Source organism: Rhinoderma darwinii, chromosome 5 (genome assembly GCF_050947455.1).
Source record: "Rhinoderma darwinii isolate aRhiDar2 chromosome 5, aRhiDar2.hap1, whole genome shotgun sequence".
In the NCBI taxonomy this organism is placed as follows: domain Eukaryota; kingdom Metazoa; phylum Chordata; class Amphibia; order Anura; family Rhinodermatidae; genus Rhinoderma; species Rhinoderma darwinii.
The window spans coordinates 45,167,340-45,239,428 of record NC_134691.1 but is presented as its reverse complement, the minus strand read 5'-3'; the positions used below and the strand labels follow the sequence as shown (position 1 = coordinate 45,239,428).

Below are 72,089 nucleotides of genomic sequence, written 5' to 3'. Positions count from 1 at the left end.
GGCTGCACTGGTGACGCGCTGCCGATGGCACGTGACCGCTGCTGCCAATAACTCCTCATTGGTGTGCTGCTGAGGACAGTAGTTCCACAGCAAATCGCTGTTGAGGGCATTGATTGGCTGCAGCGGTCATGTGCCATCGACCGCGCGTCACCACAGCAGCTTTGTAAACACAGAAAGGGATAGGGGCTGCGGAGGGGGAACGGAGGCGCCGGAGGAGGTGAGTATAGGTTTTTCATTTTCTTTGCCCACATTTAGGGACTTAGTTTAGATAAGAATTTAACCCGGAAAAAAATGTGTTACTTGTGTTCTAAACTGGTAATAAAATGTACAATATAAATCTTCCTTCATAATTTTTATTAGTAAGGTTTATTTTTATATGCATATATATGTTTAGGTAACTTTGTCGGTATTGGGGGGGGGGGCGGGGGGGCCCTGGCACATTATCTGCACAGGGGCCTTTTGCAGTCTGTGTCCGCCACTGGACATTGCGTCTCCAGCGCTGGACCCAGGATAGGTAAGAATAATAATTTTCCTTCTTTATGTGTTACTGATTATTTTTTTGTGTTTGTGTTTTTTTACAGGTTCGGTTGTTGGACTACGTCGGATTCGAGGACTTCAATGACGGCGTTTTTTTTTATTCTCAATAAAATGGTTAATGAGGGTTGTGTTTTTTTATTTCAATAAAATATTTTTTCTATGTGCTTGTATCTTTTTAAACTTTATTATAACCGCCTTAGTAATGGCCGCTGGCTGATTGACAACCCCCATTACTAAGGCTGGGCTTAATGTTGGCAGGTGCAGAGGCCAACACTAACCCCCATTATTACCCCGGTAACCACCGCCACCAGGAGTACTGGGAAGAGTACTGGGAAGAGTACTGGATCGTACCCGGCTCTTCCCAGCACCCCTGGTTGCGGTGGGTACCGGGGTAATAAAGGGGGTTAGTGTTAGCCGCTGCACCGGCTAACACTAAGCCCCGCCTTAGCAATGTACGAACCAGTACCCGACCATCTGTAGTGACGGGCAGGCACCAGGGTGGCCGCAGGCTGGTAGCATTAGGCTGGGGAAGGCCAAAAACAGTGGCCCTTCCCACCCTTGTAATGCTGCCTGCTGCTGCTGTGTTGTATCTGGCTGGTTATGAAAATCAGGGGGGACCCCACATCGTTCTTTCCAATTTTTTTTTAATTTTTTTTTAAATGACGTGGGGTCCCCCCCATTTTTCATAACCAGCCAGATACAATAAAGCAGCAGCCTATCATCACCAGGGTAGGAAGGGCCACTGTTTTTGGCCTTTCCCCTCCTGATAATACCAGCCTGCGGCCACCCCAGTGGCCGACCATCACTACAGATGGTCAGGTACTGGATCGTACCCGGCTCTTCCCAGCACCCCTGGTTGCGGTGGGTACCGGGGTAATAAAGGGGGTTAGTGTTAGCCGCTGCACCGGCTAACACTAAGCCCCGCCTTAGCAATGGACGTCGTCAATCAGCCGGCGGCCATTACTAAGGCGGTAGTAATATAGTTTAAAAAAAAACACAAAGACATAGAAAAAATATTTTATTGAAATAAAAAAAAACCCACACAGCCCTCACTAAGCATTTTATTGATAATAAAAAAAAAAGCCGTCATCGAAGTAATCCTGGAATCCGACGTAGTCCAACGACCAAACCTGTAAGAAAACACACAAAAAATTATTAGTAACACGTGTTAGGCTTAGATACAGGGCCCACCAGACAGGATCACACATGGGCCATGTATCTAAGCCTACCATGTGATTGGCTTAGATACAGGGCCCAGCAGACAGGATCACACATGAGCCATGTATCTAAGCCTACCATGTGATTGGCAAAGATACAGGGCCCAGCAGACAGGATCACACAATCTGTGATCCTGTCTCATGGGCCCTCTAAGCCTGCTACATCGTAGGCTTAGGGGTTGTACAGTCCCTAAACATTAATGGCCTATCCACAGGATAGGCCATCAATAGCTGATGTGTCGCCCGGGACCCGCAAATCAGCTGTTTTGAAGGGGCCGCAGCACTCGTACGAGAGCTGCTTCCCCTTCATTTCACTACTCGCTCACACTGTGAATCGCCGACACGGATTCACAGTGTGACCGGAATGAAGTGACAGGAATGAAGGGGAGCAGCTCTCGTACGAGTGCTGCGGCCCCTTCAAAACAGCTGATTGGCGGGTCCCGGGAGTCGGTCCCCGCCAGTCAGGGCTAACCTTACCTTCCTCTTCGGCAGCGGCGGGAGTTCTGTCGTCTCGATGCTGTGCGCGGCGCATAGCGCTGTGACGTCATGCGCTGCGCACAGCGCCTGACGTCAGGACCTCCGCTGCCATCCGGAGCCAGGAAGGTAAGTAAAGTATGTTACTATAGTAACAGGGGCCCGCGGCCCGAGTTACTATAGTAACTTTTTATTGATGTGGTGCGGGGGGCCGTGGGCCCCCCTGGCTTCGGGGCCCGGTCGCAATTGCGACCGCTGCGACCCCTATAGCTACGCCAGTGCGTTTAACCCTTCAGATGCGGTGCTCAATAGCGAGCACCGCATCTGAGTGGTTTTGGAGGGAGGGAGCTCCCTCTCTCTCCCACCGACACCCGGCGATAAGATCGCCGACTGTCTGTGTCTCCAATGGCAGCCGGGGGCCTAATAAAAGCCCCTAGGTCTGCCTGTACCGAACGCCTACTAGATCATGCCGGAGGCATTACCTAGCAGATGCCTGTCCGTGTTAAATGGACAGGCAGTAATACACTGCAATACAAAAGTATTGCAGTGTATTACAATAGCGATCGGAGAATCGCACATTAAAGTCCCCTAGTGGGACTATTAAAAAAGTGAAAAAAAAAAGTTTAATAAAGTTAATAAAAAAAATGTTTAAAAAATAAATATGAAAAACCCACTTTTTCCCCTTACAAACTGCTTTAGTATTAGAAAACGTAAAGTAAAAAAGTTACACAAATTTGGTGTCGCCGCGTCTGTAACGTCTGTAACGACCCTGACTATAAGCTATTATATTACTTAACCCACACGGTGAACGCCGTAAAATTTTTTAATAAAAAACGACGGAAAAATTGCTGTTTTCTGTGAATCCTGACTTTAAAAAAATATGATTAAAAAGTGATAAAAAGTCGCATATACTCCAAAATGGTACCAATAAAAACTACAAGTCTTCCCGCAAAACAAAACCCCTCATACAAAATAAAAACGTTACGGCTCTTCAAATATGGAGACACAAAAACAAATAATTTTGAAAAAAAAGCGTTTTTACTGTGTAAAAGTAGTAAAACATACAAAATCTATACAAATTTGGTATCGTTGCAATCGTAACAACCCGCTGAATAATGTTATTGTGTTATTTAGGGGTCTTCACTATGTGATCATCTGATTGCTTTTATAATGCACTGCAATACTTCTGTATTACGCCTGTCAGTGTAAAACTGACATTAACTAGAGGCAGACCTGGGGGCCATTGTTAGACCCGCGGCTGCCATAGAAACCATTGGCACCCTGCGGTCACACCCTCCGGTAGCTGAGAGCAGGGAGATTTAACTGCTCCCCCCGCTAAAATGTATTGTGATGCAGCGCTGTAAATAGTCAACTGCATCAGAATAAAGCCTCTTAGTGGCTTCCATAAAAACACCTATGGTCAGTCACTAACGAGCACCAGTGTCATAATATCTATAAAGGGTTACAATTGTGGGTGCTAGGACTACCCCTTTTAGAGAGCACAGGAAGATCATTTGTGGGGATATATATATATATATATATATATATATATATATATATATATATATATATATATATGTTTGTGCCTCGCATCTCACTGAAAAGGACATTGGGAGGAGCATTGTATCCACACAGAAAATCTGAAGGTTAGTCCTATTGAATGACATGTGGCTAATCCTCATGAAGATCTGCTGCACACCTATGGCACATCCACAACAGAAATGACTCGGATTTAGGACATTTCAGTACCATACTAGTGTATGCCTCCCCAAAATGGTACGTGTAGAAACTACAACTTGTCCTCCAAAAAAAACAAAACCCCTGACTGAAGGGATTGTAGACTACTCAACCTTCCGCTAACCATTAAATCCCCCCCGCTTACAATTATTTAGGATTTTCTATATCCTTGGATAAACCCTTATCACCCCTTTCGAATACAACGATATAAATACAACTACTTTTGGTTTTCAAAGGCCACAGCAGCCAATTTTATTATCCATCAACATTTAAAACTTTTAAATACAACTAAATAAATAAATAAATAAATAAGAACCTGTTCACATGAGCGCTGCCCTTACGTTGAAGGTTTCCGTGGGTTTAACCCCCCAACGGAAAGGCAAATGTAAACCTTAGGTTTCGTTTGCATCACCATTGATCTCAATAGTGAAGGAAACTTTGCTAATGGTTTCCGTTTGTCACCGTTGTGAACGGGTTCCGTTTTTTTGATGGAATCAATAGCGCAGTCGACTGCGCTATTGATTCTGTCAAAACAACGTAAAAATCGACGTAAAATTATATTGAAAAATATAATCTTACTGATCGAGCGTCATTCTTTAATCTGCAGCTGACCCACGCACTTAAGGTGGTTTTACACGGCCCATCCTGGGTCGTGTAAACGAGCGCCGATCAACGAGAAAGGATTGATAGCAAAATGTTATAAAAAATGACTTAGTCAGAAATTGATAAAGTTCCCCCATTTAATAAAAAAAAAAAAAGGTAGGCAGGAGTAGTAGGAGAATTGGAAGATAGAAGCTGACAAGAGATTATATCAGGGATTAAACATATGGCTTTAAATTCAGCACAAAGACTCTCTCCATTCTATACCATACATAGGTTTTATTATTCCCCTGGAAAATTGACCTAAATGTGCCCAACAAGGCAGCGGTCCCCAACCTTTGTTGCACCAAGGACCACTTTCATGCAAGACAATTTTTCCACGGATCGGCGCACGCGCGGGGGGGGGGGGGTGTTGGTTGGATCACACGCATCACAAAACACCCTGCAGACTGCAATTAGATGGAAATAAAGTAAAGTGGGAAACGTTTTTAGGATGAGATCACACGTCGCGTAATTACTGCGGATTTTCCGCAGCGTCATTTGTTTTGCGAAATATCAGAAGCATAATACAGTAGCAGCAAAGTGGATGAGATGGAACAAATCTCATCCACATGCTGCGTAAATACTGAGCTGACAAATGCTCAGAAATTGTCATGCGGTGCAGTTTTATTCCGCAGCAAGTCAATTCTATTTACTGCTTATTTGTTGCGGGTTCAATGGGGAATTCAACGGGGAGGTGAAACCCACAACAAATAGCAGTTGTTGCGTTCATTAGGGCGAAATCGCATCGATTCCACCACAAAAAAACACAACTCAGAAAAAAACAATCTTATACTTACCCAGAAGTCTGTGTTTCTTCCTCCAGGCGGGCATGCTGGGAAGACGTTTCATCCCATGTGACCGCTGCAGCCAATCACAGGCTGTAGCAGTGGTCACATGGGATGAAATGTTATCCCAGGAGGCCGGCCTGGATGACGTCAGACGCCAATCACAGGCTGCAGCTGTCTCCTGGAATGAAATGTCATCCCAGGGGGCTGGCCAGCTAGCAGGCCGGCTAAATGCTGCAGTTTTCCGCAATGGACATTCCAGGCGAAAAACTGCACCACAGTTTGGTGCGGCTTTTCACCCGGTATTCCCTGCAGCCACCGTGGCGGATACCGCGGACCGGTATCAAATTATCCACGACCTGGTATTGGTCCGCGGCCCGGTGGTTGGGGACCACTGCACTAAGGGACTCAGGGTGCCTGAGATGTGGGGAGGAGGAATCGGACAATTTACATATATTATAGAAAAAGGCCCCTTATTGCAGTATAAACAATTTCTACCTATTTTTATAGGTTCTACCTATAGGACTAATTGGAAGACGGATTAAAAACAGAGTGGTGACTTTTAGCTCATTCAGAAGAGTGTGATCCTCGTCCGTGTGCTGTCCGTTTAAATAATTGACCGCACACGAACAAATGCATTTCAATGGAGCTATTCAGACATGCGTGAATTTTCACGCAGCGGCTGTCCGTTGCGTGAAACTCAGTGCATATCCTTTATTGGTCCGTTTCTGCAGACGTTGTCAAATATTGAGGTCTATTGGTGCGTTAACAACACGGACAGCACACGGATGATATCCGTGTGCTGTGCGTGTTTCATGCATCAGTTGCTAAGAAATGCAGAGAAATAAAAAAAAATAGAAAAGGGAGTGCTTGTAGAGGATAATCACGGAGGTGAAAACGGATGGCACACGCAAAGCACATTGAGGGCACACGAACATGAAATGCAGGAAATACGGTCTGATTTTTGTGCACAGAAATCAGACATGCTCGTGTGAATGTCCCTAATTCTATGCTAGGAAGTGAATTGTGAAAAACTGAATAAGGAAAGAGGCTCCGGTAATTGAGATGAGGGTCAGATATTCCGATTTCTCCATCCTCAGAGAGAGGTTGTAAAAGATGTTGGGATAGATGGGCATCTCGGGATATGCCCCAGGAGGAGTATAATATAGTGACTGGGGGTGCAGGACGGTAGGGTAGTGGAGATTTTTATACATGATTTTTTTTGGTCTTTTTATGTGAAAGTATGGAGGGGTGTAGTTGTAGGGGGTGGGGGGTAATAAGTTGGGCAGTGTAATACACAACTATATAATGGGATTCCTCACGGTCTAGATGACAGATGGACTCCATATTTATTAGGTTTCTGTGATTGTGACACATAGCTGGTCATAGTTTTCTGACGTTGTATTAGAAGTATTCACTTATAGGGGGTTTTGTTAAATCAATAATAATATCAGAGGTAAGAACAAGGTGACCTGAATTAGACGTCTGACAGAGGTCTGTGCAATGCAGTTACCCCCAGCACTATCAGGATATGCTATAACTGGTATTATCCTCCTGCTAGAAGTTACCAATATGAATTTTGCTACTAATTATAATCTATCGTCTGAAACAAGTTGTGCAAAAGTTGTGTATTTATGTAATTGTATAGTACTGTATTCGGAGTAACCTTATTCAATGTCTGATATATTATGTATTCTATACTTATATTATATGTGTTTGTTTTTTTTACGGAAAATAATAAAGATTTAAAAAAAAAAGAAAAAAAAAGAAAGGGTTAAAATAACTGTTACAGGAAATGTGGAAGACTTGTCCATAGCAACCAATCAGGTTGCTGCTTGCATTTTGAATCCTGCAGTCAGTTAGAAACCGTTGGTACCTGCCATATTTGGCTGATGGTGAATGCTGAAGAAGCAGTGGTTGTTTTCTTCCTACATTTATACAATAACTATTATTGATAATGTTCATGACAATTATCATCGGGAGCATTATTGTAACAATTGCTCTGGGCCAGGCGATAAAAGAAAGTCCAATAAGGGTCCTATGCTCAGACCCCTCAGACAGGGTCTACACACGGAAGGACAACGAGACACAGGTCAGTTGCATTTGGAAATCAGAGACTGAATTTACATTTGACCCAACTTCTACAGTGGATGTGAATGGCCCCCCACCAAATTGTGCCTGGCACAGAAATAGAGAAAAACTATTTGATACATTGGCCTGGTCTGGCACCATAAAAGTCTCCACCACTGTTGATGATACAGTCACTGTACATTGCATCACTCCCACCTGCTCTTTACCTACTTGTATTCACAAGAAAACCACCATTACGTTGTACAAACAAGATGTCAAGTTCTTCTTCAGTCCCCCATCCCCCATTCAGCAGTATGAACTTGTATATTTTGGTTGGTGTGCCAAGATGAAGAGCAGTGCCTGGAAATATGAATTTTCCAGCAGGCAAGGTGAGGCAGCGACTGTTATACCAAGCAATTACCACACAGAGATTGAAGACTCGGCTTACCCGGCAGGTCTACGTGACTACTGTTCTACCTACTACAACTACAAGGTCCATGTTAGATATAGCAAAGTGGGAAAATATGTGGCTTCTCTTACTCTCCAAAATAACATGATGCCCGAGCTGGTGGTGTCTATAGAAGTCGAACGGGCTCTGCTGTATGTACTGAGGGCCACCTCTCCCCTACTTCCCCCTAACACTGAGGTAAAACTTTCTTGGATGTTTGAGCAATTGACAAATAAAGTGTCTGCCTTTCAGCTCACAGATGAAAATAGAATAGGGAATTGGGATGTGGCCTTCACCAAATATGCAATTAACACCGTGTTTTGTTCATCACCTTTCAGTACTAGTGGACATGGATTTGCAGTTGCACATTTCTTAACCAATGGGAGCAAAATAGGAAAAGTCAATGGGGATTTTTTGTACACCAAAGGTGCTGTTGCCTTGACCGTCAACCTTAAATCTTCATTCTCTGTAAAACTAAACCCTAGTATTAAAAAAAGCAACACCTACTACTTTAGTCAAACAAGTGGCCTGCACTTCTCATCTGAGAATAAAGAGGACATGAATGGCAGCGACCACTTTATATTCCTTCAACAGGAAAGTTTTGTATATTTGTTCCAGCTTAAGTTTGTAGATACAGAAAAATTCTCTCTCACAGTAGCCGTGTATTTAAACAGAAAAAGCCTTTTGTATAAGTCTTTAAATGATACGGGTCTGGAGGTTCACCTGTTCAGTAGTGGATCTTCATTACTGTATACATCCATATACATAGTTTGGTTTATACCATTTCAACATCCATCTTTACAGTGTGAATGGACCTTTATACTAGAACTATATGGGTCTAAAAAAAACTACCTGTTCAGAAATACAACATACACCTATACAGATAAGGTTTCCAATGCAGCATCATTCATACCAGGCATTGTCCTACCATTCAACCCCAGGTATTATGCAGGCTTTGTAGCCAAGGTGAACTTTACTAGAAGTGGAGTGAAGCCTGTCGTCCTAAAAGCTGTGTATGGCAGACATGACAGGAAAGTATTAGAGACCTCGGTATACTGCTACAAAGTCTTCTGTCAGATAGATGAATTCCACATAGAAAGACCTGCACATCCAGCAATTATAGTGTCAACAAGAGGAGCACGTCTTTCCATTTTTGTAGCCATACAAGTAAATTGCTCTGCCATGCACGGGGTAAATATCTTGTGGAGAATCTATAGCGTTTCCTCAGAATCTGACACACCAGTCTGGGATAACTATTTACAATTGCCACAAGTATTAGCAGTAAATCAAAACAATATTGAAATTCCAGAGTTTTCTTTAAATTATGGGTTTTATGTTTTTAACGTCTCCATTGACATTGCTACTGCTGATGATGATGAAGAGTCCTCACGTGCCAATACAGATTCTGTTGTTGTGGAGGTAAGGGAGAGTGACTTGATAGCTGTCATTTCAGGGGGCTCTTATAGGACTGTTGGTTTCAGTGAAAAGTGGACTCTTGACGGGCATTCTTCATATGACCCAGATTCACTAGATCCATTTGAAGGGCTGACATTTTCATGGTATTGCTCAAAAACTGCATCTGATTACCAGACTATGACTCTAAGTACAGGAGAAAGCTGTCAGTCAGAACAAATAAGCTTATTATGGGTGAACCCGAGTGCTGTCAGCCAGTCTGTGGAGCCTGAAACCTTACAAGGCAACAGACATTACCATTTTAGACTGTCTGTTAGTAAAGCAAACAGGACAGCCTATATTGATCAGACCGTTTTCATTGCTCCCGGGTCTCCACCTGCTGTCAGTGTTAAATGTATAGAGAATTGTCGGAGAATTTTAGTTCCAACTGAACGATTTTCTTTGTCAGGAAAATGCACTGATTGTAGTAAAACAAGCCGGCCCCAGTATGAATGGTCTATACGTCAGAGTTCAACAGAATTGAGCTTTGACTGGAAGGCAAAGACCACTACTGGAAGGTCTATTGCCTACATGTCCTTCATGGCTTCAGCATTTATAGATATTGCAGATATGTGGTATAGTCTTGATCTAACAGTTACGACTTGGACTGGTGCACCATCGGCTTATAAATACACATTTTATGTTAATTCCCCTCCAAAAGCTGGCAGCTGTAATATTGAGCCGTCTATTGGCATCGCTTTGCAGACTAAATTCATTGTTAGTTGTAAAGGATTCTCGGACAAAAATTTACCGTTACGTTATAAAGTTCTAACAGCTTTAGATAAAGTAAGTTACATAAGTTCATTGCAGCAAAACTCATTAGGTGTAATTATTTATGATGGCTATAACAGTTCCACGTCACCATTGTTGCTGCCAATCGGAGCCCCTGATAATTCCTATATTTTGACCGTATATGTTCAAGTGTCCGATGCTCTTTCTTCATACACACAAATAGCCCTAAGTGTAACTGTGGTCAATTCATATGAGGATCAGCCAGAAGAATCATACATTGAAGAGCTTATTTCCCATGCCCATGACCCCACAATGAGATTTTTTCTTGACACTGGAGACTTTTTAAAAACAGGGCATTTTATATACATGATAGCCTCTGTTTTAAACAGTTTTAAGACCGACACCTTTGTACAAGCTTTCATGGACAAGAGAAGTGAATTGAGAGAAAGTCTTCTGAACATGTCATCTAGTATAATGATCACAAATATCATGGCTGTCAACCAAATAATCACAAGTATCAGCCAACTTACAGAAGAGGCCAAAGAAGTGAATACAAAATCTCAACACATTGCATTGACAAAGTTAAGAGAAGTTAGTGTCGCCTTAACCAAATATAGGAAAGGAATCATTGGTTCCGTAGAGAGTGAGAAGTTAAGCTCTGGTATACTAGAATCCCTGTCCAATGTTCTGAATGCCTCATTAATAAAGATGGACAGATTTGCAGCTGAAATACCTCTTCCATCTGTGGACGTGCTTAAGAACACTTTATCTGTACTGGAGACTGTGACAGATGCTGTATCATTTGGGAAAGTTCCTGGAGAATCGGAAACGTCCATGGTAACCAATAATTTTAGGATCACATTAAAAAGAGAAGAAAAATGGGATCTTTCTGGCTCACATAGAAAAACAGAGAATACGTTCCCATCTTTTTTCCTAAAATTACATGATAATGAATCGACTGTACCTGTTGATGCTATTGTAACATATGCGTTTTATGAATTCCTGGAGGATCCTCTGCCGTGGTTAAAAAATGGAAGAGATATTGATACGGTGATAACTGGGTTTTATATGGTAGCTCCAGATGATACAGGAAGGTTAATGAATTTACATCCTACTCAAGTTGATGTTATTATGAAAAGAAAGAATATACCTCCCGTTTTTGATATTTGGGTTTCACCAGATGTTCATAAAACAACAAGTGGAATATTTTGTTTTGAAGTTGACCAAACATCGGAGGCAGAGTGGTTTGTGCAGTTTTTTTATGCAGAAAGCATCATCTTTGATATTTCACTTCACATTGGGGATAATATCACAAATAACCCTGTTGCATTTTTCCGTATTCCTAATTCAGAAGAGCAAGCAAAAACAAGCGAAGACGAAAACATAAAGACTTGGAATTCCAAAATGATTCGCATTCCATTGGAATCTTTCCCTGAGATCTCGCTCATACACAATATTACAATTGAACTGACCACTACATTTGTTGTTTGGCGCAAAACAAAATTATTGCGCGCATCTATCTTTAATATTGCTTGCTTAGACTTTGAAGACATGGAAAATAATTGGAATGAAGGGAACTGTAAAGTAGGTCATTTTTCAAACAATACAGTGATACATTGCATTTGTGGGGGTTTGACAAAAGCACAAAGACGAAATGTGCCCTTTCTGAAAAAAAGACACACATTTCTATCAGCCAGAGTATTCGTTCTGCCTAATCCAATAGATTTAACGAAAGTTACTGTCCGATCTTTACAGTCAAACTTAGTGACATTGCTTTCTGTTCTTGTCATTTGCGTTACTTATCTGGGATTGTCTATGTGGGCGAGAAATAAAGATATAAGTGACCAGACAAACCGAGATGCAATAAGGTTACCAGCCAATAGCCCAGGCCATGAACATCGTTATAGTGTTACTATTTATACTGGCAGTGGCTTTGGATCTGGTACCACAGCAAAAGTGTATTTGGAAATTATGGGCACAGAGAGAAACCACCGTGTATTGTGTTTAACATTCCCTGGCCGTCAGTTATTCAGACGAGGAGGGATAGATACATTTATGTTTACTACTAGCTACCCCTTAGGAGACATATCTAAAATCCGAATATGGCATGATAATACTGGGAATTCTCCTGGCTGGTTCCTAAGCAGAGTTAAAATTGAAAAAATGTTTAGTGACCAAGAATGGTTTTTTGTGTGTCAGACCTGGCTTGACGCTGAAAGACATTATGGATTAATACATAGATCATTCTCTCCTATGAATACTCAACAGCCGCTAGAAAAATCAGAATATTTCTATATTATATTATCTTGCCGGCTCAGAGAAGAACATTTGTGTTTTTCCGTTTTCCTCACTAATTTGCCATTAGCTTTGACCAGATTTCAGAGACTTTCGTGTAGTTTTGTGATTCTCATGTGCAGTCTGCTCATCAACATCATTTTTTTCAACGCAGAAAAAAGTGAAATCGATGAACCCGAAATCCAGGTTATTCGATCTTTTATGGTTGGACTTCAAAGCTCCACAGTTATGTTTTTTATAGAGTGGCTAGTAGATAAATTAATACCATTTTCTGCACTGACAAAAACATCTTTAGTAAGTGACACAGCAAACCAGGATTCTTCTGGAGATGGAACAACGGAAAATAGTTCAGAAAACATAGGAATGGAATCTCGTGTCACCCCCATGGAATGTTTACCCACCAGGCAACGCATGTCACATAACAACTGTGTGCTCCCGGAAGACATAGCGAATCAAATAGATGTATTAGAGGATAGTGATACATGTACTGAAGAACACCCTGAGACACAGCAAGAAAATGTCATGCTAAAAACATGTTATAATGTGTGTAACCATCTGAAAGGAGCTTCATGTTTTCTTGTGGCTTGGGGGTCTAAGTATGTTGTGTGGGGATTACTTTTTAGCATGACCATTATATCAGCAGTACTCATTATATTGTATGGCTTGTCATATGGGTTTAATTTGTCAATGATGTGGCTGACTGCGTCTGTAACATGTTTTTTCCAAAACGGTTTTCTCCAAATTGCCAAAACTGTATTCTTCAGTTTAATTTCCTGCATTAGGCCAAAATATTGCAAAGACATCCCTTGGCCATGTAGACATATGTCAAAGAATAGTGTACTAGAAATTCAGAGGTGTTACAGTTAAGAAAAATGTTGCATTTCACATGTTTAGCACTTTGAAACATTTATCAAATAAAAAAACAAAACGCTAATAATTCTGAAAAATGCTCTAAATAAAAAAAGTTAGTTTATCACAGTCTGTGAATGGATTATTTTTACGTTTAATCGGCTGGAAACAAAATGTATTTCTGCCCAAGTATAAAAACATTGGCATGGGGTGGGTGTAGCCTGTATAACACCAGATTAGTTATCTCAGTGCTTTGGAACATGTGCTTTAATTCCAGAAGGTTTCGGCTAAAGCTGACTTTACACCTTAAATGGATATTCCCAGAATCTTCAATTATCACCGATCCACAGCATTGGGGATAATTGTCTGATCGCTGAGCGCCCCAGCCCTGGGACAACCAGCGATCTTAAGAACGGGAGTTCCGAACCCCCAGATCTTCCTCAATGCTCGACTGTAGGCATTGAATGGAACGGCTGTCCAGCGTGCGCTCTGTGGCTCTATTCAAAGTCCATGGGAATGACGGAAACAGCCGAGTAAAGCCCTTGGCTGTTTCCATCAGTCTCATAGACAGTGAATGGAGCGGTGAATGTACGCAGCACGACACAGTGATCTTTGGATGTTCGACCTGTATCGTGTGTAGCCCCAGCCCAATTGACAAAACTGACAGTATATAATGATTAAATGATGGGCATAAGGCCTCATTTACACGAGCGTAATATACGCGCGTGCGACGCGCGTGCTTTTCACGCATGTCGTACGCACCTATATTAGTCTATGGGGCAGTGTAGACGATGCGTGAATTTTGCACAGCGCGAGTGCGTTGCGTAAACCTCACGACATGTTCTATAATCGTGCGTTTTTCGCGCATCACGCACCCATTGAAGTCAATGGGTGCGTGAAAACCACGCATGCCGCACGGAAGCACTTCCGTGCGAACTGCGTGATTCGCGCAAGAGCTGTCAAAAGGATGAATGTAAACAGAAAAGCACCACGTGCTTTTCTGTTTACAAACATCCAAACGGAGTGTCAAATTAGAGATGAGCGCACCGAACTTCACCGGGTTCGGCCGAACTCGTTTTGACCGAACCCGGCAAAAAATGTTCGGGTACGCGACGGCAGGAGACAGTCACTGTCCACGGTGCTGAAAGAGTTAAACTGGTTCAGCACCATGGACAGTGACTTCCGATCACAATATACATGAACGTGTAAAAGAAAAGTTCTGACTTACCGATAAACCTCCCGGCTTCTTCCTCCAGTCCGACCTCCCGGGATGACAATTCAGTCCAAGTGACAGCTGCAGCCAATCACAGGCCAAGCACAGCCTGCAGCCAATCACAGGCTGCAGCGGTCTCATGGACTGCCGCGTCATCCTGTGAGGTGGGGCCGGATGACAAGAGAGGGACGCGTCACCAAGGCAACGGCCGGGAGACCGGACTGGAGGAAGCAGGAAGTTCATGGTAAGTATGAACGTCTTTTTTTGATTCACAGGTTGGTGTATATTGTGATCGGAACTCACTGTCGAGGGTGCTGAAAGAGTTACTGCCGATCAGTTAGCTCTTTCAGCACCTTGGACAGTGACGGGCGTCGACTAGCCTCATCTCTATGATGGCGGCTGCGCGAAAATCACGCAGCCGCACATCATACACGGATGACACACGGAGCTGTCAAATGCCTTTTGTGCGCGCAAAACGCAGTGTTTTTTGCGCGCGCAAAACGCACACGCTCGTGTAAATCAGGCCTAAAAGACTGCTCATGGAGATACAAGCTTTAGGCTGCGTTCACACGTAGCATCCACAGCGCAGCTGATTGGCGGATGGCGAGCTTTTCGACTGCCATTAACAGTCATTAAAAAAAAGTGCCATTTTTGTGGTTTAATCGCATGTGGGCGCAATTTATTGGTCACATCACCGTGCTGTGGCCGCTATGTGTGAACTCAGCCTAAGGAGCTTATCTGAGTGAAATAACTTTACCCATTTAACCATTGAGTGAATACTGAATTACACATACAAAATCCTAAAGCGAAAAAAACCTTGCTGAAAAACATGCTGGCCTGCCCCACTTTTTCAATGGAAGTGATTGTTTGTTTTTATTGATAGCATTTTTCAATATAAACCCCTTCCCAACATTTGTCGTATGGATACGTCATGGAAAGCCAGTGCTTCCTGTATTTTACCGTATTCATACGACAAATGGATGGCACCGGCTCAGAAGCCGAGTCGGTGCCATCATCGCCGAATGTCAGCTGTGTATTACAGCTGACATCCGGCTGTAATGGCGGGGACCGAAATTAGCTTAGATCCCCGGCATTAAACCCTTGAGGGTATGTTCACACGGCTTATTTTTGGAAGCAGAACGCCTCCAAACATCTGCCCATTGATTTCAATGGAAAAAACAGCGTTCTGTTACAATGGGCCGTTTTTTTATGCGGCCGTTTTGAAAAAAACGGCCGCGTAAAATAACAGCTGCGGAAAAGAAGTGTATGTCCCTTTTTGGGACGTTTTTGAAGCCGTTTTTCATATACTCTATTGAAAACAGCTCCAAAAACGGCCGTAAAAAACGCAGTGAAAAACGCAGCGAAAATCAAGTGTGGCTTAAAAAACGTCTGAAAATCAGGAGCTGTTTTCCCTTGAAAACAGCTCCATATTTTCAGACGTTTTTGAGTTTGCGTGTGAACATACCCTAAAGGGACAGTGTCATGATTTTTTTATTATTATTAATTTATGTGTTTTTATTTAATAAAATATTATATTGACATTATTTATTTTTTCACATAAAATTTTTTTTTATTAACACATACACAGATGGAATACGGCAGCTAGAGTGTATACGGCTCTCGTTCATTGTATCCTCTGCTTCTGCTATGTCACTCTGTACTGCGCAGGCACAGTTCAGAGCGACCCAGCATAGAAGCTGGTTTGTAGTTGGAAAGCCGGCGCCATTAGGAAGACCGGCAGCACTGCAGGTAAGGTGTTTGTCCATGTCTGTCTCTAGCGGACCCCCTGCCACACCCCCCCCCCCTCGTGGCCACCCCCGCACACCTGCTGTAACTGTGTGTGTGTGTGTGTGTGTGTGTGTGTATAGCAGAGCTGTATGTGTGTGTGTGTACAAGAGCTGTGTGCTGTGTGTGTGTGTAGCAGAACTGTGTGTGTAGCAAAGGCTGTGTGTGTGTATGAGAGCTGTGTGTGTAGCAGAGCTGTGTGTGTAGCAGAACTGTGTGTGTGTAGCAGAGATATGTGTGTGTGTGTGTGTGTGTGTGTGTGTGTGTGTAGCAGAGCTGTGTGTATAGCAGAGCTGTGTGTGTGCGTAGTGTGCGCAGAAGAACTGTGTCCTATTTTTGTGCAACGGAGTATGCAAGGGCACCGCTGATCCTTCATAGCCGCTTATCAGGTGCTTTGAAGAATCAGCGACAAGCACCCCCCACCACACTCACACACACAAATCCCGCCAAACATGCAGCTGTGCCACACACAACCCCCCCACACTGATCTTTTTTATGCAAAATTATATTTTAAAACGCTTGCATAAAGAAGTAACGGCTCGTTTTCCCATTGATGTAAATGGGAAGCTTAATCAAGCATTTGCCACCTTGTTTGCGTGTTTTTTGACGCATTTTGTGTGTGCATTTTGGCGAATAATTAGGACTCCCATTGACTATGGGAACATTTGGCGTGTTTTACGTGCATAGTAATTGACTCGACACTTCTATATTTACACAGCGCGTTTTTTAAAAACACGTGTCTAAAAAAGCGGGTTGTATATACTAACAGCGCACTTTACCAATTATGTAAATGATAAGTGCAATCAAGCGTTTTTTGATGCAGTCTTTGGTACGTAAAATGCACCAAAAAATCACTCCAAATACACGCCATGTGAACCTGTCAATTGAAAAGTCATTCACTTCACTTTCATCATTTTTAGGGTATGTGCACGCGTAGTGTTTTCAGACACTTTTCGGGCAGTAAACGTCTCAAAAAACGGCTGAAAAATCAGAAGCTGAACGCCCACAAACATCTGCCCATTGATTTCAATGGGAAATATGGCGTTGTGTTCCAACGGGGCATTTTTTTACGCCTTATTTTCAAAAAACGGCACGTAAAAAGACGCTCCACGAAAAAGAGGTGCATGTCACTTCTTGAGCTGTTTTTGAAGCAGTTCTTCATTGACTCTATACAAAAACAGCTCCAAAAACGGCCGTAAAAAAACGCAGCGAAAAAAGCAAGTTTGATTAATAAACACCTGAAAATCAAGAGCTTTTTTCCCTTGAAAACAGCTCCGTATTTTTAGACGTTTTTTATTAAGCGTGTGAACATACCCTTAGCCTTTTGGTGTGTCCTATAGCGTCTACCAGCTGCATTGTACAATCACTCCCAAAATGGGAGCCGGACAATGCTTAGCAATTTGAAGACACCTTTTCCTGGCTTGTAGACAAAAATATGGAGGGGGGTGAGATTCCCTTACACATTTACAGCAGCTGTGAGTCAGCTTGCTTTACCTTATTCACCTTGCTGTAATTCTGGGAAGTACTCCCTCTGGTGGCCAGACATCCACCTGTAATGGCAGGAACCGGAGCAAGCTCCGATCCCTGCCATTAACCCCTTAGATGCAGCGATCGCTGCATCCTTGTGGTTGGCGGCAGATCGGCAGCCCTGCCCTGCAATCGCAGGGCCGCCGACTGCTGCTATGGCAACAGGAAGCCTAACGATGGTCTCCTGCTCTGCTATTATGTAAGCCGATTAGGCCCCGCCCGGAGGCAAAGCTTAATCGATTTGCTGTTAGTGAATGACTGACAGATCTGATACATTGCACTACATAGGTAGAGCAATGTATTAGAAAAAAAAAATCAGACAGTTGGACCTTCAGGTCCCCTAGTGGAACTTAAAAAAAGTGTCAAAAAAGTTTCAAGTAATAAAATAAAATACAATCGTCCTTTTCCCTTATCAAGGCCTTTATTATTATTTTTAAATTAATAAACCACACATATTTGGTATCGCCGCGACCGTAACAACCTGAACTATAAAAATATTATGTTATTTATTCCACGTGGTAAAAAACCCATAAAATCTATACCAGAATTTCTGTTTTCTGGTCACTTTGACCTACAAATATTGGAATAAAAAGTGATCAAAAAGTCGCATGTACCCAAAAATGATACCTATAAAAATTATAGCTCGTCTTGCAATGAAAAAAGCCCTCATACAGCTCCATCGACAAACAAATGAAAAAGTTATGGTTCTCACAACTTGGCGACAGAAAAAATACATTATTTTTACAAAAGTAATTTTATTGTGCAAAAATTTGTAAAACATAAAAAAGTCTATAAATTTGGTTTCGCCGGAATCGTACTGACCCGCAGAATAAAGTTAACATGTAATTTATAATGCATGGTGAACGCTGTATAAAAAAAACCCTAAACAAACTATGCCAGAATTGCGGTTTTTGGTCACCTTGCCTCACAAAAAAATTTGATAAAATATTATCAAAAAGTCGCATGTACCCCAAAATGGTACCAATACAAACTACAGCTTGTCCCACAAAAAACAGCCCTCATACCACTGCGTCTATCAAAAAATAAAATTAGTCAAGGCTCCAATAAGTCCGGAAATAAAATATATGCAGTTGTGCAAGCCCGAGGGGAACATTTCTTCGATTTTAAGAGGCAAAGAATCAAGGGCCTAAAATTAGGGAGCCAGGAAGGGGAAGGCCCAAACATATCTGCTGGGGTGCCCGTATTATACCAGGACAACACTTCCCAGCAAAATTCCCCAAACTGCAAAGGTGCCGAGTGTGGACCAAAAGGGGGATAAGGAAGGACATATATCAGTGCGACACCGGCCTGTGCAGAAAGGATTGTGTCACAGCATAACACACATCTATGGATTATTTTATTGTTTTTTTTTTTACCCCATTATTATACCACCTGACTATGCCCCTGATGTACTTTGCCCAGCTCACATATGCCCAACTGTGAAATTAATCCCCATCACTCTTGAGTTCCTTTTCTCCATAACAGAATTTGTCCAGGATTCATTCATATTTACAAAAATGACCGATCGGGAGAGATTGCACATACAATGGTTTGATGTACAGAAATCTAAAATGGCTGTGGACGGAGCCTTTATTTATAGGTTCATGCTTTCACTTAAGACACAACCAATCAGATGATGCCAAGTACATATAGGTATACACCCAACAATACTTCCATATAAGGTAATGACTTTATTCCTGGTACTCATCTGTTTGGAATGCCAGATGATGTAATCTTTACCCTATCTTAGGGGATAGGGAATGCATTCATTTAAGAGAAGATTAAAAACATATCTAATACACATCTAATACATATCTCAAACAATATAATGCAGTCATTTTGTATTGATAATATTAATACAAAATAAATCTAACAGGTATTAGATTTATTACTGACAGTTCCCCTCTTTTTGACAAAATACTGCATCCAACTATTCTATCCCTATGGGAACCGATATCCTCTGAAGGTGAAAACTCGGATCCTCCTATCCCTTCCTAACCTAGTATGGTGTCCATTAGATTGGGGAATCTACCTATCATGAGTTACAGCTGAAACTGTGGTATTGTAATGACGGGGTATTGAGACAGACAGGTGAGCCCTAATCTACACGCCACTCAGTCCCTGCCTACTTGCATGGCCCGTCCTAGGCGACGGCGTACAACTGAGCGACAGTCCCTACGCTCAATATGTGTACGACAGACAAACAGACAAGGGCACACAGAAGCTAAGGGAAATGGGGCAGTTGCCCATGGCAACACCGTGAGCAACAGGAGTAGTGAACAAGCCGAGTCAAACCAGGAAACGTAGAGCAGGAGCGTAGTCAGTAAAGCCAGGGTCAAAATGAAGCAAGCTCAATAATAATAGCAGGAGCAGCAGAGCCAGGAAACAGGAAAGAATCACAGGCAAAGACAAGCAGGAAATGCAGGTATAAATAGACCGAGGGCGGGAGCTAGAACCGTCTGGCCTTGCTGTGATAGGTTCTCCCACTCCTGAGCCTACCAGCCTGAGTGGTAGCAGATCGAGTCACTCTATCAGACCTAGGAGCAGGTGCAGACTGATTACCCACGGGTGTCGACACAGAAGCTGTGTCTGGCAGATCCTTTACAGGTATATCACGGATTACACGGGTAGCCACATAAACAGTGGGATCATCAAACTTGCCTTGAGATCCTTTCCCACAGATCATCTATAAATCATTTACCTAAGAGTGGGGTGTTCCTGGCCACACAAATCTATTCCTAATTATATGATTCTTTCCTAACACCACCACGATGGACACATATGTCGACCTGAGAGGGGTTTCATCCATCACAGTAGGCGCATATCCATCCATCATCCTTAATGAATTGAGGCGTGGGAACTGTTACTGGAAGCAGGGATGTAGAAGTTATTTTATGTCCCAATGTTTCTCCTTTTTCTACACATAGAACTTTAATCTGCGTTGGGTTTTTATAACTAATTATAGCTATTATCCTGCTCGATATCATACGTGACTTGCAACAGGCCAGAGGGTTCTATATAATGGCAGCAGGCAGGGCCTACTATCTGACACATACCTCCTTGGGATGGTATGAGATAGTCCAGAACTACAGCATGCTGGATAGTTACTAAGATAAGCTAACTGGTAAATGTGCTAGTTATATTTAAAGCATCAAAAACATATTCTGTAATATTGTCAAATAAGTCAGCAAGCTTTTCAATATTATGTGCATTTCTTACAGATAGCCCTACTAGTATGAGTGATAGGCCTAACTTTTCTTGCCAGGGAACATATACTAGGGATTTAGCCTTACTCGGGTTAGCTTCCCTCTTGAACAACATATGGTTTGATATGTTACTGTAAGGATAATCATTATCTTCCCATACCCATGTGGCTGACTGGAGTCTAGCTAATGTACAGGTTCCTTCTGCTCCCATAGGTATCCATTTATATGCATTATTACCACACTATATAGATATCATCCGGAAGCTTAACCCCTTCCCTCTTTAGCCACTTTTGACCTTCCTGACAGAGCCTCATTTTTCAAATCTGACATGTGTCACTTTATGTGGTAATAACTCCGGAATGCTTTCACCTATCCAAGCGATTCTGAGATTGTTTTCTCGTGACACATTGGACTTTATGTTACTGGCAAAATTTGCTCGATATGTTCAGTATTTAATTGTGAAAAACACCAAAATTTAGCGAAAAATTGCAAAAATTAGCATTTTTCTCAATTTAAATGTATCTGCTTGTAAGACAGGCAGTTATAATACACAAAATTGTTGCTAATTAACATCCCCCATATGTCTACTTTAGATTGGCATCGTTTTTTGAACATCCTTTTATTTTTCTATGACCTCACAAGGCTTAGAACTTTAGCAGCAATTTCTCACATTTTCAAGAAAATTTCAAAAGGCTATTTTTACAGGGGCCAGTTCAGTTGTGAAGTGGTTTTGAGGGCCTTATATATTAGAAACCCCAAAAAAGTCACCCCATTTTAAAAACTTCACCCCTCAAAGTATTCAAAACAGCATTTAGAAAATGTCTTAACCCTTTAAACATTTCACAGGAATTAAAGCAAAGTAGAGGTGAAATTTACAAATTTCATATTTTTCTGCAGAAATACATTTTTAATACAATTTTTTTTATAACACAGAAGGTTTTACCAGAGAAATGCAACTCAATATTTGTTGCCCAGTTTTTGCAGTTTTAGGAAATATCCCACATGTGGCCGTAGCGTGCTACTGGACTGAAACACCGGCCTCAGAAGCAAAGGAGCACCTAGTGGATTTTGGGGCCTTATTTTTGTTAGAATATATTTTAGGCACCATGTCAGGTTTGAAGGGCTCTTGCGGTGCCAAAACAGTCAAAATCCCCCAAAAGTGACCCCATCTGGGAAACTAGACACCTCAAGGAAATTATCTAGGGGTGTAGTGAGCATTTTCACCGCACAGGTTTTTTACAGAAATTATTGGAAGTAGGCCGTGAAAATTAAAATCAACATTTCTTCAAAGAAAATGTAGGTTTAGCGATTTTTTTTCTCATTTCCACAAGGACTAAAGGAGAAAAAGCACCGCAAAATTTGTAAAGCAATTTCTCCCGAGTAAAACAATACCTCACATGTGGTAATAAACGGTTGTTTGGAGACACGGCGTGGCTGAGAAGGGAAAGAGCGCCATTTGGCTTTTGGAGTTCACATTTAGCAGGAATGGTTTGCGGAGGCCATGTCACATTTACAAAGCCCCTGAGGGGACAAAACAGTGAAAACCCCAAACAAGTGACCCCATTTTGGAAACTATACCCCTTGAGGAAATTATCTAGGGGTATAGTGAGCATTTTGACCCCACAGGTTTTTTGCAGAAATTTTTGCAAGTAGGCTGTGAAAATGAAAATCTACATTTTTTCAAATAAAATGTAGGTTTAGCTAATTTTTTTTCATTTCCACAAGGACTAAAGGAGAAAAATCACCATAAAATTTGTAAAGAAATTTCTCCCGAGTAAAACAGTACCCCACATGTGGTAATAAACGGCTGTTTGGACACACGGCGAGGCTGAGAAGGGAAAGAGCGCCATTTGGCTTTTGGAACTCAAATTTAGCAGGAATGGTTTGCGGAGGCCATGTTACATTTACAAAGCCCCTGAGGGGACAAAACAGTGGAAACCCCCCACAAGTGACCCCATTTTGGAAACAACACCCATTGAGGAAATTATCTAGTGGTATAGTGAGCGATTTGACACCACAGTTTTTTTGCAGAAATTATTGGAAGTAGGCCCTGAAAATAATAATCTACATTTTTTCAAAGAAAATGTAGGTTTAGCTAATTTTTTCTCATTTCCAGAAGGACTAAAGGAGAAAAAGCACCACAAAATTTGTAAAGCAATTTCTCCCGAGTAAAACAATACCCCACATGTGGTAATAAACGGCTGTTTGGACACACGGCAGGGCTTAGAAGGGAAAGAGCACTATTTGACTTTTTGAGATCACATTTAGCAGGAATGATTTGCGGAGGCCAGGTCACATTTGCAAAGCCCCTGAGGGGACAAAACAATGAAAACGCCCAAAAAGGGACTCCATTTAGGAAACTACACCTCTTGAAGAATGCATCTAGGGGTGTAGTGAGCATTTTGACCCCACAGATGTTTCATAGAATTTATTAGAATTAGGCAGTGAAAATAAAAACAGTCCTTTTTCTTCAATAAGACGTAGCTTTAGCGCAAATTTTTTCATTTTCTCAACAAATAAAGGAAAAAAAGAACCCAACATTTGTAAAGCTATTTCTCCCGAGTACGGCAATACCCCATATGTGGTCATAAACTGCTGTTTGGGCAAACGGCAGGGCTCAGAAGGGAAGGACCGCCATTTGGAGTGCAGATGTTGCTGGATTGGTTTCTGGGCACCTGTGGGCCCAAAACAGTGGAAACCCCCCAGAAGTGACCCCATTTTGTAAACTACACCCCTCAATGCATTTACCAAGGGGTGTAGTAAGCATTTTAACCCTGCAGGTGTTTTGTAGAAATTAGTGTGCGCTCAATGTTGCAGAGTGAAAATGGGATTTTTTTCCATAGATATGCCAATATGTGGTGCCCGGCTTGTGCCACCATAACAAGACAGCTCTCTAATTATTATGCGGTGTTTCCCGGTTTTAGAAACACCCTACATGTGGCCCTAATCTTTTGTCTGGACATATGACAGGGCTCAGAAGTGAAGAGTACCATGCGGAGTGGAGGCCTAATTTGGCGATTTACAAAGTATTGGTTCACAACTGCAGAGGCTCAGATGTGAAATAATAAAAAGAAACCCCTGATAAGTGACCCCCCCTATGGAAACTGCACCCCTCAAGGCATTTATTAAGGGGTGTAGTGAGCATTTTCACCCCACAGGTCTTTTCCATAAATGAATGCGCTGCGGATGGTGCAAATTAAAAATTTATATTTTTCCCTAGATATGCCATTCAGTGGCAAATATGTCATGCCCAGCTTATGACGCTGGAGACACACACCACAAAAATTGTTAAAAGGGTTCTCACGGGTATGACGGTGCCATATATGTTGAAGGAAACTGCTGTTTGGGCACGCTGTAGGGTTCAGGGCCGAGGGAGCACCATTTGGCTTTTGGAGAGCGGATTTTGCTTGGTACTATATTTGTTTGAGTATTGCTGGTGTTTTATAATGTGGGGGTACATGTAAGCGGGGCGGAGTATATAAGGGGCATAGTCAGGTGGTATAAAAAAATAAAAATAATCCATAGATGTGTGTTACGCTGTGAAGCAATCCTTTCTGCACAGGCCGGTGTCGCACTGATAAATGGTGTCATTTCTTATCCCCCTTTTGGTCCACACTCCGCGCCTTTGTAGTTTGGGGAATTTTGCTGGGAAAGTATTATCCTGGTATAATACGGGCACCGTCGCTTCCATCGGATATGATTGGGCCCTCCCTTCCTGGTTCCCTAATTTTAGGTCCTTGATAAATCGCCTCTTGAAACAGAAGAAATGTTCTCCTCGGGCACAACTGCATATTTTTTTATTTCCTGACTTATTGGAGCCATAACTAATTTTATTTTTCATAGACGTAGCGGTATGAGGGCTGGTTTGTTGCGGGACGAGCTGTAGTTATTATTGGTACCATTTTGGGGTACATGTGACTTTTTGATCACCTTTTATCCTATTTTTTGGGATGCCAGGTAAACCAAAAAACGCAATTCTGGCACAGCTTTTTTTGGTTTTTTTTTATACAGAGTTCACCACGCATTATAAACTACATGTTACCTTTATTCTGCGGGTCAGTACGATTCCGGCGATACCTCATTTATAGAACTTTTTTATGTTTTACAACTTTTTGCACAATAAAATTACTTTTGTAAAAAGAATGTATTTTTTCTGTCGCCAAGTTGTGAGAACCATAACGTTTTAATTTTTTTGTCGACGGAGTTGTATGAGGGCTTGTTTTTTGCGGGACGAGCTATAGTTTTTATAGGTACCATTTTTGGATACGTGCGACTTTTTGATCACTTTTTATTGTAATATTTGTAGGGCAAAGTGACTAAAAAACAGAAACTCTGGTAACGTTTTTTACGGGTTTTTTTTACGCTGTTCACCGCGTGCAATAAATAATATAATATTTTGATACCTCCGGTCGTTACGGTCGTGGCGATACCAAATACATATGGTTTATTATTATTTTTCAATAATAAAGGACTTGATAAGAGTAAAAGGGGGATTGTGTGTTATTTGATTACTTGAAACTTTTATTGTTTTCAAACTTTTATTTTTTGCACTTTTTTTTACACTTTTTTATACTTTTTTTACACTTTTTCTCAAGTCCCACTAGGGGACTTGAAGGTCCAACGGTCAGATTTTTTTTTTTCTAATACATTGCACTACCTATGTAGTGCAATGTATTAGATCTGTCAGTCATTCACTGACAGCAAGCCGTTTAGGCTTCGCCTCCCGGCGGGGCCTAAATCGGCTTCCGTAATGGCAGAGCAGGAGACCATTGTGTCTCCTGTTGCCATAACAGCAGTCGCCAGTCCCGATTGCCTGTCAGGGCTGGCGATCTGCTTGTAACCGCTACGATGCAGCAATCGCTTTCGATTGCTGCATCGAAGGGGTTAATGGCAGGGATCGGAGCTAGCTCCGGTTCCTGCCGTTACAGGTGGATGTCAGCTGTACAGTACAGCTGACTTCCACCGCTGATGACGCCGGATCAGCTCCTGACCCGGCGCCATCTTGCCGGCAGCTACGGAAGCCGATCAGGCTCCGCCGCCGGGCGGATCTTGACCGGCTTCGGTGCTAGGCAGACCGGGAGGCCAGTATTAGGCCTCCGGTTGCCATTGCAGCCACCGGAACCCCGGCAATTTCATTACTGGGGTTCCGATGAGCTGCAAACACCTTAAGTGCAGCGATCGCGTTTGAGCGCTGCACTTAAGGGGTTAATGGCGGGGATCGAAGCTAATTTCGGTCCCCGCCGTTACAGTCGGATGTCAGCTGTAAGATACAGCTGAGATCCGGTGATGATGGGACCGGCTCAGCTTCTGAGCCGGTGCCAAACGTTTGACGTACATGTACGGCAAGATGCGGGAAGTCAGTACTTTCCATGACGTACATGTACGTCAAATGTCGGGAAGGGGTTAAAGGCGCCACTCCTATGATGTACCATCATATCTGCTAATTCCACAAGTCTTAGTGAATTATGGAAAAGGCACCAGGGTTCACTAGTCTTGTTACCCATGGGGCTATGATATCTTTCCTGTCTGTATATGGAAGGATCACTTTGATTAGAATTATCCCCAAGATCAGGAATAGCTCCCCTTTGGGTACAGGTGGTATTTTCTCTTTTCGTAAAATTTGATGCCCATCCACAAGCTTAATCGTGCACATACCAACCTAAACAGTCATTTGAATGTGGCATGTGACAGCCTAGATAATCTGAGGCCTTCTAAAAGCTAATTTTCAATTTACTACTAGTAGTATCTCCCAGCTTAAGTGCCATCATATTGACCCCTTTCCAATTTCCTGGGATTCCTTATCTGTAGTCCATCATCCACGGATGCACTCTTTTAGTAATGTTGACCACCCATCAAGGGTCAAAAACATGCCCTACTATTGTATGAGGGACGCTGACATTCGTCCACATATGGTAATCGTACAATGTCAAGTTCCAACCATCGGACACAAGTTAGTCATTTTTTACGACAGTCTGATGATATTTGATAATCTTGTCTCAATTCTCCTTTGGGATTTAAGGATGTAATACATTGGAGTAAAAGATAGGTTACAATGATGAAGCCTCGGGGTTCAGAACCTTCTTGCAGTGACCGGTAAATATCCAGGAAGCTTTCTCTTCAAGTTTTACCGAAGTGGAAATGGTCAGCTGGCTTGATACGGTTCGTTACATCCGGGCTCAAGAGTTATCCAGACGTGTGTCTTTATCATTATCCAATCTCTGGGCTTAACATAATGAGACCCTGCAAGGAAATCTGGATCTGGAAGGGAACCATAAACACGATAATACAAAGAAATTCTATTTTTATTCAGTGCTCCCACAAATGCAGTAAGATCTTTCTGTTTGGAGTGACTCTGACTGAGTGTAACGCTATTAGAAGGCATTCTGTCCATGTTTTTCCTGTCTCAGACATTGCCTTTTGAATTTTTAACTTCAGTGTACCAATTCATTCTTTCTACCGCCCCACTACGCTGGGGGTGATGGGGTTTATGGAACGTGTGTTCAATGTTTAATGCTGACATTACTTCTCTAAATATTTCCCCTGTGAAATGTGTAGCTGGATAATTTTCTATGGTTTCTGCAACACCAGACCTACATATCACTTCATTACGCAGCTTCTTAGCCGTTTTTTTGCATTGGCTGTTGCCACAGATCATGCTTCAGGCCATCCTGAAAAGATATCAACACAGACAAGGACATATTCATACCTACCAACCTTGTGTAGCTGTATGTAATCAATCTGCAGTCGCTGCAATGGGTACAATGGCCTTGCGGTATGCTACTCGGGGGCTTTTACTGTTCTCCCTGTGTTATGGCCGGCACAGAGAAGACATGTCTGCACATATCGGGTAGCAGTGTTGTTGTACCCAGGGACAACCCAGAACCTGGAAACCAAACTTACCATTGCATCCATGTGTTGGTTCATCTGTCATCATAGGATATTGGACCAAAGGCCGGCTTCTGAGGTTCCCCATACACTGGACACTGGGATACGCCCCCTAACGCCTCTTGGCCGCTTGCACCGCCTCCTTTACAGGAGACGGCGTCCGGCGCCATCTTGGCCACATTGAGTTGAACCGACACCATTTTATTCTGCCCGCTTTCCCGCTCCGACTCCACTGTAGAGGCCGAAGCTGGGGGATTTGCGGGGCTTGCGTCCCGAACGGAGCTCTCACCTGGTCCGAAACGCAAGGAAGACAGGTAGGAATACTTATAGGATACCCCACCTGTCTTCTTCCGTCTTATCTTCCATAGCTTTTTCTTTTGCACTTTGTCCTCCTCCGGTGGCAACTGAGCTCCAAAACAAATGTTCTGGAGGGACACTGGGGACTCCTGCAGCCGTATTTGCGTGAGCAACCCCCGGGGGCTGCTCACTGCCCGATTCAAAGTTTTGTACACCTTGGCTGCAGGAAAGTTCCCCACTTGCCCCTCCATTACTGCCTTCCCAGGGGGCCTCCGAGCCCATCTTCGTCTCCTCCCGGATTGGCATCCTCTCCACCTCCAGACTCTCCTCCACTTCTGCGGCCTCCACTTCTGCGGCCTCTGTAATCCTGGCTTCCTTTTCTGCAGCCTCCAATGCCTCTGCACTTTTAGCAGCCTCTTCATTTTTCCTTTCTTCCCCTTTGTAGGGGGTTTGGTTACATTGCGTGGGGGATGCCATCAGGGAAAACCTCTCGTCATTCTCCAGCTTCTCCCCGAAGGCTCCCCCACCGGCCACGATCTCCAATCTCCTTTCCTCCACCGCCTTCACTTCCTCCAGAATTTGTTTTACCTGGAAACTATACCGGGACCTCTTGGCGCCTGTTGTTTTCGCGGCTCGTCCCCTGGCGACTGCCAGATCTTCCCGTAGCCGCCGCAGGGACTTACTGAGGTCCCGGTATTCTTCCAGTCGGGCAGCTAGGCGGGGGCTGAAGGTTTCCACCGACTTCCCCGACCGCAGTAGCCCCCACTCCTCGACCGTACTCTGGTCCCTGGGTCGGGTATCTTGCCTTGCTGGGCCTTCTCCTGGGCCTTCTCCTGGGCCTCCACCTGGGCGTACTTACATCTCCTCCTCCACGTCTCTCCTCTCGACACCTTCCAGAGCCCCAGCATCAGGGGGGGCCACACAGATCTTTCCACGGGATGACCTTCACACCCCTGATGCTGGCTGCATCTTCCCAACAGGTTGGGAAGACCCTCTACCCCCCGCCTGCATGCTCAAGGGGGTAGAGGTCTGAGGCTCCATGTATGAATGGAGCCTCCTTCACAGACGTTTCCTTAGCCCAGGCAGGTGATATGAACCTGGGCTGGTGAAAAAAGGAAACTCCCTCCATCCTGGGTGTGGTCCTCACAAATCAGACACAGCAGCAGCACTCAGACACAACCTCCCTCCTCATTAGTCACTGCTGGTACTCTTTTAATAAAAAATATAAAACATTACAAAATATACAATATTTGCAAAACACAACAAAAAAAATGTATGTACATTTCTGTACATCAAAATTAATTTACCCAGCCTGACCATTCTTACATACATCCCCATGCATACATAACTATAATCCCATACTCATTCATACACACACCTATACCCCCCAACCCCAAGGAAACATAACTATAACACTATATACAGCATACTTATTACAACATACTCTTATAACCTTGTGCCAACCAATGGCCCCCTAAAAACCAAAATCACCACATATATAAAACAAAATGAATAATAATCACACTAATAATAGAAATAACAAAATAATAATAATAAACTCTAAAAAATAAAAAATTACCATCCCATGGTGCACTTACTTCAGTGCATTATGTAAATGAAAAAAAAGTACAAAACCCTCAAAAAATAATGATTTTTTTTTTTAAATGATTTTTTATTTTAGATTTTTTTTTTTTTTTTTTTTTATTTAATTTAACTTATCCACATTCATGCCTAACCTTATACATACTAACTTTTTCATCACCACCCATCACCTCCCCTGACCAGCATCACGCCTCATGTCCTCCCATGTCCGCATAGTTCGGATGCTGGCCCCCAACACCCAACACACCGACCCAGCCCGATCCAACGTCACATCTCCTCTTCACATCCACGTAGTCCAGAATCAGGCTGGGCACACCCCCAGGCCCCCCACCTATGTACTGCCCATCTTACCTCAACATTCACACAAACCCATGCATACACCTATACACCATTCAAATCATAACAGACACATAACTATAACCAAATAGCATACTATATACATAAACCCGAAAACCTAAGTTTGGCCGCTTGTAAACCCTTTTTCTGTCTCCAAAAGCTCAAAACAAACACCTACTTGTGCTTACTCAGCCCATCAACAGAGGGGAAGGAGAGGAAAGCCCCCCTAGAGCACCAGCCCAGAGGCCAAAGCCACCCCCAACCACCACCCCGGTCCCTATCGCTAAACCTATCCAGCTTCCCTATCTCTATCCCTTATTACTTTATAAACTAATCTGTCCCTCCGGCTGTCCCTCATTCTGTCCCTATCACTATTTCACGGTGTCATGGCCAGGTGTAGACCCCTACCCCCAGTCTAATACCCAGGGGCACCCCCTCCCCCTAAAGGTTGGTTCGACCTAAGGCACCTAAAATTAAAGCCCCTCCAAAGTCGAGAGGCCTTGGATGCACCCAGTCTCTCAACCTCCAGAGACCGGACCTTCACCAGGTCACCCATGATATTCCTACACACCTCGTCCTCCAGGAGGATTTTAAACTGAGTCGACACGAAACACAAAAATACCTGATCACTAAACTAACTAAAAAATAAGTGCAATGATCCCTTCCACCCAGTTCTCCGAATGCCCCATAGGCCCAACCAGCGTAAGGAGAGGTTAGTCAGACCGGGCCAACCGATGGAAGCTCCCACCCGTTTGTAAACCTCTTCATTGAAGGGACACCGAAGCAAGAAATGGTCCATGCTTTCCAGCGTGTCACCGCACTCCTCCCGAGTACAACCTCTTTCATCTGAGTTTCTATACTTCAGATTGCCCCTTACATACAGCCTCCATGGAAGCAGCGCCAAGCCAGATCCTAAAACTTCTGGGGAATCCTCACAGAGTTTAAAAGTTTTAATCCCACCACGAGGTCTCTACTTGGGCAGTTCCTGAGCGCCAGGGGCTTCTGAAAGCAGGTCAACAAGACCTTTCTGTCAAGAAATTTTCTCGACATGGTCTTGATCTCCCTCGCCTCCAGACCCCACCGACGAACAACCTTCAGAACCGGGGCAGCATGAGTCGGGAGGTGCCCATGGGGTGCACGCAGGTCTTTCGCTTGGCCTCCTGTCTCCCATTCCTGGAAGGTAGGCCGAAACCATCCCCTGCAGGAGGATATCCACAGAGAAGCCCTTTCTCTTTCAAAGAGGTTCGCCAAATTGATTTTAACCCCTTCCCGCATTTTCATGTACAGTTACGTGATGGGAGATGGTGTTTTCATGCAATACCACGTAATTGTACGTGAAGGAGATGGAGCTGGCTCAGGAGCTGAGCCAGCGACATAACGACCGTGTGACAGCTGTATGTTAAAGCTGGCACCCTAAGGTATCGGCCAGGACTGGAGCTAGCCTACGATCCAACCGATTAACCCCTCACATGCTGCGTTCAATAGAGATCGCAGCATGTGAGGAGTTTATAGCCACCGGCACCCCAGCAACATGATCGCTAGGTTGCCGGTGGCTGCAAAGGCGATCGGAGGCCCAATACCTCCCGGTCTGCCAGCAACGAAATCCTCCTATGACCCGTCGTCGGCGGGGCCCAAAAGGCTTCCGGTACCATCGGCAAGATGGCACCGGCTCAGCTTCCGGCTCACAAGCTGAGCCAGCGTCATCAGCAGTGGGTGTCCGCTGTATGTTACAGCGGACATCCCACTGTAAAGGCAGGAAACGGAGCTAGCTCTGATTTCTGTCATTAACCCCTTCAATGCAGCGATCCAATGCAATCGCTGCATCAAAATGGTTTGTATGAAATCGGCAGCCTGCCAAGCGATGGCAAGGCTGGCGACTGTTACTATGGCAACAGTATGCTTAACAATGGCTTCCTATCTGCCATTACGGAAGCCGATTAGGCCCCGCCCAGTTCTAAAAAATTGCACTACATAGGTAGTGCCAATGTATTAGAACATCAAACAAACAGTTGGAGCTTCAAGTCCCCTAGTGGGACTAAAGAAAAATGTAAAAAAAAAGTGCAAAAAAAGAAAAAATAAAAGTTGCCAAAAATACAATAAGGCTGGGTTCACACGACCTATTTTCAGGCGTAAACGAGGCGATTTACACCTGAAAATAGGGCAACAATACGTCGGCAAACATCTGCCCATTCATTTGAATGGGTTTGCCGAAGTACTGTGCCGACGACCTGTCATTTACGCGTCGTCGTTTGACAGCTGTCAAACGACGACGCGTAAATTGACTGCCTCGGCAAAGAAGTGCAGGACTCTTCTTTGCAACGAAATTTGAGCCGTTGTTGATTGAAGTCAATGAAGAGCAGCTCAAGATTACGGGCGTCAAAGACGCTTCGCAATAATGCGAGGAGGAGCTTTTACGTCTGAAACGACACAGCTGTTTTCTCCTGAAAACAGTCTGTCTTTTCAGACGTAAAAGCCAGTTCTCGTTTGCACATACCCTTAAAGTTTCAAGCAATAACATAAAACGCAATCGCCCTTTTTCCCTTATCAAGTCTTTTATTATTGAAAAAAATAATAAAGACATACATATTTGGTATCGCTGCGATCGTAACGATCTGAGCTATAAATATATTATGTTATTTATTCCGCACAGTGAACGCCGTAAAAAAAAAAAAAAAACTAAAAGATACTAAAAGATACTGACATACTTGCTATTTTTTGGTCACTTTTCTTCCAAAACTTTAAATAAAAAGTGATCAAAAAGTTGCATGTACCCAAAAATGGTACCTATAAAAACTATAATTCTTCTCGCAAAAAACAAGCCCTCAGCTCCTGCGATGAAAAAATTAAAAAGCTGTGGCTCTCACAACTTGGCGACAAAAAAAATCCATTCTCTTTACAAAAGTTATTTTATTGTGCACAAAGTTGTAAAACATAAAAAAGTGCTTGACTAGCCTAAGTAGAGTCATGTGCTGATTAACCATTTTACCTTTATTCCCCTTTTTTCGCCCCCTTCCCAATAAAGATACGTGACAACCGAGGTTGGATGTGAAATGGCCACAGCAGCCGTTTATTTATTTAACATTGATTAAATGCAATTTAATCCGAAACATTCAAATAACTCTTTTAGGAATTCGACCAGAGAATTCCTACTATAATTCACATGACTCAACATGGGTCAATTAACACTAAACAGAGCAGGGGAAGTCCTTGAAGCCATTTTTCCGATTTCCTTTAAATTAGCCATCTGCAAACCACCACCAACTATTTACCTCCAGCTGTAAACCAGCTCGGAAGCACCGCTCACCCCTGTAGATGGCTCCAACCACCAGAAGACCACTTCAAAGGGATAACACCCTATGAAGTCTTCAAATGATCTACCATTTTTTGGGGGACGCATACCCCCGTTGCGACCCCCCCAACATTTTGTACTGACCAACCTCAAGGCTCCCCCCGCCAGCTGCCATGACACCCGGACCTGCTTAAAAGAAATAAAACAAAACACAAGTTACATAAGCATACATCAAAAGCACAAGAAACAGATAAACCCACACCCCAATCCCATAAATGGAACCTAATTCAGGGCGGGTGGGTGGAAGCTAAGTTTTTTGCTTGTTTCTCCTCCCGCTTCTTCCGGCTCAATGCCGAAAACAGCGGGAGGAACAGTTACCACACCCTGGCTCCTCCCATCTCTCCCTCCTCCCTCACCTAACCTGTCCTTCCTATTGGCTGAACCCTCCCTCCTACGGCAGTCATGGAGGCTTCCCGTTAAGCCCTCCGTGCTGCCGTCCAGCCTCTGCTATAAATTAGGTATCGCCAGAATCGGACTGACCCACAGAATAAAGGTAACATGTAATTGATAACGCCTGGTGAACGCTGTATAAAAAAAAAACTAAAAAACTATGCCAGAATTGCTGTTTTTTGGTCACCGTGCCTCCCAAAAAATAAAGGATAACAAGTGATCAAAAAGTCGCATGTACCCCAAAATGGTACCAATAAAAGCTCGTCCCGCAAAAAAAAAAACGCCTTCACACCACTACGTCTATGAAAAAATAAAATTAGTTAAGGCTCCAATAAGTCAGGAAAGAAAAAATATGCAGTTGTGCCGACCCGAGGGGAACATTTCTTCTGTTTCAAGTGGCGAATTATCAAGGCCCCTAAAATAAGGGAACCAGGAAGGGGAGAGCCCAAGCATATCTGCTTGAAGCGAGGGTGCCCGTATTATACCAGGACAACACTTTCCCGGCAAAATTCCCCAAACTGCAAAGATGCCGAGTGTGGACCAAAAGGGGAATAAGTAAGGACCATTTATTAGTGAGACACCGGCCTGTGCAGAAAGGATTGTGTCACAGCGTAACACACATCTATGGATTATTTTATTGTTTTTTTTACCCCATTATTATACCACCTGACTATGCCCCTTATATACTCCGCCGAGCTTACATGTACCCCCTACATTATAAACGGAAACACCAGTAAAAGTACAAACAAAACTACTGCCAAGCAAAATCCATGCTCCAAAAGCCAAATGGTGATCCTTCCCCTCTGAACCCTACAGCATGCCCAAACAGCATTTTACTTCCACATATATGGCAGCGCCATACCCGGTAAAACCCTTTTAACAATTTTTTGGGTGTGTGTCTCCAGTGGCACAAGATGGGCACGACATATTTGGCACTGAAATAGCACATCTAGGGAAAAATTTTAATTTTACTTTGCATCATTTGCAGCGCAATCATTTATGGAAAAGACCTGTGGGGTGAAAATGCTCACTACACCCCTTAATAAATGCCTTGTGGGGTGCAGTTTTCAAAATGGCGTCACTTCTCAGGGGTTCCTTTTATTATTTCACATCAGAGCCACTGCAATTGTGAACCAATACTCTGTGAATCACCGAATTAGGCCTCAATTTTGCATGGTACTCTTTCACTCCTGAGCCCTGTCAAATGTTGAGGAAAAAGATTAGGGTCACATGTAGGGTGTTTCTAAAACCGGGAAACACAGCATATTAACCCCTCCCCGCCGCAGCCCTTTTTTCAGATTTTCATTTTCGTTTTTTCCGTCGATATAGTCCTATGAGGGCTTGATTTTTGCGGGACGAGTTGTAGGTTTCCGTTGCATCATTTATTGTGCTATATAATGAAGTAGAAAATGGGAAAAAAAGTTATTTGTGGGGTAGAAAATGAAAAAAACAGCGATTCCTCCATGGTTTTTTGTGCGTAGTTTTTTTGACGGAATTCACTGTGCAATTAAAACAACATGTTAACTTTATTTTTTGGGTCAATACGATTACGGCGATACCAAATATATATAGTTTTTTCTATATTTTACTACTTTTACAAGTAAAAACCTAAGTGTAAAAAATAAAATGTATTTTGTGTCGCCAAATTCCGAGAGCCGTAACTTTTTTATTTTTCCGTCGATTAAGTGGTATGAGGGCTTATTTTTTGCGGGATAAGCTGTAGTTTTTAATAATACCATTTTGGTGTACATGCAACGTTTTGATCACGTTTTATTTCATTTTTTTGTGGGAGATTAGTTGACCAAAAAAATAGAGGCTCTGGCGTTCACCGTGCGGGTTAAATAATGATATATTGTAATAGTTCAGACTTTTACGGACGCGGCGATACCAATTAAGTTTTTTTTTTTTTTTACTATGCTCTAGGGCAAGGGCGTAGCTAGGGGGGGCAGGCGGGGCATGTGCCCCAGATGCAACTACAACGGAAGGAAGGGGGGGCGCCGACCAGGGGAGTGGAGGCATGTGCCCTCCGGGCCGATACCCCCATAGACATTTAGTGCCATGGGCAGCACATGGGACAGGAGTGGGAGCTGTGTAATGTATGCACGATGTTCTCCTGCACAGGCAGAGCGTGTGTGTGTGTGCTCCGGGCAGCTGCATTATACGTCACATGTGACGTCATATAATGCAGCCGGCCATACACTCTGCCTGTGAGGAGAACACCATTGAAGTGTTCAGCTCCAGCTAGCAGACAGACAAGCAGGGAGGATGGAGGAAGAGAGGGATGGGGAGGAGCAGTCTTATCCACAGCTATTCTCCTGCCTGCAACGTGTGACCCCTCATAACATGAAGATCCCACTACGGAGCTCCGAACTGATAAGTACAGCTGTGTATGTGCAAGTAGGGGGAGGTGTGTGTGGAGGTGTGTGTGGAGGTGTGTGTGTGTGTGTGTGTGTGTGTGGAGGTGTGTGTGTGTGTGTATGTCTGTGTGGAGGTGTGCGTGTGTGTGTGTGCGTATGTGTGTGTGTAGGTATGTGTGGGGAGGTGTGTGTGTGTGTGTGGACGTGTGTGCGTGCGTGTGTCTGTGTGTGTGTGTGTGTGTGTGTGTGTGTGTGTGGAGGTGTGTATAATTGTGTGTGTGTGTGGAGGTGTGTGTGTCGCGCGCGTGTGTGTATGTGTGTGTGTGCGTGTGCGTGTGGAGGTGTGTGTGTGTGTGTGTGTGTGTGTGTGTGTGTGGAGGTGTGTGTGTGAGTGAAGGTGTGTGTTTGTGGGGAGGTGTGTGTGTGGAGTTGTGTGCTTGTGGAGGTGTGTGTGTGTGTGTGTGTGTGGAGGTGAGTGGAGGTGTGTGGAGGTGTGTGGAGGTGTGCATGTGTGTTTGTGTGTGGAGGTGTGTGTGTGGAAGTGTGTGTGTGGAGTTGTGTGTGTGTGTGTGTGTGTGGGTGGAGGTGTATCTGTGGTGGAGGTGTGTGTGTGTGTGTGTGTGTCTGTGGAGGTGTGTTTGTGCGTGTCGAGGTGTGTGTGGAGGTGAGTGTGTGTGTGTGTGTGGAGGTGTGTGTGTCGCGCACGCGCGCGCGCGCGTGTGTGTGTGTGTGTGTGTGTGTGTGTTGAGGTGTGTGTGTGGAGGTGTGTGGAAGTGTGTGTATGGAGGTGTGTGTATGTGTGTGTATGGAGGTATGTGTATGTGTTTGTGGAGGTGTGTGTGGAAGTGTGTGGAGGTGTGTGTGTGTGTGTGTGTGTAGGTGTTTGTGTGTGGAGGTGTTTGTGTGCAGAGGTGTGTGTGAGTGGAGGTGTGTGTGTGTGTGTATGTGGAGTTGTGTGTTTGTGGAGGTGTGTGTGTGTGTGTGTGTGTGTGTGTGTGTGTGTGTAGAGGTGTTTGTGTGTGGAGGTGTGTGTGTGTGTGTGTGTGTGGAGGTATGTGTGGAGGTGTGTGTGTATGGAGGTGTGTGTGGAGCTGTGTGTGGAGGTGTGTAAAGGTGTGTGGAGGTGTGTTTGTGTGTGTGTGTGTGCGTGTGTGTGTGTGTGTGTGTGTCTGTGGAGGTGTGTGTGTGGAAGTGTGTGTGTATGGAGTTGTGTGTGTGTGTGTGTGTGTGTGTGGAGGTGTGTGGAGGTGTGTGTGTGTGTGTGTGTGTGTGTGGAGGTGTGGAGGTGTGTGTGTGTGAGTGGAGGTGTGTGGAGGTGTGTGGAGTTGTGTGTTTGTGGAGGTGTGTGTGTGTGTGTGTGTGTGTGGAGGTGTGTGTCTGTGTGTGTGTGTGGAGGTGTGTGTGTGGAGGTGTTTGGAGGTGTTTGGGGGTGTGTGTTTGTGTGTGTGTGTGGAGGTGTATGTGTATAGAGGTGTGTGTGGAAGTGTGTGTGGAGGTGTGTGTGGAGGTGTGTGTGTGTGTGTGTGTGTGTGTGGAGGTGTGTGTGTGTGTGTGTGTGTGTGTGTGGAGGTGTGTGCGTGTGTGTGTGTGTGTGGAGGTGTGTGTGTGGAGGTGTGTGTGTGGAAGTGTGTGTGTGGAGGTTTGTGTGTGTGGAGGTGTGTGTGTGTGTGTGTGTGTGTGTAGGTGTGTGTGTGTGTGTGTGTGTGTGCGTTTGTGTGGAGGTGTGTGTGTGTGTGGAGGTGTGTGTGGAGGTGTGTGAGTGTGTTTATAAATCGTTTTTGTGTCGGAGGTGTGTGAGTGTGTGTGTGTGTGTGTGTGTGTGTGTGTGTGTGGAGGTGTGTGTGGAGGTGTGTGTGGAGGTGTGTGAGTGTGTTTATAAATCGTTTTTGTGTCGGAGGTGTGTGAGTATGCATATAAATAAGTTGGGTGAGGGGATTCTGTATAATCTGTTTTAGTGGGGAGGAAGGATTTGACTGTATGGCCTCATGCACACTTCCGTCGGCCGTTGTACTGCCGCTAATGACGGTTTCCGTGAATCACGGACCTCACACGGATGGCTTCCGTGTACAGTCCGTTGTTTCACGGACCAAATCAATGCAAATGCAGAGACTGTTCCGTCAAAAACGGGCAGGAGTAGGACCTGCCCTATTTTTGAGGGAACGGTGGCACGATTGAGTTAAAACAATGGAAGTGTGCATGGACCTATTGAAATAAATTTGTCAGGGTGCTATCAGTTCAAACAACGGATAGCACCCTGATGAAAAAAACTGAAGTGGGCATGAGGCCCAAGGCCTCAAGCACACAACCGTTGCCATTTATACGGCTTCATATCACGGATCCGCAAAACAAGGACCGCACATAGAACTATACTGCTTGTAAAATGTACAAATGGCTTTATGCTCCAGTTACATTAAAATAAAAGTGAAAAAAAAGTTACACCTCATTGATTGGTTGATTAAGCAAACATTGTGAGTGGGAAGGAGATGTCGGGAAAGAGTTTGGGGGGGGGGGGCGCCAAGGTGAATCTTTGCCCCGGGTGCAGGAGAAACTAGCTACGCCTCTGTCTAGGGGGAAAATGGGGAAATGTTTTTTTTTTGCACTTTTAATTTTTTTCTTTTTTTTTTACATAAAGAAAAAAACTTTGTTTAACTCATTTTTACTTTTTTTTATTAGTCCCCCTAGGTGACTTCAACCAGCGATCGTCAGATCGCTTGCACAATATACTGCAATACTAATGTAAGTACTTATGTGAGGGCTCAATAGATGCACAAAGACGGCGGACCTGGGGGCCTTCATTAGGCCCCCAGGCAGCCATAGAAACCATCGCCCCACCCCCGCGCGATTGCGTTGCGGGGGGCGCAATGAGCTGTTAGAGGGGGTCGCCCCCCTCTTTCTAATGAGTTAAATGCTGCGGTTGCTATTGACCGCAGCATTTAACGAGATAAACGAGCGGGATCGGACTCGAGCGAGATGCCGCTCTTTACTCTGTAACATACAGCAAACACTGGCATCGTATGGAGCGGGTTCACTCTGTGAACTCGTTCCATACTTCCCCTACCCAACTTTGGCGTATGGATACGTCAAATGTCGGGAAGGGGTTAATTAGAGAGCTGTCTTGTTATAGTGGCACAAGCTGGGCACCACATATTGGCATATCTATAGAAAAAAATCCCATTTTCACTCTGAAACATCGAGTGCACACTAATTTTTGCAAAACACCGGCAGGGTTAACATGCTCACTTCACCACTAGCTGAATACCTTGAGAGGTGTAGTTGCCAAAATGGGATCACTTCTGGGGGGGTTTCCACTGTTTTGGACCCACAGGGGCTTTGCAAATGCGACATAGCGACCAGAAACCAATCCAGCAAAATCTGCATTTCAAAATCCAAATGCCGCTCCTTCCCTTGTGAGCCCTACTGTGTGCCCAAAGAGCAGTTTATGACCACAAATGGGGTATTGCCATACTCGGAAGAAATTGCTTTAGAAATGTTGGGGTTCTTTTTTTCCTTTATTTGTTGAGAAAATGAAAAATTTTGAGCTAAATCTACGTCTTTTTATTTTCACTGCCCAATTCTAATAAATTCTATGAAAAACTTGTGGGGTCAAAATGCTCACTACACCCGTAGATGAATTCCTCAAGGGGTGTAGTTTCCTAAATAGAGTTAGTTTTTGGGTGTTTTCACTGTTTTGGTCCCTCAGGGGCTTTGCAAATGTGACATGGCCTCTGCAAATCATTCCTGCTAAATTTGAGCTCCAAAAGCCAAATGGCGCTCTTTCCCTTCTAAGCCCTGCCGTGTCCAAACAGCCATTTTCAACCACATTGTTTTATTCTGGAGAAATTGCTTTACAAATTTTGCAGTGCCTTTTCTCCTTTAGTCCTTGTGTAAATGAGAAAAAATTAGCTAAACCTACATTTTCTTTGAAAAAATGTAGATTTTCATTTTCATCACCTACTTCCAATAATTTCTGCAATAAACCTGTGGGGTCAAAATGCCCACTATACCCCTAGATAATTTCTTTGGTGGATGTAGTTTCCCAAATGGGGTCACTTTTAGTGGTGCCCTTCAAACATGGTGCCTAAAATATATTCTAACAAAAAGAAGGCCCAAAGAATCCACGCTAGGGCCACATGTGGGATATTTTCTAACTCTGCAGAACCTGGGCAATAAATATTGAGTTGCATTTTTCTGGTAATACTTTCTGAAAAAAAACATGAAATTTGTAAATGTCACCTCTATTTTGCTTTAATTCCTGTGAAACGTCTAAAGGGTTAAGAAACTTTCTAAATGCTATTTCGAATACTTTGAGGGGTGAAGTTTTTAAAATAGGATGACTTATTGAAGGTTTCTAATATATGAGGGACTCAAACCCACTTCACATCTGAACTGGCCCCTGTATAAATAGCCTTTTTAAATTTTCTTGAAAATGTGAGAAATTGCTGCTAAAGTTCTAACCTTGTAACGTCCTAGAAAAGTAAAAGGATGTTCAGAAGAACAATGCCAATCTAATGTAGACATATGGGGAATGTTAATTAGCAACTATTTTGTATGGTATAACTGCCTGTCGTACAAGCAGATACATTTAAATTTAGAAAAATGCTCATTTTTGCAATTTTTCGCTAAATTTTGGTGTTTTTCACAATTAAATACTGAATGTATGGAGCAAATTTTGCCAGTAATATAAAGTCCAATGTGTCATGACAAAACAGTCTCAGAATCCCTTGGATATGTAAAAGCATTCCGAAGTTATTACCACATAAAGTCAAACATGTCAGATTTGAAAAATGGGGCTCTGTCAGGAAGGTCAAAAGTGGCCAAAGAGGTCCCACCTCTGGGACCCGCACCTATCTTAAGAACGGGGCCCCCTAAACCATGTTCTACCTCTTTCTCGCTGCCTCCCGGACATTTCCTGACTTCAATGTCGGGAGTTACAAAAAAAAGCATAGTTTGCTGAGTTACACTGTTTCCGTAAGTCCCATAGAACCGAATGGTAGTTACGGAAGCAGCGTAGCTCGCATGCTACGCTGCTTCCGTAACTGCCATTCACTACTATGAGAATTATGGAAAGTTACAGAGGGTGACTTCCATGAAGTCAGGAAGAGGCTGGGCGGTAGCAAGAGCAAATTTTCAAATTTCATTTTTTTTTGCAGAAATTCATTTTTAATCTATTTTTTTTTGTAACACAGAAGTTTTTACCAGAGAAACGCAACTCAATATTTATTGCCCAGATTCTGCAATTTTTAGAAATATCCCACATGTGGCCCTAGTGCGGTAATGGACTGAAACACAGGCCTCAGAAGCAAAGGAGCACCCAGTGGATTTTGGGGCCTCCTTTTTATTAGAAAATATTTTAGGCACCATGTCAGGTTTCAAGGGCTCTTTCGGTGCCAAAACAGTGGAAATCCACCAAAAGTGACCCCATTTGGGAAACTACACCCCTTGAGGAAATTATCTAGGGGTATAGTGAGCATTTTGACCCCGCAGGTTTTTTGCAGAAATTATTGGAAGTAGGCCGTGAAAATAAAAATCTTCATTCTTTCAAAGATAATGTAGGTTTAGCTAATTTTTTCTAATTTCCACGAGGACTAAAGGAGAAAAAGCACCACAACATTTGTAAAGCAATTTCTCCCGAGTAAAACAATACCCCACATGTGGTTATAAACGGATGTTTGGACACACAGCGGAGCTTAGAAGGGAAAGAGCGCTATTTGGCTTTTGGAGCTCAAATTTAGCAGGAATGGTTTGCGCAGGCCATGTCGCATTTGCAAAGCCCCTGAGGTACCAAAACAGTGAAAACGCCAAAAAAGTGACTCCATTGAGAAAACTACACCCCTTGAGGAATCCATCTAGGGGTGTAGTGAGCATTTTGCCCCCATAGGTGTTTCATAGATTTTATTAGAATTGGGCAGTGAAAACAAAAAAAATCCTTTTTCTTCAATAAGACGTAGCTTTAGCTCCAAATTTTTAATTTTCTCAACAAATAAAGGAAAAAAAGAACACCAACGTTTGTAAAGCAACGTCTCTGGAGTACGGCAATACCCCACACGTGGTCATAAAATGCTGTTTGGGCACACGGCAGGGCTCAGAAGGGAAGGAGCGCCAGTTGCTTTTGGTGTAGAGATTTTGCTGCATTTGGTTTGGTTTCTGGGCGCTATGTTGCATTTGCAAAGTCCCTGTGGGACCAAAACAGTGTATCCCCCCCAGAAGTGACCCCATTTTGGAAACAACACCCTCAAGGTATTCACCTAGGGGTGTAGTGAGCATGTTAACCCCACAGGTGTTTTGCAGAAATTCGTGTGCACACGATGTGGGAGAATGAAAATGGTAATTTTTCCTTAGATACGCCAATATGTGGTGCCCAGCTTGTGCCACCATAACAAGACAGCTCTCAATTATTATGCGGTGTTTCCCTGTTTTAGAATCACCCTACATGTGGCCCTAATCTTTTGCCTGGACATTCGACAGGGCTCAGGAGTGAAAGAGTACCATGTAAAATTGAGGCCTAATTTGGCGACATATAAAGTATTGGTTCACAACTGCAGAGGCTTTGATGTGAAATAATAAAAGAAACCCCTGAGAAGTGACCCCATTTTGGAAACTGCACCCCTCAAGGCATTTATTAAGAGGTGTAGTGAGCATTTTCACCCCACGTGTCTTTTCCATAAACGATCGCGCTGCGGAAGGTACAAATTTAAATTTTTCCCTAGATATGCCAATTCAGTGTCAAATATGTCGTGCCCAGCTTGTGCCACTGGGGACACACACCCAAAAATTGTTAAAAGGGTTCTCCCGGGTATGGTGATGCCATATATGTGGAAGTAAACTGCTGTTTGGGCACACTGTAGGGCTCAGATGGGTGGGAGCGCCATTTGGGTTTTGGAGCGTGGAATTTGCTTGGTAATAGTTTTGTTTGGAGTATCACTGTTGTTTCCGTTTATAATGTGGGGCACATCTGAGCTGGGCAGAGTACATTAGGGGCATAGTCAGGTGGTATAATAATAAGGTAAAAAAAATAATAAAATGATCCATAGATGTGTATTACGCTGTGATCAATCCTTTCTGCACAGGCCGGTGTCGCACTGATAAATGTCCTTCCTTATGCCCCTTTTGGTCCACACTCCGCACCTTTGCAGTTTGGGGAATTTTGCCGGGAAAGTGTTGTCCTGGTATAATACGGGCACCGTCGCTTCCAGCAGATATGTTTGGGCCCTCCCCTTCCTGGTTCCCTAATTTTAGTGCCTTGATACATCGCCTTTTGAAACAGAAGAAATGTTCCCCTCGGGCCGGCACAACTGGATAATTTTCTTTCCTGAATCATTGGAGCCTTAACTTATTTTATTTTTTCATAGACGTAGTGGTATGAGGGCTCTTTTTTTACGGGACGAGCTGTAGCTTTTATTGGTACATATTGGGGTACAATCAACTTTTTGATCACTTGTTATCCTTTTTTTGGGAAGCAAGGTGACAAAAAAAAAAGAAATTCTGCCATAGTTTTTTAGTTGTTTTTTTTTTTATACAGCGTTCAACATGCGTTATAAACTACATGTTACCTTCATTCTGCGGGTCAGTACGATTCCGTCGATACCAAATTTATAGAACTTTTTTTATAACTTTTTGCACAATAAAATTACTTTTGGAAAGAGAATGTATTTTTTCTGTCGCCAAGTTGTGAGAGCCATAACTTTTACATTTTTTCGTCGATGCAGCTGTTTTTTGCGAGACGAGGTATAGATTTTATCGGTACCATTTTTGGATACATGCGACTTTTTGATCACTTTTTACTTCAATTTTTGGAAGACAGTGACCAGTAATTATGGCAGTGTTCTTGAGGTTTTTTTTTTACGGCGTTCACTGCGCTGGATAAATAACATAATATTTTTATAGTTCAGGTCGTTACGGTCGCAGCGATACCAAATATGTATGGCTTTATTATTTTTTTCTATAATAAATGACTTGATAAGTGAAAAAGGGCGATTGTGTTTTGTGTTATTATTTTAAACTTTTATTGTATGTTTTACAACTTTTATTTTTACTTTTTTACACTTTTTTTTTACACTTTTCTTTAGTCCCACTAGGGGACTTGAATGTCCAACTGTTTGTTTGATGTTCTAATACATTGCACTACCTATGTAGTGCAATGTCTTGGAACTGTCAGTTGTTCACTGACAGCAAGCCGATCAGGCTCCGCCTCTGGGCGGGGCCTAATCAGCTTACGTAATGGCAGACAGGAGCCCATTGTTAGGGCTCCTGTTGCCATAGTAACAGTCGCCAGCCTTGCCATCGCATGGCAAGGCTGCCGATTTTCTACAAACCTCTAGGATGCAGCGATCACAATGGATCGCTGCATCGAAGGGGTTAATGCCAGGAATCGGAGCTAGCTCCGGTTCCTGGTGATAGATCGGGGTGTCCGCTGTATCATACAGTGGACACCCACTGCTGATGACGCCAGCTCCGCTTCTGAGCCGGAAGCTAAGGCGGCGCCATCTTGCCGATGGTACCGGAAGCCTCCTGGGCCCCGCCGACGACGAGGCATAGGAGGATTCCGTTACAGGCTGATCGGGAGGTAAGCATTAGCCCTCCGATCGCCTTTGCAGCCACCGGCAACCCAGCAATCACGTTGCTGGGGTGTCGGTGGCTATAAACTCCTCACATGCTGCGATTTCTATTGAACGCAGCATGTGAGGGGTTAATCGGTCGGATCGGAGGCCAGCTCCGGTCCTGGCCGATACCTCAGGGTGCCAGCTGTAACATACAGCTGTCACCCGGCGGTGATGTTGCTGGCTCAGCTCCTGAGCCAGCTTCATCTCCATGATGTACAGTAACGTCAAAATGCGGTAAGACACCGGTTTTAATGACGTTAATATACGTGATCCGGCGGGAAGGGGTTAAAGTGTAACTAAACTACTAAAAAACTTCTGACATGTCATAGTGAAATGTCAGAAGTTTTGAACGGTGGGGGTCCGAGCACTGAGACCCCCATGGATCGCTATAACAAAGTGGCAGAAGGACCGCTGTGCCGCTTAGTTTCTGATCTGCTCTTCTTGAAAAGCCGAGCAAGTGGTGTACCACTCCGAGGAATGACGATCAGAAACGAAGCGGCTTAGCATTCAATCGAGTGCTTTTGCCGCTTCACTTTAGCGATCGGTGGGGGTCTCAGTGCTCAGACCCCCCACCGATTAAAAAGTCTGACATATCACTATGACATGTCAAAAGTTTTATATTAAGAATATATTCTGTGAGAAAAGAGAGAAATAGTAAAAATAAGGGCCAGCACCTATTAGACCCTCGCCCGCCCACCACCCTGTCCCTGATAACGGTATGCGCCGTTTGCATATTGCCAATGCTGCCTGTGGCAGCATATGGCAAATAGTAACAGCCAGGGATCAATCTGAGTGGTCCCTGCAGTGATCTATGTAAGTCTGTTTAGAAAATACAACAAGGACATTGGCTGTCTTCCTCTCCCCTCACTGTAGTTGATCTGTGAGTGAAGAGAGAGACACTATAACCAAATCCTGAGCTGTACAAATGAAGTAAAGTGAAAAAAAACACAAACTTTTCATGTCTGTGCCCCCTGATCACCCCATTTGTGCCCCCTCATCCCCTGTGTGAGCACAAGTGATCAGCCAGTTTTACATATATTTTTTGGCGCTGGATTTAGGAATCTATTTATCTACCTAGTGATAAACTTTTTTTTTTTTTCTTAGTTTGAAAAAAAATACCAAAAAACAAAGAAAATGTTTTTTAGACATAAAACGTAAAAAAACGTAGTAGCCTAATGGTTACAGTTCTACCTAAATAATGGCTCAGAGAAGGTTTACTGTGGAGCAAGCGTACACCTTGATATGCTCCGGCAGTTCAGGCAGCCACACCGACTGCTTCAGAGGTGGAACTTTTTTCAGACAGTGACGGCTCAAGTTATACTTCTACCTCTGGACCCCAGGCCCTATGGTGGTAGAATCAATTGTTGCTGTCAAATCCCCGGTGCAGGGTCAAGTGGTGCAGGGCCTCCCATGTTCTGGGATCCTGCAATTTAATTTACCTCCAGGTCCCGCAACTGTCAGCAATCCCAGGAATAAATGTGGATGTTGCTAATTATACCCCTTTGAACTTCTTCCACATATTTGTCAGTGACCAAGTCCTGGAGTTAATTGTCCAATAGACATATATCTATGCAAGACAGTTTATTGCACAGAAACCCACATCCATCTACTCATCATGGACCCCTACTAGTGTCCCTGAGCTTAATTTTTTTTTAGGCCTAATCTAAATATGGGGTTGGTCAAAAAAACAACTATCCGCTCCTACTGGGCATCAAGAGCTGTCCACACTACCCCTGTATTTGCAGCAGTTATGTCCCGATACCGATATGAATCTATAATGCGCTTCATGCATTTTACAGATACCTCCCAAGTCCCCCAAAGAAATGAACCAAGCTACGGTCGCCTTAATAAATTGAGGCCTTTAATTTCCCTCCTACAAGAATCTTTCGTCAAATTCTACACCCCAGATCAAAATTTATCGGTGGATGAATCCCTGATTAGCTACAAAGACCGTCTTTCATTCCGGCAGTTCATCCCCTCCAAAAGTGCAAAATATGGCGTTAAACTATATAAAGTGTGCTAGAGCACAACAGGTTACACCTGTGGTTTCTTGATCTATGAAGGCAAAGACCGCCAAATTAATCCCCCAGGCTGCCCATAGACAATTGGCACATCTGGCAAAATTGTGTGGGACCTAATGGTGCCATTCCTGCACCAAGGGTACCACGTCTACACTAATAATTTTATAGCAGTGTCCCCCTTTTTAAATCCCTCCATGCTGCAAATACAGGGGCCTGCTAAACAGTCCATAAAAACAGAGTGGGATTCCCAAAGCAATTGGTGTCCAGACGTGTGGAAAGGGGGGCGTCATTCACACTGGTAAGCGAGCAGTTACTTGTAGTAAAGTGGAATGAGAAGAAGGACATCTATATGTTGTCCACTATGCATCCAGGCACCACGGTGGCTGTTAGAGAGAGGGGGCCATCGTGGAAAAGCGTAGGCCTGTCTGTGTGACAGAGTACAATAAATTCATGGGGGTGTAGATCTGTCGGACCAGATGCTTCAACTGTATTTAGTGAAGCGGAAGACCAGGGCCTGGTACAAAAAGGAAGCAATCTACCTAATTCAGATCACTACCTATAATGGGTTTGTACTTTATAAAAAAACACAAGGAACGCTCACCTTCCTCCAGTTCCAGGAGGAGGTTATTGAGCGTCTCCTATTTTACTCCAATGACCCTGCATAACCCTACAAGTCTGACGATGTGCAAAGTCTTTCAGAGCGCCATTTTCTTCACCCCGTCCCTTCCACCGAGACGCAAAGATATCCCCAAAAAAAGGTGCCGGATTTCCAGTAAGCATGGAAGGAGGAGGGATAGTCGATTCTACTGCCCGATGTGCCCATTTCAACTAAATTTAAATTTATATTTTCATTTTAGTTTGTGGGCTTTCCAAGTGGGGAGGAATTCTTTTGGGAGAGGTAGTAGAGTTTATTTATTCAGAAAATATTTTAACCCTTTCATATTTTAGATCATTTTTTTTCTTTTGAACAAAGCTGTTATTTTTATTAATATTTCTAATTGGTGATACGGGCATGATCTTTTTTTTTTATTTGGAGGATCACTAATAATCGAGCTGTTCCTAATCAATACACTATGGGCTTTACTACATTTGGGTTTTCGCAGGACCTCCTGCATCCGACAATGCTTCTGGAAATACTGACATCATTTTGGGGATTAGTGATCCTTTAGGGTATATTCACACGCTTAAAAAAAACGTCTGAAAATACGGAGCTGTTTTCAAGCCAAAACAGCTCCTGATTTTCAGCTGTTTTTTAAGCAACTTGCGTTTTTTGCGGCGTTTTTTACGGCCGTTCTTGGAGCTGTTTTTCTATTGAGTCAATGAAAAACGGCTCCAAAAACGGCTCAAGAAGTGACATGCACTTCTTTTTACGTTGCTTTATTTTACGTGGCCGTTTTTAAAAACGCCCTGTGGGAACGGAACGCCGTTTTTCCCATTGAAATTAATGGGCAGATGTTAGGAGGCGTTCAGCCCCCCGCATGTTTAGACGTTTTTCGGGGCGTTTACGGCTCGAAGAACGGCTGAAAATCGCCTGTGTGAACATACCCTTACTGTTCCTATAGATGGTTTTGGACACTGCCCCTTTATATATACTTTAACCGTTGGTTGTTTTGTGCACATAACAGTTCCTACCTTGCTGGGCAGAATCAGTTGGCACGTTCGTCATATAGGGATTGATGGAGCTAAAGAGACGTTGTACAACCAGTCACTGAAAAAAAAAAACCTTGTCATGACAGCCGTGCAGGTGTTGAGTGAACAGACTCGAGTTTGCAACATAGTTGGATGCATTTTCCTCCATTATTTTTTTTTAAATATTGCCCGTCACTCCAGTATAGTTTATTTTTTCCTCTCTGACTGATTTTATATTAGGACAGAATTCTGTCCACAATGACATCAGATGAGGGACAACTGCTTCTTTAGCAAGCCATAGTCATAAGTACAGGCAAATACGTCTATAGCGACATGCATCCGTTATAAATACACAGCTTCACTTCTCTTTTGCATGCTCACTACACCACTAGATGAATACCTTTAGGGGGTCTAGTTTTTAAAATGGGGTCATTTCTGGGTGTTTTTTTTTTTTGCTCAGGCAGCTCATTGCTTCTAAATGCTTGATATGGGGCCTATAATTTATTCAATTGTGCCCTGAAAGCCTCCATGTGCTCCCTTCCTTTTGGGCCCTGCCATGCGTCCAGGCAGCGTTTTAGGGCCACAATGAGGGTACTTTTGAAAACAGGAGAAACAGCTTGATGGATTTTGGGGTGTGTTTCTTCATTCTCATGTTCGCTTTACAAAGAAATCTGTCTTTACAATGACACATTTGTGTAAAAAGTGGAATTTTATTTTTTTCCACGTGCTTTACATTAAATTTAGCAAAAAACTGTGGGGTCAAAATGTTTGTGGCATCAAAGGGGGTCTAGTTTTCTAAATGGGGTAATTTATGGGGAGTTTCTATCGGTCTAGCAGCTCAAAGCCTCTCCAAATATGCGGTGGGGTCTAAAACATTTTCAAGCAAAATATGTATCCTGAAAGCCTCCAGGTGCTCCCTTCCTTTTGGGCCCTGCCGTGTGTTCAGGCCGCGTATTAGGGCCACAATGGTGGTATTTATGAAGACAGGAGAAACAGGGTGATAGATTTTTGGGTGTGTTTCTTTATTCTCATGTTCGCTTTACAAAGAAATCTGTCTTTACAATAACACGTTTGTGGAAAAAGTGGAATTTTTTTTTTTTTCACCTGCTTTGCATGAGTTCTTACAAAAAAACTGTGGGGTCAAAATACTCACTACACTTCTAGATAAATACCTTAATAGGTATAGTTTTCAAAATGGGGTCATTTGTGGGGGTTTCCATCATTCTGACCCCTATGAGGCCCTGAAAACCTGGTGCAGGAAAACAAAATGTACTTCAAAATGTATGAAATGATTATTAAATTTGTAAGTCTTCTAAATTGTTCAAAATGTATTTTATTTTTTCAAAATTGCTGCTGGAATAGAGTAAAGAGATGGAAATATATATTTAATTAAAAAAATGTACAGTATGTATGTACACATATGTGACATATTGCCAGTTCCAAATAGGGAAAAATGTTAATGTTAATTTTTACAAAATGTCATAAATTTAGATATTTTTTCATTAATTTACACAAATCGTATCAGTCTACTTTTACCAATAAAATAAAGTACAACATGGGACAAAAAAACGATGTCAGAATTCCTTGGATATGCAAAACTATTGCAGAATTATTCTCTGATAAAGTCACACATACCAGATTTGACAAATCTGGCTTGGTCATTAAGGTCCAAACAAGCTTGGTCATTAAGGGGTTAAAGAGAGGTGATACCTTTTTTTTTATTCTTTTTTTTTGTTTCTCTAATAAAACAGTGTGTTTGGTGCAACTTTCTAAATACTTTTTATTAAAAATTATTTTTACTTTTTGAGATACAGCTGCTTTATATCCTGAATAAATAGCGTCTGTATCTAGTGCTAAAACCTGTATCCGTCAGGTTAGTGGCACTGACGGGTACTGTGTCAGCGGGTTGGGGGGGGGGGTCGAATTGCGTGCGAGGGGAGAGAAGGGGGCCCAAGTTGTGTCAACAGCCCAAGGCACAGGGTACACTTAATCCGCCACTGCTGAGTGACCACACCCAGCACTCTGGGTCAAGTCATATAACATTGTAACAATATGCAGCCCATTATTGCCCCAGATATACTACAGTAGTTTGGGAAATTTTACTGGGAAAGTGTTGCCCTGGTATAACACGGGTGCCCTCGCTTCCAGCAGATGTGCTATGTCCCTTCCCTTCCTAGTTCCTAAATACTAGGGCCCTGAAACTGAAGGAATGTTCCCCTCTGGTCTTCAGATCGGGATGTTTTTTCATCGCCGCATTACTAGTGCCATAACTTTTTTATTTTTCGGTTGATGGAGCAGTGCGCGGGCTTGTTTTTTGTGAGACAAGCTGTAGATTTTATTGGTACCATTATGGGACATATACGACTATTTGATCACTTTTTATTTCATTTTTAGAAGAGGAAATTACCAAAACATGCCTATTCATCGCACAATATGTTGTGCCCCTGGAGAATCTAACCCCATAAATTGTTAAGCGGGTTCTCCCGGGTATGGTAATGCCTTACTTGTGGCCATAAATTGCTGTTTGCAGCTCCTTCAGCTCCTTCAACTTTCCCTCACCTCATAACATTAACCCTTTCCCTACCAGGACGGTCATGTCGGCTTCCCTTAAGCCTGCAGCTGCGTCCAGCCTCTTCTGGAGGGTGCCAGCTGTATAATACAGCTGTCACCCCGCGGTGATGGTGCCGGCTCTGCTTCTGAGCCCGCACCATCACTGCGCCGTACATCTACGGCGCTTTGCGGGAAGCACCTCCCGACAGCGCCGTACATGTACGGCGCATGTCGGGAAGGGGTTAATGGTGGACAAGCTTGTAAGGGCTGTTTGCATGGAGTAATAACCCCCACTACCCTAATACTGCTATTTAGATATGATTTATGGAGGAATGTGTTGTATTATATATATATATATATCTCTATCAGTATATTTATGTACTGAATGGCCACTTTCTTAGAGACACCTGCACTTTCACGGTTAGAGCTTCCCTTTATGAAAATTAGACATTAGTCATTAGACCCTGCGGTGCAGCATTAGATCAAGTATTTGTATGATGAGAAAAACCACTGTGCTCACTATTTAGCAATGTTGATTTCTACTTTATTCAGCATAAGCAGTAGTGGGATGTGGAGTGTTAACCTACGGCAGTTTCACGTGTACCCTTATACTTTGTAAAGGCCTCGGCGTTATATAGAAACAAGGCAACTTTAAATCGTACATTACAGTGATACATAAGACACAACAAATGTTTGGACAGAGTCTACGCAGTTACATCTGTATAAGATGAATAGAATAACATACTTTAACTTAAAAAATGCACTTAGATCTTTGCGATCAATAAGACCTAATGGAACGAGGGCTTCCGCCTGTAAGATCAATTTCTGCCTCTTTTTTGAAGCAAAAGGTTATGTCTATTCCCCCCTGTGAAAGCGTGTTTAATGCACAAAATGCCCGCAATCCACATTCCCCTGGGATTACCTCCATGATATGTAAGCATGCGTTCACTAAAAGGAGGAGATCCCTACCTTGTACCCAATAGATCGTACATGCTGCCTGAATCTCTTGAATATCGGGTGGATGGTCCTCCTGATGTAATAGAGATTACAGGGACACATGACAATACACACAACAAATTCGGTTCTACAGATGTTATCCACTTTAGTCGTCAAGCCTCCTAATTTCAATCCTTGCACGATTGAGTTGGCTGCAGAATCTGCAGTGTCCAGATCTATAATCTCCTCTCGGAGCCAACTCAATCGTGGAAAGAACCTGAAATAAGGAGGGAAACTATAGTCACACAGTTTAACCGCTTCCCGACCGCCCACTGTATATTCACGTCGGTACTTGCTGGGCTCTGTGCAGTGCCGACGTGAATTCACGGTGGGTGTTAAAAGCGCGATCCGGGTGTCTCAGAGTAGCGCTGACACCCGGATCGCGCTGTTATCACCTGCCTCTGGTCCCGGAGATATGATCGGGACCTGATTAGTTCAGGTCCCGGTCATGTGATCGCAGGGAAAGTGTGTTGTAGCAACGAACTGGAAAGTTTGTTGCTATAACAAAGTGGAAAGTTTGTTGCTACAACAAACTTTCCCGGGGACCGATTGCGGGTGCTGCAGTCGGTTATAAGGCAGAACCGGGGGCCATATAACAGCCCCCGGGTCTGCCATGCACAGCAGCCTATGAGAACCAGCCGGATGCTGGTTCTCATAAGCTTCCTGTCAGTGTGACTCTCAGCGTCACACTGACAGTTTATAATACGTTACACTACCTAGGTAGTGTAATGTATTATAGCAGCGATCAGTGCTGCCAGGCTTCAAGTAAAAAGTAAAAAATAAAGTAATAAAAAAGTTTTATAAAAGTGTAAAAACAAGTTATAAAAGTTACAAAAAAAAAGAATGCTTTTTTCCCTATAATAAGTCTTTTATTATAGGAAAAAAATGAAAATGTTAAAAAAAAGTACACATATTTGGTATCACAGCGTTCGTAACGACCCAAACTATAAAACTATAATATTATTTTTCCCGCACGGTGAACACCGCAAAAAAAAATAAATTAAAAAACAATGTCAAGAATCACTTTTTTTTGGTCATCAACCCTCCCAAAATATAGAATAAAAAGTGATCAAAAAGTCGCATGTACCCCAAAATAATACCAATAAAAACTACAACCTGTCCCGCAAAAAACAAGCCCTTACACCGCTTTTTTGACGGAAAAATATAAAATTATGACTCTCAGAATACACAAAAAATAAATAATTTCATCAAAGTGATTTTATTGCGCAATCGCCACAAAACATAAAAAACCTATATACATATGGTATCGCCGTAATCGTACCGACCCGCAGAATAAAGTAAAATGTCATTTATACCGCACGGTGAACACTGTAAAAAAAATATACGAAAAACATTGTCAGAATTCATGTTTCTTTGTCACTTTGCTTCCAAAAAAATCTAATAAAATGTGATTTAAAAAAATCACATGTACCCTAAAATGGTACCAATGAAAAGTACAGATTGTCCCGCAACAAATAAGCCCTCACACGGCTCCGTTGGAGAAAAAATAAAAAAGTTCTGGCTCTCAGAATATGGCGATGCAAAATGTGCAGAGTGTTCCAAAAGCGGATAAGATTGGGCACCATTTATCAGTGCGACACCGGCCACATATCTGCGAATTATTATTTATGTACCCCATTATTATACCCTCTTATTATGCCCTGATGTACTCCGCACAGATTACATATACCCCCACATCATAAACTGAAATACCAGCAAAACCCCAAACAGAACAGTTACCAAGCAAAATCTGCGCTCCAAAAGCCAAATGGTGTTCCCTCCCCCCACAGCGTGCCCAAACACCAGCTTACGTCCACATATATGACATTTTATATCTGGGAGAACCCGCTCAACATTGTATGAGGTATTTGTCTTCAGTGGCACAAACTGGGCACAATATATTGTACATTAAAATGGCATATCAGTGGAAAATTTTAATTTTCACTTTGCACCATCCTCTGCGCATTAACGCCTTGGCGCACCACGACTTAATAGCATGTCGTGGTGCGAGGGGTTATTTATGGAGCGGGCTCATGCGCTGTGCACGCTCCATATTCTGCAGGTGTCAGCTGTGTATTACAGCTGACACCCGGGACTAACGGACAGGAACAGCGATCGCGCTGTTACAGGAGCCTGTATAATGACATTATACTGCAATACATTAGTATTGCAGTGTATTGTACCAGCGACCTAATGATCGCTCGTTCCAGTCCCCTAAAGGGACTTTTGGGAGGTTTCCACTGTTTTGGTACCTCAGGGGCTTTGCATATGCGACATGACACCCGAAAACCATTCCAGCTAAATTTGAGCTCCAAAAGCCAAATATTGTTCCTTCCCTCCTGAGTCCTGCCGTGGGTCCAAACAGCAGTTTATTACCACATATGGCGTATTGCTGTAATCAGGACAAATTGCTTTACAAATTTTGGGGTAATTTTTCTCCTTTATTCATTGTGAAAATTAAAAATTTCTATGTATTTTCAGAAAAAAGTAGATTTTCATTTTCACGGCCTAATTCCACTAAATTCAGCAAAAAAACTGTGGGGTCAAAATGCTAACTATACCCCTAGAACAATTCCTTGAGGGGTGTAGTCTTCAAAATGGGGTCAGTTTTGGGGGGATTCCACTGTTTTGCTTACTCCAGGGCGTTGCAAACGCGATATGGAACTGAAAACCAATCCAGCAAAATCTGCGCTTCAAAATCCAAATGGCGCTCCTTCCCTTCTGAGCTCTGCCGTGAGTCCAAACAGCAGTTTAGTACCACATATGGGGTATTGGCGTGAAGTAGCTTTACAAGTTCTGGGGTGCTTTTTAATCTTTATTCCTTGCAAATATTATTTTTTTTAATATTTTTTCAGAAAAAAAAGTAGATTTTCACTTTCACAGACAAACTTCAATAAATATAGCAAAATACCTGTGGGGTCAAGATGCTAACTATACCCCTAGATAAATTCCTTGAGGTGTGTAGTTTCCAAAACCGTCTCACTTTTGGGCGATTTCCACTGTTTTGGCACCACAAGACCTCTTCAAACCTGACATGGTGCCTAAAATATATTCTAAAAAAAGGAGGCCCCAAAATCCACTAGGTGCACCTTTGCTTCTGAGGCCGGTATTTCAGTCCATTATCACACTAGAGCAGACATGGGCAAACTACGGCCCGCGGGCCACATACGGCCCGTTAGGCTTTTTAATCCGGCCCGCCGAACTTGTCCAAGATATATCCGTCCTCAGCAGCTGCTAGTTCGCGCAGGAGGACGGATATATCCGTCCTGTGATCGCGCGGGTACTGACAGTTTACCCACGCGATCAGCGGCAGGAGCACGGCTGTTATACACAGCCTGGCTCCTGCTGCAACTGCCGGAATCGAAGCACGCGCCGATTCCGGCAGTTTAACCCATTAAATGCCGCTGTCAACAGTGACAGCGGCATTTAATGTGTTTGACAGAGGGGAGAACTCCCTCTGTCTCCCGATCGGCGCCCCCGCAAACAAATCGCGGGTCGCCGTCGGGTTTCCATGACAGCCGGGGGTCTAACAAAGACCCCCAGGTCTGTCTTCAGCATCTGCCTGTTAGGCGATGCCAGAGGCATGACCTAACAGGTTGCCTGTCAGTTTTACACTGACAGGCAATAATGCTTTGGTATACGAAGTATACCAAAGCATTATATATGCGATCGGCACATCGCATAGTGAAGTCCCCTGGTGGGACTAAAAAAAAAAAAGTAAAACCGTTAAATAAAGTTTGTGAAAAAAAAATAAAAAAAATTACAGTCAAAGTCAAATAAAACTACTTTTTTGCCCCAAAAAGTGGTTTTATTTAATAAAACGGTCAAAACAAATCACACATACACATATATGGTATCCCCGCGATCGTAACAACTTGACCAATAAAATGAACACATTAATTAAACCGCCGGATGAACGGCGTCCAAAGAAAACGCAAAAAACAACGGCAAAATTCTCTCTTTTCTCCCATTCCCCCCATAAAAAATAAAATAAAAGTTCATCTATAAGTCCTATGTACCCCAAAATAGTACTAATGAAAACTACACATTGTCCCGCAAAAATCAATCCCATGTACGGCCACATCGACGGAAAAATAAAAAAATTACGCCTCTTGGAACGCGGCGATGCAAAAACAAGTAATTTTTTTCTAAAAGGGTTTTTATTGTGCAAACGTAGAAAAAACATATAAAACCTTTACACATTTGGTATCCCTGTAATCGTGCCGACCCATAGAATAAAGTTAACATGTTATTTACGCTGCATAGTAAACGGCGTAAATTTATAACGTGAAAATTAATGCTGGAATAGCTGCTTATTTTCAATTCTCTCCTTAAATAAAGTTAATAAAAGTTAATCAATATGTTATAAGCATCTAAAAATGGTACAATTACAAAATACAACTCGTCCCGGAAAAAACAAGCCCTTATACGGCTATGTCGACGGAATAAAAAAAGAGTTACGACTCTTGGAATGCGACCGTGGAAAAACAAAAAATAATCCTTGGTCATTAACGTGCAAAATGGCCCGGTCATTAAGGGGTTAATGTGGCGCGTATTTCTCTTTATTTCACTTTAATTTTCACTTCGTTTCACGTCACCATTAAGCCCTCCGGTTTTCAAAGAGTACAATATCAGCCGTCACTTTGCCACGAAGCATGCAAACTATGCTAGCAAGCAGTCAACACAAGAACGGGCGGCTACTGCTCAGAGGTTGGCAGCTAATTTACAGAGTCAACAGAACTTTTTTCTTGATAAATCACAGTGCGTATGTTATTTTAATCTATTTACATTTCCTCCTCCCAGTATCTGCGAAATAGTATGTAAATGCCATATCTTGCATATTCCTTGAGACAAATTTATTAACTGAGAAGGGCTATTTTTCACATTTGAAAGACAGTTAATAAATTGGGTTGTAGTGTTCTTACTGTGCTATGAGGTTTGCACACACTACATTTAATGCTTTAGTATATCCGGCCCAAACACTCCCTCCAAATGCTCCTGGCCCGGCCCCTCTGTCAAATTTTAGAACCCATTGTGGCCCGCGAGTCAAAAAGTTTGCCCACCCCTGCACTAGAGCCACATGTGGGATATTTCTAAAATCTGCAGAATCTGGGCAATAAATATTGAGTTGCATTTCTCGGGTAAAACCTTCTGTGTTACAGAAAAAAATGTATTACAAATGAATTTGTAAATTTGTAAATTTCACCTCTACTTTGCTTTAATTCCTGTGAAGTGCCTAATGGGTTAAGAAACTTTCTGAATGCTATTTTGAATACTTTGAGGGGTGCAGTTTTTAATATGGGGTGATTTATGGGGTCTATCTAGTACATAAGGCCCTCAAAGCCACTTCAGAACTGAACTGGTCCCTGTAAAAATAGCCTTTTGAAATTTTCTTGAAAACGTGAGAAATTGCTGCTAAAGTTCTAAACGTTGTAACGTCCTAGAAAAATAAAATAATGTTCAAAAAACAATGCAAATATAAAGTAGACATATGGAATATATAAAATAGTAACTATTTTGTGTGGTATTACTATCTGTTTTACAAGCAGATACATTTAAAATGAGAAAAATCATAATTAACTCTTTCAGCACCCTGGACAGTGACTATCTCCTGACGTCGCGTACCGGAATTTTTTTTGCCGGGTTCGGCCAAAACGAGTTCGGCCGAACCCGGTGAAGTTCGGTTCGATTGTCCGGGTTCGCTCATCTCAAAGACACTCCATTTGGATGTTTGGAAACAGAAAAGCACGTGGTGCTTTTCTGTTTACATTCATCCTTTTGACAGCTGGTGCGCTGTTTCAGTCGGTTCGCACGGAAGTGCTTCCATGCGACCAGCGTGGTTTTCACGCACCCATTGACTTCAATGGGTGCGTGATGCGCGAAATACGCGGAGATATTGAGCATGTCGCGCTTTTTGCGCAGCTGACAAACGCTGCGCAAAAAGCACGGACTGTCTGTACTGCCCCATAGACTTGTATTGGTCTGTGCGTGGCGCGTGAAAACCACGCGGCCCGCACGGACCCAATACACGCTCGTGTGAATCCCCCCTTATTACCACATAAAGAGACACATGTCAGATTTGAGAAAATGGGGCTGGTCATGAAGGTCAAAATGAGCTCGGTCTTGAAAGGGTTAAGTTGTTATGATGGTCCTCAATGGTTGCTTCTAGCAAAAACAGAGACGACATTATACTTTATAGTTCTGTCTGCCAAGTTCCTGGATCCTATAAGACATCCATACAGAATATGTGCACACTGATTCCAACTAATGTACTTACCATTTGTTTTCATCCTGATGGAATAAATGGGATCTGTCAGAGGAGACATTGTTTATTTATTGTATTGTTTCCATGTATAGTAGATGCAGTATACAGAATACATTCAGCTTTCTCTTTAAAGTCACTGCTAATGCTGCATGTACAATAATGATCCAGTCATTCAATGTTCTCATTTTCCTAATTATTTATTCAACTTTTAGGGCCGCCGATGACGAATCGGAAGAACGCCTCCAAAGGGAAGGCAGACAGTTCAGTGACCATCTTATAAACCCAGTGATCACCGATGTCCCTGACTTTAAGGAGAGATTATCTGGAGAACTGGTCTTCCTGAAAACATCCCAGATCGTCCATGGAATCTTCTCTGAGGTAATTGCAGTTCTATGTATCTGACCAGCAGGTTGTATATGAAGAGATGATTGTATATGGACGAGTGTTATTTTCATAAATGCTTTATGAATGTCATCAGTGAATATATTCAGAGTAATATTGGTCATACATCTTCCATATGTTCTGTCTGATCTCCAGGTTGGGCTGAGAATGAAGCTCTGCTGTGAGAGAAGTTGTAGATCTGTCCAGTACATTGTACAGCACTGTCCTCTGTATACAGCAGTGGTGACTAGTAGCTGTATACAGAGGTTAGGATAGGGAAGGCTATATATAAAACCAGTGTATACTCCCAGTGTGTAATTCTGTCTCCATTTACTTACGCAGCTGATTAAAAAAGAGAAGATCGGACAAAAGAGGGAGAAAATTATCGAGTTTAGGAGAGCGCCTCTAATAACAGTGCTGGCTGTAATATCAAGGCAGCAGGATTCATTTCTGGCGGAGGAACTCCTATGGATAGATTACAACCCTCTAATGGATGAATTCATGCCTAGAAGGTAAGGGATCATGGGAATTATATATCCTTCCATATGTCCACTAAACTGATCACATTACCATAGAAAACCTCACTAATTTTGCAGTAATGCATCATATGGTATATTGCCACAAGTCTTATCTACTATAAATCTCAATATACTTTGTGTTATAACAGCCCCCTCCCCCATAATGAGCTGTGTAATATGTGGTGCTGTCTAAATAAAGGCTGATAATAATAATATGAACTATAATGTAGTAAGAATTATAACTTATAATATAGAGAAATTGTTCCAACAATAATTCTCCGCTAAATCTTATTCTCTGTCTTCTTCATTTCTTGCAGGATGTGGCCGGTGTCCAAAATCAAGATGGCCACAAAACAGCTTCACCAATTATATCAAATTGTGTCTGTGGAAACTGAAGGAGAACATTTATTTCACGTTCATTCCCCAAAAGGAGAACGTGACAAAACCTTCCTTCAGTGGGAATATATAATCCATCACATCAACCAGCAGGAACCTGTGAGTCAAGATTTTATCCACTGAATTACTGGGGTTTTGTAGGTTTAGTGATGGAAAAGGAGAAATTGATGGCACAGAACAAAGAGACTTGTATTAGGACGTTCTGGTGAAGTCTAATGGAGATTGAAGGCCTTCTCCTGTATCTTTGACATAATGTTTCCTGCAGCTCAGCCGCTCATGCTTTATTAGGGTATGTTCACACGTACACGTCCGTAACGGCTGAAATCACGGAGCTGTTTTCAGGAGAAAACAGCTCCGCAATTTCAGACGTAATGGCAAGTGCAAGCGCTTTTCGCGGACGTAATTGGAGCTGTTTTTCCATTGTGTCAATGGAAAATGTCTCCAATTACGTCTCAAGAAGTGACAGGCACTTCTTTGACGCGGGCGTCTTTTTTACACGCCGTCTTTTGACAGCGGCGCGAGTAAATAAAATGACCGTCGGCACAGAACATCGTAAAACCCATTCAAATGAATGGGCAGATGTGTGCCGATGCTTTGGAACCGTATATTCGGACGTAATTCGGGGCTAAAACGCCCGATTAACGTCCGTAAATAGGGTGTGTGAACCCAGCCTTAATAATAATAGTAATAGTAATAACCTTCATTTCTACAGCAGGTATAATATATTCCACGGGACAAATGAGCGTCCCCTGCCCGTTAGCGCTTACAATCTAGAGATGCCGGATTGTGGGGTTCCTTGTATGTCACAAATAGGAACTAACGTCTTTATTCATTGTCTTTCACAGTTTCATCTTGATGACATATTATCTGCAGATACAAGGTATGTTATTTATTTCACTCTCATCATTTTATTTTATGTCTTTTTTACGTTTTGTGCTGGGACATGTAGACCCCACAGGTTATATTAATAAATGAGGCCCTAGAGGCTGAGTCAGGACAAGGTACCATTTTTTTAATTAAAACATAGTATAAATTTAAACCCCAAGTATGAGAAATAGGGTAACATAAAATTCAGTAAAAGAAAGGACTGTGTCTCCAGAAGTTGTTCTATAACAGGGGTCGGGAACCTATGGCTCGCGAGCCAGATATGGCTCTTTTGATGGCCGTATCTGGCTCGCAGACAGGGCTCCTACCTGTCTATGGGAGGGATGCACGTTGCAGCCGCACAGCTCAGTATAGTACACATGACTATGAGAGCGGGGCTGCGGCTGTGTAATTCAGCCACAGCCCCGCTCCTGAGTCCTGACATATGCGCGCGGGGTCAGCATCATGTGATGCGGCCGGCGCTGCACTAATGATCTGCGGCATTGAAGACAGAACATGGCGGGCACGCTACACAGCACCCCCATGTTGTCTTCAGTGCCTGAACTGCCGCTCATTAGTGCAGCGCCGGCCGCATCTCCTCATGCTGACCGCGCGCGCACTTCCTGTCAGGAGCGGGGCAATGGCTGTATTACACAGCCGCAGCCCCGCTCTATAACGCCGGAGATCAGAGAACCTCTCATCTCCGCCGTTATTCCCGTGAATGCTGCGATCACAGCTGACTGCAGCATTGAGGGGAAAGTGAGAAGGGGGGATGCCCCTGGATCGCATCACAGGGAATTCCTGTGACGCGATCGAGGGCCATACCATATATGGGCAGACAGCCCAGGGTCTATTGACGGACCCCAGGGCTGTCTGACCATATCTCTTGTTGTTAGGATATACCCAAGTATGTCCTAACAACAGCCTGTGTGCTATCTGTCCACAGGCTAATGTACTGGCACATATCTGATATATGTCAGTACATTAAAGTTTAAAAATAAAGTAAAAACAAAGTATGGTTACATTTTTAAAAAAATATACACCTTCACCTTTTTTTACAATAAACATTAAAATAAGTCTCAATACATAAAATACACACATTCAGTAATGGCGCGGACAACAATGTTTTTGCATCATTTATGATGTGTACGCTGTAAAAAAATGAAATAAACACGGCTTTCATTCACTTATTAATGTGAGGCGCGAGGTGCGATGAATTTACCCTCCATGTTCCTCACATTAATAGTAATTAACCCCATCATGTACCTCGCCTATCTGCGCATGCGCGAGTTCAAAGAGACAGAGAGTCCTGGGTCCTGCCGCCGATGGCCATAGTGAAGCGCTCCTGCACGAAATGGTGAGTATATCTTAAATTCTATATTTTAAGGGTAAAAGTTGGGGGTCGTCTTATACGCCCAGTCGTCTTATACGCCGACATATACGGTAGTTCTTTGATGGCCTGATAAGCATTGGCGGCAGTGGTGAGCGGCAGGGAGCATGGACTACATTTCCCATAACTCCCTGCATAGCCGCGCCGTCTGCAAGCACGCACCTGCGTCCCCTAGTGAAGCGGCATCTGCCTCCTCCCTTGTGTCTCCCTTGGACGTTCCAGAAACCCCTGGCTGTGCTGCTGCTTTGAAGGTGAACATTATAACATGGAAATTGTTACACAGCCTCATGGTCAGCAGCAGTGAGCTGCATCAATAAAGGGGCTGTGTAATACAGTGTGTCCCACCAACCCCCCCTTCCCACTTCACCCCTGAAAATAATCCCACATAATCCATAATATAGCCCCCCCCCCCAAAAAAAAAAAAAAATATGGCCTTAAAAAACATCTGCCACCCATATTACACTCTTGGGGGCTTTAAATTAATCTCTTGTGGGCATAAGAAACTGATTTAAAGGACCACTATCAGGGCAAAAATCTGTTCTGAGCGCTTTATTACAGCTCTGGAGGTCTCCCAGATGGGTCTGAGCCTCTCTTTTTTGTTCATTTTCTGTAAGACCAACACTTTTAAAAGGGCCACTGACAGATACAATTGCTCCAGCGGTCACTTAGTACACAAAGGAGTGTTCCTCTCTGCTGCACTAAGCCACCGCTGGACCTAAACAATAATTCGCTGTAAAATAATAAAATAGATAATTGACATAACTGACAATGCGTTGTGTGACATGTCCAACATTCCAGCTTCTTTCTTCTGCGAATGCCTCAAAGCTGGCATTCTCTCAACATCAGGTGGGAAGAATGCCAGCTTCCAGTCATGCGCAGGAAAAAGAAGAAGCCAGACTGCTGGACTGATGTCATGCATCGCAAGCTCACAATGTAAGTTATTTATTTAATTTTTTTACTGCTAATTACCATTGTTTCAGTCCAGTTGTGGCTTTATACAGCAGGGAGGAGCATTCCTTGCTGTACTAAGTGAACATTGGAGCGATTGATCTGTCAATGGCCCTTTAAACATATTGTACGGCTCTCGCGGAATTATATTTCAAAATATGTGGCGTTTACGGCTCTCTTAGCCAAAAAGGTTCCTGACCCCTGTTCTATAACATGCAATAATTCACATATCTTTTCATTTTTCCTTTTTTGCACTTCACAGGTCAATGGATTGGAAATTCAATGAAAAGATCCGTAATATCGATCCTGAATGCTGGATAGAAGAGGAGAATATAAAGAGAAGTAAGTCATCTTTTATAGTGTGTATGGTGTCTGTACATCAAGCTCTTATAGAAAGTGTGACTGCAGTTATTCCGTCTTCTCCTGGATGAGACGCTGCTTCCTATGTGAATGTCATGTGAACAGAAGGAGCTACAAGACGAAGTAATATGCAGGAGTTTAGTATCGGAACCTGATTACTTTACACAACCCGGGTAATAGAGGGTGTTACTGATTAAGGGGTCCCCCTCTATTATGTCCATATGCCCTAATAAATCTTATATGTGCATCGCTGAATACGCCGTTCTCTTCAGAAGAATACACAGGGGGTCTAAATCTAATTTAGAGGAAAAATACAATGCTGCTGCTCATGGAAACCAATCATATCTCTGCTTTCATATTTTAACCTTCAATAGTACAATGGAAACTTAAATTTGATTGGTCGCCATAAACAAAGTCAGCTGTTCCTACCTACAATTGTTTATATACATTATTCCTGTATCCTTCTGGGTGGCCCACAATATTTACTAGAATATTACTGGAGCTCGTCCTCACTCAGCGATAGTGATGTACACTGCACCCCACCATACACGTAACCTGTGTGTACAAAAATTCCAGGATTTAGGCATGATGAGGTTAAAAATGCAATAGGCCCTCAAAACCACAGCATTCACCAACAGTTGTGTAAATGGGTAGTCATAACTATCCATTCACTGCACAAAAAATTAACCAACACTGCAAAGTGTGAACGAGGCATAGTTTATATATTGTAGGTATATAAAGGTATTGCAGGTACTTTGTGTTGCGGCTTTATAATTGTGTTATTTTGTTTTAGGGGGCTGGCTAAGAATGAGTGATGATATCAGATATTGGTGGAAAGTTGCTAAATCTAAAATCTCTGGAAAGAAAGTCACTCAAGAAAAAAGTAGAGAGAGCAAAGAAAGATTAGAAAGCATTAAAGAACCCTCCTCTTCTACATCATCTCAACCAGAGAGCTCAGACCCAGAGCCCACCATGCAGGATGACCTTACAAAGCTAGTCCTGAAAGAGGTAGAAGATCCTAAGGAAAACATCAACTTATTAAGATCTGAGGAGCAGGACCTGAGAGAGAGGATCATAGAAGTGCAGAATGGACAGATTGTGAGACCACGCTCAAATCTCAGGTTAATATATGACAATGATTATACAACAACTTGGAGACTATCTGGCTGGTGGGAAATGATCAGCCTATAATTCTGCTTTATCAGAGGGTTACAAAATCAGCCCCTTCCATCCGCTTTCAGGAATCTGTTGGGAGAATTTTCCATTCTTATCAATAAAAATTCAATGATTCATCTGAATAAGTGCTTCTTTTATTCTTGCGGCAAGGAGACAAATGGCAGATCAGCAGTTGTCTGAGCTTCATCACATAAGCACACGTTTATATAGGCTTTAACCACAACCAGGTGACATTTTGCACATGACAGTGAGTATCTTACACAAAATACTAGTCTAATGCAGTTTTGCTTCATATAGCATATTTTGACACTAACAACTGAAACTGGGATAAAGTTGAACTTCCTTAAAGTCCATCTGTCTCTATTGAGAAATCCAACTGCCCCAAACTTGAAAGCAAAGCATATTTAACACTTTATCAGAAAAATCATTTCCTGAGAAGCTCTACATAGCTCAGTGTATATTTCATTTCATTGCATCAAATAAGCATACATTTTAAATAAAACTTTCCTAACAGAATCTCAAAAAACCTAATGTTTACAATTCAAAAGTGCAAAGCAGGAAAAACAATCAAAAGTTCTTTGCAAATATCAGAACTTCCCGCACCGACCCGCACCATGTGTGCAAAAAGTAACATCTTTAAAAAAGGGTTTCATGAAAGAGAAATAGCAGTACAAACAGCTATCATTTCTATATTCTCTCTATCAATAAAACATAACCTCGTCTCAAAGAAGTGTTTTGTGTGCTTTTCTAACAAAGGATTTGACCAATCCATCTCAAACAAGTAGTTAACTTTGGAATATTCAATGGGTTATCGAGAGACGGATAGTTGTACAAGATGTTAGGGCTTGCAGGGAGATTTGATCCGCTTGTTGTGGAATTGTCCAAAGTTAAGAAGATACTGGAACAGGGTTATAGAAGTTTTGAATAGAATTTATAACGTTGAGATAGATTGCAGTCCAATTACATGTATACTTTGATGTAGTCTTGGGACAACTCTAAATAATTCCCCAAAAAGATCTCTAGGGTGTAGTTTATATATTGCTAGAAAAATGATACTGAAACAATGGATCTCTAATGAGCCCCAGAATGAAGGTAGCGGTCCTGAGATACATCCATCTTAAAGGTATTACATGTAAAAACATGAAGGCAACTAGAAAATGTTCTCAGCAATGGGGAAGATGGTGTAATGAGGTGTCCCCAGATGTTAAAAAACTGTTTGGTTGAAAGCAGGAAAATAAAATAATAAAAAAAATATATATATATTTATTTATTTTTTTGCTCTATTTTTATCGTAGGGGGGGGGAATGTAATTTTTTTCAGTGCGAAGCAATTTTATAGATGAAAATTATTGAAAGAATTTTGTATTTGAAAGAAGAAAATTTAAAAGTGTAAAAAAAAATAACTTTTGGAATAAACAAAGTCTGTGTAGTTAAAATTTGCAATAGTACCCTAAACGCAGGAAAATAAAAAATAAAGCAGGTCCACGTGTCGGTATAGGCAGTCAATACAAATATAAGATTTGCGCAGCTCATGCTTAATTGAGATTTCAGACAAGGATTGAGAATGTTAGAAGACTTGCTGCTTTAGTCTATTTTAAGGGTATGACCAGACGTCTTTCTACAGACACTGTCCGCATCAAAGCCGCACATAATCTGTGTTGCAGATTTTGTTGCGGCTTTGCCTAAACTGTGCATAAGGGCTTGTTTACACGAACGTATATTACGTCCGTGCAACGCGCGTGATTTTCACGCGTGTTGTACAGACCTATGTTAGTCTATGGGGCAGTGCAGACAGTCCGTGAGTTTTGCGCAGCGTGAGTCCGCTGCAAAAAACGCACGACTTGTCCTATATTTGTGCGTTGTTCGCGCATCACGCACCCATTGATGTAAATGGGTGCGTGAAAACCACGCATGTCACACGGAAGCACTTCCGTGGGACAAGCGTGATTCGCGCAACAGCAGTAAAAAGTATGAATGAAAACAGAAAAGCACCACATGCTTTTCTGTTTACAAACATCCAAACGGAGTGTCATAATGATGGCGGCTGCGCGAAAAGCACGCAGCGGCGCATCAGATGGTTATGACACACGGAGCTGTTAAGTGCCGTTTGCGCACGCAAAATGCCACGTTATTTGCGTGCGCAAAACGCACATGCTCGTGTAAACCAGGCCTTAAATTGATGCGGATTAGCCGTTGCGTATTCAGGTGAAGAGTACTTCCCTTCTCTCTATGTAAAGGATCGGCCAGACATAGCTTCTGTGTCGACGCCCGTTTTTACTCACTCTGCACCTGCTCCTAAGTCTGGTCGAGTGACCCCTTCTTCCACCAATCAGCCTGGGAGGCTGAGGAGTGGGAGAGCCTATCACAGCCTGGCCAGACGGAGCTAGCTCCCGCCCTCTGTCCATTTATACCATCACTTCCTGCTCCTCCTTTGCCTGTGATTCTTTTCAGTCTGTTTCCTGGCCTTGCTGCTGCTGCTTACTACTTGTCTTCTGCTTCATATTGACCCTGGCTTGACTGACTATTCTCCTGCTCTGCGTTTTGTATCTCGTCCTCTCCTGGTTTGACTCGGCTCGTTCACTATTCTCCTGCTCTGCGTTTTGTACCTTGTCCACTGCTGGTTTAACTCGGCTCGTTCACTATTCTTGTTGCTCACGGGGTTGCTGTGGGCAACAGCCCCATTTCGCTTAGCTTCTGTGTACCCTTGTCTGTTTGTCTGTCGTGCACTTAGTGAGCGTGGGAACCGTCGCCCAGTTGTGCGCCGTCGCTTAGGACGGGCCGTTGCAAGTAGGCGGGGACTGAGTGGCGGGTAGATTAGGGCTCACCTGTCTGTCTTCTTACCCCGCCATTACATAATAACAGGCCCATAAACCTTTTCTACCCTGGTCCCTGTCACTACTATGGACCCCCTTGAGACCCTGGCTCAGCAAATGCAGGGCCTCTCCCTACAGGTCCAAGCCCTGGCTCAGAGCGGCAACCAGCAAGATGCTACCCTGGTAGTGCCCCCCACCTCACCTCTTGAACCCCACCTCAAGTTGCCTGACCGGTTCTCAGGGGACCGGAAGACTTTTTTCTCCTTTCGGGAGAGTTGTAGGCTTTATTTCCGTCTAAAGCCCCACTACTCAGGTTCCAAGAGCCAGTGAGTGGGTATAATTATGTCCCAGCTCCAGGACAGGCCCCAAGAATGGGCCTTCTCCTTGGCTCCTGACGCCCCTGAACTTTCCTCTGTTGACCTTTTTTTTTCTGCTCTCGGGCTCATATATGACGAGACTGACAAGACTGCCTTTGCCGAGAGTCAGCTGGTGACCTTACGTCAGGGTAAGAGACCCGTGGAGGAGTACTGTTCGGACTTTAGGAAGTGGTGTGTAGCTTCTCGGTGGAATGACCCTGCCTTGAGGTGCCAGTTTAGATTGGGTCTGTCGAACGCCCTGAAGGACCTGTTAGTTAGCTACCCCTCTTCTGACTCTCTAGATCAGGTTATGGCTTTAGCGGTACGACTTGACCGACGTCTCAGGGAACGACGACTTGAAAGTTTTTGTGCCTTCTCCTCTGGCTCCCCCATGATGGCTCCCGAAGTTCCATTGCTTCGTTCTTCCACGGAAAACTGGGATGAACCAATGCAACTCGGGGCCTCCGTGTCTCCCCAACAACGTAGAGACTTCCGCAGGAAGAATGGTCTCTGCTTCTACTGTGGGGAGGACAAGCATCAAGTGAACAACTGTCCTAGGCGTAAGAATAAGCAGCCAGAAGAACTTCCGCGCCTAAGTGGTCACTTGGGCGCACAGGTATTTCCCGTAAATATGAAACCTAATAAGATCTTGCTTCCCTTTCAGGTCTCTTTTGGTGGTAGGTCTGCTACCGGCAGTGCCTTCGTGTATTCAGGGTCTTCTGCTAATATTATGTCTGTGTAATTTGCTATATCTCTAGCTATGCCATTGATTGATTTGCCTAAACCTGTCCCAGTAGTGGGTATCGACTCCACTCCTCTTGCTAATGGTTATTTTATACAGCATACCCCTGTTTTTGTATTCCTTGTTGGCTCCATGCATTTGGAGCAGTGCTCTGTACTGGTTATGCAGGGTATATCGTCCGATTTGGCATTAGGCCTTCCCTGGTTGCAGTTGCATAATCCCACGTTTAACTGGAATACTGGGGATCTTACCAAATGGGGTAATGAATGCATGACGTCACGTTTTTCTGTTAATTTTATTTCTCTCCCTGAGGAGATGAACACTCTACCTGAGTTTATTCAGGACTTCCCTGATGTTTTTTCTAAAAAGGCCTTTGAAGCGTTACCTCCTCATAGAGAATACGATTGCGCAATCGATTTGGTGCCAGGAGCTAAGCTCCCTAAGGGTAGGATATTTAATCTCTCTTGTCCCGAACGTGAAGCCATGAGAGAATATATCCAGGAATGCCTGGCCAAGGGTTACATTCGTCCCTCTACTTCGCCGGTAGGTGCTGGCTTCATCTTCGTAGGGAAGAAGGATGGTGGTCTTAGGCCGTGCATTGATTACCGAAACTTGAATAAGGTCACTGTAAGGAACCAGTATCCCCTTCCTTTGATTCCTGATCTCTTCAATCAGGTTCAGGGGGCCCAATGGTTCTCTAAGTTTGATCTACGGGAGGCTTATAACCTTATCCGCATCAAAGAGGGGGATGAGTGGAAGACTGTGTTTAACACGCCCGAAGGTCATTTCGAATACCTCGTCATGCCCTTTGGGTAGTGTAATGCTCCCGCGGTCTTCCAGAATTTCATAAATTAGATTTTAAGAGACTACCTGGGGGTATTTCTTGTAGTGTACCTTGATGACATCCTAGTGTTTTCCAAGGACTGGTCCTCCCACATTGAGCATGTCAGGAAGGTGCTCCAGGCCCTTCGGGAAAACAAACTGTTTGCTAAAACCGAAAAATGTGTGTTTGGGGTGCAGGAGTTACCATTTTAGGGTCAAATCCTCACTCCTCATGAATTCCGCATGGACCCTGCCAAGGTTCAGGCTGTGGCGGAATGGGTCCAACCTGCCTCCCTGAAGGCGTTACAGTGCTTCCTGGGGTTTGCTAATTATTACAGGAGATTTATTGCTAACTTCTCGGTCATCGCTAAGCCTCTTACGGATCTCACTCGCAAAGGTGCTGATCTCCTCCATTGGCCTCCAGAGGCAGTCCAGGCTTTTGAGATCCTTAAGAAGTGCTTTATCTCGGCCCCAGTGCTTATTCAGCCTAACCAAATGAGCCATTTATCGTGGAGGTTGACGCGTCCGAGGTGGGAGTGGGTGCTGTTTTGTCCCAGGGTACCAGGTCCCTCATCCATCTCCGTCCCTGTGCCTACTTCTCCAGGAAGTTCTCACCCACTGAGAGTAACTACGACATTGGCAACCGCGAACTCTTAGCCATTAAATGGGCATTTGAAGAGTGGTGCCACTTCCTGGAGGGGGCTAGTCACCAGGTTACGGTCCTTACCGACCACAAGAATCTAGTTTTCCTAGAATCTGCCTGGAGGCTAAACCCGAGACAAGCTCGATGGGCGTTATTTTTTACTAGATTCAACTTTTTGGTCACCTATAGGGCTGGGTCTAAAAATATTAAGGCTGATGCACTGTCGCATAGCTTCATGGCCAGCCCTCCTTCGGAGGAAGATCCTGCTTGTGTTTTGCCCGCAGGTATAATCATTTCCTCTGTTGATTCTGACTTAGTCTCCGAAATTGCGGCTGATCAAGGTTCAGCTCCCGGGAACCTTCCTGAGAACAAGCTGTTTGTTCCTCTGCAATTCTGGCTAAGGGTACTCAGGGAACATCATGACTCTGCACTATCTGGCCATCCAGGCATCCTGGGCACCAAGCACCTCATTGCCAGAGACTATTGGTGGCCTGGGTTGCTTAAAGACGTTAAGGCCTACGTCGCCGCTTGTGAAATTTGTGCTAGGTCCAAGACTCCCAGGTCCCGACCAGTGGGCTTACTATGTTCTTTGCCCATTCCCCAGAGACCTTGGACCCATATCTCCATGGATTTTTTCTCTGATCTGCCTCCATCTCAAGGCAAGTCGGTGGTATGGGTGGTAGTGGACCGCTTCAGTAAGATGTGCCACTTTGTGCCCCTCAAGAAACTACCCAATGCTAAGACGTTAGCTACCTTGTTTATCAAACACATCCTGCATCTCCATGGGGTTCCTGTCAATATTGTTTCTGACAGAGGGGTACAATTTGTTTCATTGATTTGGAGAGCCTTCTGTAAAAAGTTGGAGATTGATCTGTCCTTCTCCTCGGCCTTCCATCCTGAAACTAATGGCCAAACGGAGAGGACTAACCAGTCTCTAGAACAATATTTAAGGTGTTTTATCTCTGACTGTCAATATGATTGGGCCTCCTTCATTTCCCTCGCTGAATTTTCCCTTAATAACCGGGTCAGTAACTCGTCAGGGGTCTCCCCCTTTTTCTGTAATTTTGGGTTCAATCCACGGTTCTCCTCCGTTTCACCTGGTGGTTCCAACAATCCTGAGGTAGATGTCGTTCATCGTGAACGGTGCACAGTCTGAGCCCAGGTTCAGAAGAACCTAGAGGTGTCCCAGAGCATACAAAATACCCAGGTAGATAGAAGACGTTCTGCTAACCCCTTGTTTGCAGTCGGGGATCTGGTGTGGCTGTCTTCAAGAAATTTGCGCCTTAAAGTCCCGTCCAAAAAATTTGCTCCCAGGTATATAGGGCCGTACAAGGTCATTGAAGTCCTTAACCCTGTCTCCTTCCGACTGGAGTTACCCCCGTCTTTTCGAATACGTGACGTCTTTCATGCCTCCCTCCTGAAACGCTGCTCCCCATCCTTGGCTCCCGCGAGGAAACCTCCGGTCCCTGTTCTCACCCCTGAAGGGGTAGAATTCGAGGTGGCCAAGATTGTGGACAGCAGGATGGTCCAAGACTATTTCCAGTACCTGGTCCATTGGAGAGAATACGGGCCTGAGGAGAGGACTTGGGTACCCGCCCGGGATGTTCACGCTGCAGTATTGCTCAGGAGGTTCCATCTTCGGTTCCCCTATAAGCCAGGTCCACCTAGTAAGGGTCCAGTGGCCCCTCATAATAGGGGGTTACTGTAAAGGATCGGCCAGACACAGCTTCTGTGTCGACGCCCGTGGTTACTCACTCTGCACCTGCTCCTAAGTCTGGTCGAGTGACCCCCTTCGTCCACCAATCAGCCTGGGAGGATGAGGAGAGGGAGAGCCTATCACAGCCTGGCCAGACGGAGCTAGCTCCCGCCCTCTGTCTATTTATACCCTCAATTCCTGCTCCTCCTTTGCCTGTGATTCTTTTCAGTCTGTTTCCTGGCCTTGCTGCTGCTGCTTACTGTAATGTCCGTGGCTGCGGGCTGTCAGCTCCAGCCTCCCGCTGACAGCCGCACCCACGAGTCGGCAAGCGCTGGCCCCAGCCTCCTCCTCAGGAGGCGCTTGCATCCACTCACCTCCACCGGAGCCCGCAGGACATCTTGAACGACCTTTGACCCGTGAGTACCCTGGGCTATAAGAGGGGTCCAGCCCCCTAGTTCGATGCCTGAGCGTTGTTAGTTTTCCCAGTCTGTCTTGCAAATGGTCCCTTAGTGTTTCCCGTTCCTGTTGTTACCCGTACCTTGTTCCCCGTTCCTGTTTCCCGTGCTTTGCCCTAGTATCTAGCCGTGCCACGTCCTGTGTCATCTGCCACGTCCAGAGGAATCTGCCACGTCCTGTGTCATCTGCCACGTCCGGAGGAATCCGCTACTTTCTGTGTCATCTGCCACGTCCGGAGGAATCTGCCACGTCCTGTGTCATCTGCCACGTCCGGAGGAATCCG

The 72,089-nt window shown here is 43.5% G+C and overlaps 1 protein-coding gene across 1 annotated transcript; it reads left to right on the top strand.

Annotated features, from left to right (window-relative positions):
* Positions 1–35,987: 35,987 nt before the first annotated feature.
* LOC142652385 (uncharacterized) lies at positions 35,988–64,393 on the top strand. The gene is made up of 7 exons (XM_075828019.1): positions 35,988–36,215; positions 58,459–58,624; positions 58,970–59,139; positions 59,463–59,640; positions 60,387–60,421; positions 63,006–63,085; positions 63,897–64,393. The coding sequence occupies exons 1-7, from the start codon at positions 36,094–36,096 to the stop codon at positions 64,292–64,294; spliced, it is 1,149 nt and encodes a 382-aa protein (XP_075684134.1). The 5' UTR covers positions 35,988–36,093; the 3' UTR covers positions 64,295–64,393.
* The last annotated feature ends 7,696 nt before the right edge of the window (positions 64,394–72,089 follow it).

Excerpts from the sequence above, each read along its gene's own strand:
- LOC142652385 (XM_075828019.1), top strand. The coding sequence starts at position 36,094 with ATGGAGGAAGAGAGGGATGGGGAGGAGCAGTCTTATCCACAGCTATTC. Across the intron at positions 36,216-58,458 it reads GAACTGATAAGTACAGCTGT|GGCCGCCGATGACGAATCGG; the intron begins GTATGTGCAAGT and ends TTCAACTTTTAG. Across the intron at positions 58,625-58,969 it reads TCCATGGAATCTTCTCTGAG|CTGATTAAAAAAGAGAAGAT; the intron begins GTAATTGCAGTT and ends TTACTTACGCAG.